Raw genomic sequence first — 72,089 nt, 5'->3', positions numbered from 1 at the left:
CTTCGCCTGAAACGATTCCCCTCCGCTATGATAATATTCCACGTCCAAGGGAATACCATCGAAGATTGCTTCTCTTGAAACAATCCTTAGTTGTTTGTGACAACTCTCCACAATCTAGGGAATGCCACCTTGCTGTTTTGATGTTCACTTGTCTCTGAACAAAGAGCTTCTTTTCTTTTTTAGGATATGTTCACGCACCTCTGAACAAAGAGCTTCTTTTTGATATGATCTTCTGAATGATGTGTCCACGCGTCTCTGAACGAAGAGCTTTTAATGATAGGATGCCCACGTGTCTTTGGAGCAAAAGAGCTTGATGGAAATGTTCACGCGTCTCTGAACAAAAGAGCTTGAAAAGGATTGTCCACGCGTCTCTGAACAAAAGAGCTTGTGGAAATGTTCACGCGTCTCTGAACAAAAGAGCTCGAATAGGATTGTCCACGTGTCTCTGAAAAAAAGAGCTTTGATGATATGTCCACGCGTCTCTGAACAATAGATCTTGAATGATATGCCCACGCGTCTCTGGAGCAAAACAGCTTTGATGGAGATGTTCACGCGTCTCTGAATAATAGAGCTTCGGTACTTGAGTGTTTGGTGCGATAATATTCTGAAGAAAAATTTCCGAAGACCAACGTTTGTCGATCTCTAAAGCTCGCCTGAACTTTGCTTTCGCTAAAACCAGTATGTCGGTGTTTCCGTGATGAGCCAATTCTTAGGCATTTTAAGCTAAGTGAGACGATCTTTCATCAGGTCGACCACTTATTGTGATTGTAATCAAACTGACTACTTAATCATGTCAAATTGCTTATAGGCGCTAACTGGCGTACCAAGGAACCCGAAATTGCTGTATAAGATTGAAATCACCTTTCTAAGAGGCTTCGAGCTCTATCATTGCTCAGATATCTCTGACGTCAAGAATTGACTCTGTCGCCGAATGCTGTGATAGAGTCTTCCCTATTCTGCTGCACCTGTATTTATTTTTTACTATAGAACTTTTCCAATTTCTTTAATCATCTTAGGGTTGACCTAAGATTTAATGTTGCTTGACTCAATAACTTGACACGACTCATGGTATAAACTTGACTCGATGTGATTGACTGACTCGAGGTTGACTTGACTCGAAGTGAAATGACACGTGTGACTCATTGTGTACATGACTCGTGTGTGCATTGTAATGTGATCGTGTGATTCGAAAATGCAAAAAAGAAAAAAATTTCCGTCATTTTTGTGGAGGGTACCGACTTTCTCCCGAAAAAGAAAGACGCGAAAAAATAATCGAAGTGCTTAAAGATGCATGTTGAACGAGCTTAGTCAAATGTTGTTTGATACTATCTCTCAAGGTGAAAGGATTAATCCATCCTAGGCTATCTTAATGGTTGACTCCTTGATGAAAGTATTTGGGTAACTTAGGCACAGAGGCTAAGCACTTTATACTTCGATATGCAATGACAATTATGACTGATGAGTGATGTTGATATCACAAGGCATGCTGCAGCGTTATGTTAAGATTTCATGACAAAGGGTTCCTAAGGGAAGTATATTTGGTCATGTATTTGTGATGTGTGTGAAAGTGACAATAAAATTAGGCCGCAAGAGCTAAGTGTGTGGAAAGATATTATTTGTTAAAAGAGTCAAATGGTGGTGACTCTTAGGCTAGGTAAGCTAATGATGTAGGGATCAAGCCCCCAAGTCTAGCTCTAAGTGAATAGGGATGAGCATTGGAGATCCCTTGATATGATCATGGTGCAAGTGTGTGAATGTGAATATGAATGCATGTCTATAACGGCCGCACCTCGATGTGAGGTTGCCTACGTATCCGTTAGGAATCAGGCCGAACGTAGCTCTAGCCGAACCTCGCACAAGTGTGTATACCTTTAAAAGGTCTTTTTAAGGGTTGTAACGTGGTTAGGATAAGGGTTTGAAGAAGAAGGGATAAAGGCTCAAGACCCTAGATAAGCCCCAAAGGTGTGCAACCTCGTTTTTGAATCTTTATATTTTTATGCTTGAGTTTTTACTCTTTTTTAGCTCTCTTTTATCTTTTGCTTTAGCATCTATTTTATTTTTATAAGCGTGGGAAATCCCGATCATGCGGCCTATCACTCACTTGGCATTCATGTTTCTGAGGCACGGTACCGAGCACTTGTTAAGAGACGCAATCAGAGACGTGTTCTTATCGAAGATATTGTCATATCAAAGACATTGGAACACTTGCCCTTTTGTATACTTGTTTTCATTTTTTATTTTTGCTTATTTTTTGCTATTGGTTTATTTTGAATTTGCTCAAGCTTTCTTTAGAATTTCATAAGTTGCACATTGTCCCATCCCAAGATTAGATAGATGTAGGTTGAAAAAAGAAAGGTCTAACGTTAGACGAGGCTCAAAGTGGTTTATGAAGAAAGGATTGTAAATTTGAAAGGTGAAAGGAGATATGATGTTGCTACAAGGGGTGCCTCAAATCATTGGTATACCTTGTGCTTAATTCGACATGGATTTTTTTTTTTTTATTAATGCAATATAATGAAATGATCATATATAAGGAAATAAATGATCACTTTATTAAAGAAAAAGAAATAAAGAATCTACAAAAATAATCTAAGGGAAAAGAAAGGTGCCTATGCTAGACTTGTTGGGGAAAGGAAAAAATGAAAAAGAAATAGAAAAAGAGGTCATGATATCTTGTCGTTGAAGCTCGCCTCTGCCTTGTGTTGTTTGCTCCGACATCATCCAGTCTTCTCGCTAGCTAGAGGCAATGGGATCTTATTTGCCTATATGAGATCTTGAATGAGGTTTTGAAACCTGTAGCATTCATCAGTAGTATGACCGTGCCCTTGATGGTACTTGCAATAGGAGCTTGGATTCCATCTCGAAGATCGATTTTCTGGTGTTGGATCCTCGGTAGGGCCAATAGGTTTGATTAATCCTCGATCATAGAGACAATCGAAAGCAGCATCGTAGGTCATTCCAATGGGTGTGAACTCTTGCCTGGGTTTCCTTTTAGATCCTTGATTGTCCATGGCTAAGACACCATTATGGTCAAAGGTACAAACATTATTACTAGAGTGGGCGTTTTCGGAAGAAGAAGGATTTTCGCTCTTCTCTCCTTTCCAGCCACCGTGGTTACTATTGTTAGTAGCTTTTTGCTTTACGAGGTCGTCTTTGATCTCGATACCTATGTCATAGACGTCTCTGAAAGTATTCAAGTTGTTTGATATTTTAAGCGCTTTGAATACTTTTCTTGGAGATTCTTGATAAACATCCTCACAGACTCCTTTTCGGTGGGGACCTCAATCATCTTAGCGGAAGTTTCCCTCCATTAATTAAAGAAAGAAGTAAAGCCTTCATTCTCTTTTTGTCTTAGCATCTCAAGTTGTCTATGGTCAGTTTCAACTTTGATATTGCACTTGTACCTATCAACGAAAGCATTTACTATTGATTCTCAGGTAGAGATTTTCTCCTTGTAAAGGGAGAAGAACCATTGTTGGAAAACGGTTTCAAGAGATACTGGTAATAGAGAGGGAAAAACCTTCTTATCGATACCCTTAATGCTCATTATAGTTTCAAAAGCTCTTAGATAGAAGTAAGGGTTATCTGTTGCCTTGAATTTAGGGATGTCAATGGCGTTGAACTTATGTGGAAGAAGTTCCTTGTCCAGCGAGACCCCTTGTGAACTCATGCCCTGAAATTTATAGTCACTAGATAGCTTGCTTAGACTTTCTTGCATGAGGTTCATTTGTTGTTGCTTCACGGGATCATCGATCTTGAGTGTGAGTAGCTTCAGTGTCTCAGTCACGGTAACCAATTGATTCCTAAGCTCATTGACTTCTTCTTGACTTGCCATTATCTGTTTAGCCTTCCTCTTTTGACGAATCAGTTTATCAAAAAGTGAGACTTGAATAAAGAGGTTGTCCTTAATTAATCGCCCTTCTCTCCTCGACCAAGTACTGTGGAAAAGGAATTTAGTGATATTCATTGTTAATTATTTGACTCAAACTTTATTCAACATGCAATGGATGGAGGAAGTGAAGAAAAATGGAATAGAATATAAAGGAAAAATGATGTAGATGGAGGGATATGAAGAATTAGGAATAGAATGTACCCCCAACTCAAATGACGGAAAAGACCGACTCATGCATGAACCTAAGACATGGTCATTATGTGGAAAGAGTATGTACAAAGTGTGTGCTAAGACTAGTGAGTGTAGTTGACATGTTAAGAATCGTGTCATGACCATGTGGCTAGACTATGTGACTAGACTCAAGCAAAGACTAAGTTAAGACCTCACGTATATGCATTAAACTGGATAGGCTGTGGTATTTTAGTTATAACTTTTGATCTGTGACTCTGATTTAGATGAAACCAACGCCAAATTAAAGATAAAACTCGGGGGCTACAGATCCATAGGTTTTACAACTCGTAGTTCTTTTATAACTTCAGCTATGACCAAAACAAGTTGACCTTTGTGCAGTTTACGGGAATAAAAATCCGGGTTGACTTAAAGGAACTATGACTCGATTTTAGGTATACTTATTAGCTCTAATTAATTAATTAATTAATTAATAAAATAATGTCCTTTAGTCATTAATTAGTTTATTTAGTCTTAACACAAGTCAAACAAACATTTAGGAAAAATCACATAGAGTATGCACAACAAATAATGCACAATTAGTCAAGTAGGCACAATATGATGCAATGAGTTTGCAACCTAACCATGGCTCTAGTTCTCTAAAGTTTGGGATATGGTTTAGTCAATAGAGGGTCCATGTTTAATTTTCTGGATGCACCGCGCGGAAGCCTAACCGTGAAGGGTTGGCGCGAGTGGATGGGACACCGCGAGTTTGAGAAAAAACTCGCTTCCATGGTTTGGTGAATTCAACAAACTCTGATGTACCCTATGTTGCACGGAGCGTTCAATCAGGTAGATGGAGTATGAATTCCCAAAGGTTTATGTCCATATGTAGAACACATATGGGTTTCGGAAAAGTGAGAAAAAATTCAATCAGGAAGTAGGATCGAGCAAACAATACGAAAAACCGGTCGAAATTAGAACGCATATTTCTGGCTCGGTATTGGGGGAAGTTGGCGCTAGCAATCAGAGACTGGCGCCAGCTTTTAGCTGTAGCGCCTGGCGCCAATGCTGGCGTCTGGCACTACGGTTAAAATGCTGGTGATGAGTGTCATTTATGGCACTCATAGGGTAGTCTTTTAGCATGATTTCATCTTCCTTTTTATGCTTTCTTATCTTATTTTTGGTCCTTTTTCCTTTAATTCCTTTCTTTCTTTCTTTCCTTGTGTTTTTCGTGTTTTCTTCGTGTTTTCCTTTTATTTGGTTCTTTTTACCTTTTATTCCTTTTCGTTGTTTGTTTTTTGTAGGTACATAGGATTTGTCTCTACAAGGGAATCAAGATGGGCTATATTGACTAAGCAAGGAGGAAATAATCGGCTTGGAGAGGGATCAGAGAGGGCATCAAGCCCTGCCAGTCTGTCACGGGTGCGAGTGCCTAAGGCCGCGGGCGCGGGCTCATATACATAAAAGTGGCAGATTTTGACAAGGAACTCTTCGCGGTCTGGCCGCAGGATTGCCGCGGGCGCGGGTAGATTGGAGAGCCCGCTCGTACCAGAGAGTCTGTGGCCCTTTGATCATCCTTTGGGAGCAGGGGATTCGCCGCGCATATGCCGCGAGCGCGGGTGTTGCCCAAGAAGCCTGCGGAATTTTTAATGGGTTCCGTACCCATTTTTCCCCGGGCGCGGGGTTTATTGGAAAGGGCGCGGGAATCCCGTTTTTCTTCTTTGCCTATAAATACATTTGTAATTCTTTTTTTTAGGATAACTTTTAGATAATTTTCATTAGCTAAATTTTAGAGAGAGAAGTTAGAGAGAAGTTCTTGGTATTGGATTTGTATTTCAACATTGGATCAATTGAGCTTGGATTTCTTCTTTTTCAGTCATTAATGTTAGTAAGATTTTCTCCTTCTAGTTCATCTCTTACTTGATTGATTTAGTTTCATCTTTGATTGTTTGTATTGCTTGGATTTGAATTGGATATTGTAGTTGATATTGCTTTCTCTTGATTTTGGTTTAGAATGATGATCAATGCTAAGTCTAGTGATTTGTTCTTGAGTTACACCATGATTAGTGAGTAGATTAGTTGTTAGGGAGAAGGGGAAGCATGCTTGATTGATAATTTGTGCTAGTTGATGATCTTTGATTGATTAAATTGTTGCAATTAAATTGGTTGACATAGTTATGCATGTGATTAATTAGATTAGGAATGATCAACCTATAAGATTAATCTAGATTGCATTGCATTTCTTAATGACATGACCAATCAATTTGAGATTTGCTTTAATTGATTGAGTTTGATTGTGAATTTCCTTGATTAGCCATTCATAGTGACCCCAAGTTTGGCCTCTAGGAGATAGCTCTTAAACTCTCTTGATTGCTACTATTGTTTTTCCTTTGCAATGTTTGAATCAAATGAAGAAATTGTCGATTAGCATGATTATTGAATTAGCATGTGGAACCAATATCCCTAGCATTAAGCCTTTTGAATTACTTGATTAGTCTAATTTTGCTATCATAACACTAATCATTTTCTCTCTTCAATCTCCGAAATAGCTTGATTTAGGCTAAAGATTACACAAACTAACTCCTTTGGGTTCGACCCTATACTTACATATACTTGTTTTAGGTTTGTTTAAGATTTTATAAATAGTGTTTGATTTTGGGGTAGGCTATTAACGACTAGTTTATTCCTCTATCAAAATGGCGCCGTTGCCGGGGAGTGAAATTGGTGCTTAGCTTTAGTTGTTAAGTCTATTTCATTTTAATTGAAAAAAAAATACAAAAAGATTTTGTTTCTTAAGGCTACATTTGTAGCCGTGCTACTAATATTTTCATTGAGTTTTGCATGCATAGAGCTCGTGATCGATCCATTGTGCCTTTTGTCCCAGAAATCGAAAGGACTCTTTCGAGGAGAAGAGTTGCTAGTCGATCCTTTGAATTTAGTTCTTCAAGAGAAAAAGGATTTGAAGAGGAACTAAGCATGGGAGATCTACCAAGAGTTGCTTTGAAAGAATTGGGAATTCCCGGTGCGTACAAGTTTGAGAGTGGAATTGATCCACCTACAACACCGGCGAATGACTTCGAAATTAGGCCGGCTATGATTGCTTTGATCGAAAGGAGACAATATGGCGGAGCTAAGAATGAGAGTTCGTTGAACCATCTCAAGGAGTTCGAAAAGTATTGCAACACTATCAAAGTGAACGAAGTTTCTCAATAATTCATTCGGCTAAAGTTGTTTCCATTTTCTCTCATAGGCCGAGCCTTGGAGTGGTTGGATAAGGAGGTGACAAGAGCACATTAAGGCGCACTTTAAGGCATATAAATGGGTGATTTTGGATGTATTTAGGTCCGTTTTGGTCGTTTATTGCCTTGTTACACTCGTTTCCTTCATATTACGTGCTTCACGGGTTTCGGTCTGTTTTTGGTGTGTTAACAGGTATAGTTGACCAAGTTATGTCGAGTCCCGAACCATTGGTGCGTAATCAGGCTATTATCCATCCTAGTCCACCAAGCTAAGGCTTTGCTGCGGTTCTCAAGGCCTTGAAAGGCAAGTTAAGTAGCAGGCAAGACAGAACAGTTCACAAATATGACACCTGTTCACTATTTTGTTCACAACTTTCGGTATACAAATGGTAATAGAGTAATTCCAATTGCATTGGAAAAGTAGACTTGAAGATCTTTCCAACGATATATTGCACGCCTCAAACAGAGCTTTGGATAAGAAGTTATGACTGTTTTAAGAAGACCAAAGTGCCTGCAACCTTCCTGCCTATGCTGCACGGCCGTGCCACTTTTATCACGGCCGTGCCAGGCATTATTACGGCCGTGCCAGGCATTAGCACGGCCGTGCCAAGCCAATTTCCATGCCTGTGCCAGTGCCAGATTCAGCACGGCCGTGCCAGGCATTAGCACGGTCGTGCCAGGCATTACCACGGCCGTGCCAAATTCAGCTACTGCGGATCAGCTGAAGATATTGCGGATCAGCTACTGCCATGCTTGCACGGCCGTGCCGATTCACGAAGGGCAGCCTCCGATTTACTTTCCGATTTAAAACATATATATATAGCCCGATTGTAAGGGTTAAGAGACAGTTTTAGAGATAGTTTTTGAGAGCCTTTGTAGAGAGTTATTGGAGAACGTTCTTAGTATTAGAGATTCATTAGTTTTCTTAGAGATATTTCTAGAGATTTTAGTTTTCTTGGATTGATTTGAAGCAAGATTTGCGAAGTTTCTTTGTATTATTCATTGACGACGGATATCAAAGTTCTGAACTTTTCCATTGATTCGCATCAATACAATTGGTATTATTCATTCTTGTTTATTAATCAAGCTTTATTATTTTTTAATCAGAATTCATGTTTATATCTATTATGCTTTTGGAATTCATTATTGCTTTGATTATGAATATGTGTGAGTAGTCTCCTAGCTAGGGTTTCGGGATGAAACCCGGCCTAGGTAATCTATGTAATTGAGGATTGATTTTGATGAACGGATTGTGATTAAATTGATTATATGCGATTGCATGTTAATTCATTATAATAGGAGTAGCTAACCTAGAATCTTGAATTTGATTGCATGATATCCTTGATTTGAACAAGAGATTGTGAATTGAGTATTTCATTATTGAATGTGGTTTGATTATGTATCGAGTAATGTTAAGTGCATGAGAAATCCAAGCTTAGTATTGCCCGTTGTCTTCCTATCACATGATATTGATCAGACATATAGTCTTTGCATATCCTGTTTGTCTCTGTGATTCCTTGTTGCGTAGTTACCGATGGTTTGGTGAATTCCCGTTCTCCCTAGTGTCTTAGTTTATTGATTTATTCCATCTTATTATTATTATTTTAGAACACCATTTTCCATTGATTTTGAACTAGCTTAGGTTTAAGATTGATTTGCAATTACTCTCGTTCCTCGTGGACCGAACCTTTATTTGTCATTGTACTTGGTTATAGGGTGTTCGTATAAGTATTGTTTGATTGAGAGTTAGATTGCAGCGACCGATTTAACCCTCGTCAAAATGGCGCCGTTGACGGGGAGCGGTGTTTGTTAATTGCTTTTTGATTTCTTGAGTCTAGTTCATCATAAAAAAAAAGCACAAAAAAGATTTTTCCCTTTTGGCTACACTTGTAGCCCTGCTATTTAATTGGTTTGGTTAGTGTGTATGCGCAGGTCTAAACAGAGAGAATTAATACCCTTCGATCCAGAAATCGAAAGAACTTTGAAGAGCAATCGTAAATCTCGATTGACGTCATCAAACTCTCAAGGAAAGGAACACAACACACAACAAGTTCCAATGGAAGACATACCGCGCCAACCTAATCGGCCAGCACCACGACCCCTTAAGGAGTTGGGAACTCCTGGGGTGTATAGAGCTTCAAGTGGGATTGCTCCACCCACTATTGAGGCCAATGATTTCGAGATCCGGCCAGCTATGATCACCCTCATCGAGAGAAGGCAGTTTAGTGGTGCCAAGCATGAGAGCCCTTTGGCTCATTTGAACGAATTTGAGAAGTACTGCAATACCATCAAGGTTAATGGGGTGAATCAAGAGTTCATGAGATTGAAGATTTTCCCCTTTTCACTTATTGGGAGAGCTCTCGAATGGTTAGAGAAGGAGGTGAAGCCGAACTCTCTACACACTTGGGATGATGTCACAACAGCATTTTTGGGAAGATTTTATTCTCAAAAGAAGACGGCCGATGCTAGAGCCTTGATTCAAGGGTTTCGGCAAAGGAGTGGGGAGTCGATCTATGAAGCATGGGAAAGGTACAAGGAGTACCAAAGAGAGTGCCCAAACCACGAAATCCGAACATATCAAGTTTTACAGATTTTCTATGGAGGATTGAGTCCTCAAGGGAAGACCAGTTTGGATGCGGGAGCAGGTGGCCCATTAATGAACAAAACTGAAGAGCAAGTCATAGATATTATCGAAGATGTGGTACGACACCACATGGATTGGCAAGACGACGAGCGAGATGATGTGAACAAGAGTGGAGGAGCGGTCTATTCAGTGGACCACCTCAATGCCATTAGCAACCTGACATCACAAATTACGAACCTCGGGAAGGAGATGTCAGTGATTAAAGCCAAGCTCGATTCCGTGCCATTGCAAGATCTTCCCTCCCAATCTAAGGGGAGAGGTATGAATCCTAATCCTTCCGTTTCTAATATGCCTGTAGGATGTATTTTCTGTGAAAACTGTGGGTCTTATGATCATTATACTAATGCTTGTAATTTTGATCCCTCATATGATCCTAATAATAATGATGGTAATAGGTATAATAATGAACAGGTCAATGCTATGTCTTATGATAACGGACCTAGGAATGACAATAATAGATATCTGCCACCTAATCAAAGAGGGAACAATTATAATCAGGGAGGTAATGATTTTGATTATCAAAACCAGTGGGGAAATAGGGGCCAAAGGGACCAAAATTCCCAAGGACCCTATAATCAACATGTTGGTTTTGGAAATCAAAACCAATACCAACAGGGTAATCAAATGAATCATAATTCCCATGGGCAATTCAATCAAGGGGGAAACAACATTAATAATAGGGGAAACTAGAATAATAATAAGGGGTACTCTAATCAAAATCCCCAACAATCTAATGTGCGTGGTTCCCGAGCTACAAATGATAATTATTATGCTCATGGACCACCACAGAGATCTAGCTTGGAGGAAATGATGGAGTCCCAGGCCAAAATGTTCAACACTTTTATGTCCACCACTGATAAAAAGTTTAGTGAAGTGATGACACATAATAAGATGCTTGAAACCCAGATTTCTCAGTTGGCTAGTGCTATAAAAGATGGGGTTGGAGTTTCAAAACTACCGCCTCAAGGTATTGACCCTAAAAACTCTGTAAATGCTATCACCACTAGGAGTGGAAAGACATTGAGGGGGAGCGATGAAGTAGTACCCCCTAGGAGTCAACCTGTGACTCCACCTATCACTGATAATGTTGTAGGAAGTGAGGATGAGAGGACCAGAGAAAAAGATAAAATTAATGAGGTCCCAAAGGAACAGGTGGGAGCACAAACCAATGAACTCGACCTATTACATAGACTCCCCTACCCCCAAAAATATGTGAGACATAAGCTAGATGCCCAATTCGGGAAGTTTTTAGAGACCTTGAGAGAAGTCCACCTTTCTATACCATTCACTGATGCTATCAAGCAAATGCCTAACTATGCTAGGTTTTTAAAAGATATATTGAGTGGTAGAAGAAACTGTGAAGGGGTAGAAACTGTTAACCTCACTGAACACTGTAGTGCTATAATAATGAACAAAATGCCTCCTAAGTTAGGAGATCTGGGTAGCTTTTCAATCCCTTGTGCTATAAACAAAATGAATATTGATAATGCTTTGTGTGATCTTGGAGCTAGTGTTAGTCTCATGACATATTCTGTTTATCAACGATTAAATATAGGAGAACTTCTTCCCACTAACATATCCCTTCAATTAGCCGATCGATCGATCAAATTTCCAAAGGGTAAAGTGGAAGATGTTCCCCTAAGGGTGGGGAAGTTTGTCATACCTGTTGACTTTGTGGTCCTAGATATGGATGAGGATGTTCATATACCTATAATTCTAGGACGTCCTTTCCTAGCTACTTCGGGGGCCCTTATTGATGTAAAGGGTGCCAAGATTTCATTGAAAGTAGGAAAGGAGGTTTTAGATTTTGATTTAAATAAAACTATGAAATATCCTTGTTCTAATTCTGATAATTGCATGATGGTTGACACTGTTGATTCCATTGTCTCTGATATGCGTAACGAATTATTCTATACTAATCATGATTTTGAGTTGAATGAGAACAAGGAAAACAGGGACATAGAGGAGCAATTTCTAGATGCATTAGATGTGGCCACTGCAAAGGAGGCTAATGAAGCACCAAAGGTAAAGCTTAAACCCCTTCCAACACATTAAGGAAGGGTTTCCCCTGTGTTTGTAGTACCTAAGAAAGGGGGGGTGACTATTGTCAAGAATAAGAATGGTGAGCTTATCTCCACTGCAATGGCAAGTATTGATTATGGGTAACCTGTAATCCATGTGTTGCGTCAAGCTAATGACGTTAAAGAAGCGCTTCCGGGAGGCAACCCGAGACCCAGTCAATGAGGTACTTTTCTCTTTCCCTTTTTGCCTTCTAGGTAGTCTCTCGATGCCTGACATTGAGGACAATGTCTATACTAGCTTGGGGGGGGGGGTGAATGGTTTCCTTGTTGATTTTCCCTTGTTTTTCTTCATATTCCTATATAAAAAAAAAAAACCGAGTTTCTTTTGGTTTCGTTTTGGTTTGTTTCTATCTAACCTGTGCAGATATGAAGACTCATGGAGGTAGCATTAGGAGCTTCGCCGTATCTCATGTTGTCTTAGTGTGTTTTCAAGAAGCATTTGGTGAAATCTTTCCCTTTTTCCTTTAGTTTTTTTTGTTTTTGTGTGCAATATAGGAAAAGCTTCTGTTATGAGAATGTGTAGTCTAGTTTATATGATTTGCCTCATAGTCTTTTCGTATATTTTTGGATCGTGATAAACTTGTCTAATTGCATAAACTTTTGGAATAATGCTCATATTTGGATTCGAAACGTGAATGAATGTGTGTGGAATATCTATTTCTACTTAAGCCAGTGATGAATACACAGTTTGAGTCTATTGTTGATCAATGTAGACGAGTCTAGGCGAAGGTAGTTGGTTAGAACACTTTTGTCATGTGAAACTCTATGCCTTTGGGTTGTGGTAAGATGGAGTCGCTTCCCATTTGTGGATTTGATCCCCTTAATTGGTAGTTGCTTTGTTTTTGAATCCCGTGAGGTTTTATTGTTCTAGCCTTCATCATTCTTCTTGAGTGGCATATTTGGATCCTTGATTACGCATGTTTCGATCTTTGTGTTGACTTGTAGCTCCCAAGACCGACTTGACACTTTTAAGGGAGGAAGAGGGCACCTTTTTCATTTTTCTTATTCTTGTTCCTTTTGTTTTGTTAAAAATTAATTTTCTTTTTACATCATCTTACTTGCTAACCATGTTGAGCCTTTAATTCCATTCTTGGTTACCCATGTTACAAACCCGATGGCCGATGTTTTACCAACCCTTAGTTGTGAAGTGTTTACCTCGCAAGGTTTGTTTGAGCTTATTGTGTATAAATCAAGAATAATGATCGATAGTTGGTTTGAGCAAGTTTGAAAGTGAGCTTAATTGTAAATATGTAATATGAAAATTTGTTTTTGAAAAAAAAAGAAAAAAAAAAGAAAAGAAAATCAAAAAAAAAAAGGAGAAAAGCCGTCCGAATTGTGAAAAAGGCGAGGACATATGAATAAAAGCTTTGAAGTTTGAAAAAGGTGATTTGAGTGTGTATAACATAGAGAGTTTGGGATGTGTAAAAGTGTGATCAATGTTTATTGTGGAATGTGAATTGCATCTTTTGAACTATTGTTTTTGAGAATTGTGATTCTTGCGCTTCATTTAGGAATTAACCCAATTTTTTAAATTGTTTTCACTTACCTTACCCATTGCCAATACATTACAACCCTTTAAGACCCTTAGACTTTAGAGGTGTTCGGTTCTCAAACGGTGGAGGGAGATACCTTTCAACCCTATGGAAAGATTATGCGTAATCGAGATGTCGGGATACCTTTGTTATTTCCTCAAAATATCACTTTTTCCGGTTCCTTCGAGGAATCACGAGGGGCCAATTAGGGTGGTGATTTGAAGCAAAAGGGGAGGACGTGGCCGGTTTGGTTGGGTTTAGAGGGAAGCATGACTTCTTTGTTCTCTATGCTTGGTTTAGGTTTTGTTTGCATTTTGATCAACGATACCTTGGATTGTGTGTCTCGTTGCTTGTTTGAGTGAGTTTTCATTCCGTGCATGGTTGTTCTAAGTAGGATCCATTGACTTCATTCCGTGCTAAATTGGATTTATATGTAATGGCAATAGTTTATTTGATCCTGTGTGTGTGTGTATCCCTTAGTTTTGCTCGAGGACTAGCAAAAGTGTAGCTTGGGGGATTTTGACAAGCGCACATTAGGGCGCGCTTTAAGGCATATAAATGGGTGATTTTGGATGTATTTAGGCCCGTTTTGGTCGTTTATTGCCTTGTTACACTCGTTTCCTTCATATTACGTGCTTCACGGGTTTCGGTCTGTTTTTGGTGTATTAACAGGTATAGTTGACCAAGTTATGTCGAGTCCCGAACCATTGGTGCGTAATCAGGCTATTATCGATCCTAGTCCACCAAGCTAAGGCTTTGCTGCGGTTCTCAAGGCCTTGAAAGGCAAGTTAAGTAGCAGGCAAGGCAGAAAAGTTCACAAATATGACACCTGTTCACTATTTTGCTCACAACTTTCGGTATACAAATGATAATGGAGTGATTCCAATTGCATTGGAAAAGTATACTTGACAAGCTTTCCAACGATATATTGCACGCCTCAAACGGAGCTTTGGATAAGAAGTCGTGACTGTTTTAAGAAGACCAAAGTGCTTGCAACCTTCCTGCCTATGCTGCACGGCCGTGCCAGGCATTAGCACGGCCGTGCCAGGCATTAGCACGGCCGTGCCAGGCATTAGCACGGTCGTGCCAGGCATTAGCACGGCCGTGCCAAGCCAATTTCCATGCCCGTGCCAGTGCCAGATTCAGCACGGCCGTGCCAAATTCAGCACGGCCGTGCCAGGCATTAGCACGGCCGTGCCAGGAATTAGCACGGTCGTGCCAAATTCAGCACGGCCGTGCCATAATTGAAGATATTGCGGATCAGCTACTGCCATGCTTGCACGGCCGTGCCACTTCCAGCACGGCCGTGCCGATTCACGAAGGGCAGCCTGCGATTTACTTTCCGATTTAAAACATATATATATAGCCCGATTGTAAGGGTTAAGAGATAGTTTTTGAGAGCCTTTGTAGAGAGTTATTGGAGAACGTTCTTAGTATTAGAGATTCATTAGTTTTCTTAGAGATATTTCTAGAGATTTTAGTTTTCTTGGATTGATTTGAAGCAAGATTTGCGAAGATTCTTTGTATTATTCATTGACGACGGATATCAAAGTTCTGAACTTTTCCATTGATTCGCATCAATACAATTGGTATTATTCATTCTTGTTTATTAATCAAGCTTTATTATTCCTTAATCAGAATTCATGTTTATATCTATTATGCTTTTGGAATTCATTATTGCTTTGATTATGAATATGTGTGAGTAGTCTCCTAGCTAGGGTTTCGGGATGAAACCCGGCCTAGGTAATCTATGTAATTGAGGATTGATTTTGATGAACGGATTGTGATTAAATTGATTATATGCGATTGCATGTTAATTCATTATAATAGGAGTAGCTAACCTAGAATCTTGAATTTGATTGCATGATATCCTTGATTTGAACAAGAGATTGTGAATTGAGTATTTCATTATTGAATGTGGTTTGATTATGTATCGAGTAATGTTAAGTGCATGAGAAATCCAAGTTTAGTATTGCCCGTTGTCTTCCTATCACATGATATTGATCAGACATATAGTCTTTGCATATCCCGTTTGTCTCTGTGATTCCTTGTTGCGTAGTTACCGATGGTTTGGTGAATTCCCGTTCTCCCTAGTGTCTTAGTTTATTGATTTATTCCATCTTATTAGTATTATTTTAGAACACCATTTTCCATTGATTTCGAACTAGCTTAGGTTTAAGATTGATTTGCAATTACTCTCGTTCCTCGTGGACCGAACCTTTATTTGCCATTGTACTTGGTTATAGGGTGTTCGTATAAGTATTGTTTGATTGAGAGTTAGATTGTAGCAACCGATTTAACCCTTGTCAGGAGGTAAAGCCAAATTCCCTTCGAACATGGGACGAAGTCACCAAGGAATTCTTGTCCCGATTCTACCCACAAAAGAAAACGGCGGAGGCTAGAGCTTTGATTCAAGGGTTCAAGCAAAGACCTAATGAAAGCCTCTACGAAGCATGGGAGAGGTATAAAGAGTATCAAAGGGAATGTCCCCACCACGGAATTCCTACCTATCAAGTCATTCAAATTTTCTATGGTGGCCTAAGTCCTCAAGGCAAATCATGCCTTGATTGGGGTCCCAGAGGTCCCATAATGAATCAGACGGAAGAGGAAGTGGTGGACATTATAGAGGACGTGGTTAAGTACTATAAAGATTGGCAAGATGGTGAGAGGGATTCAACTGCCAAGAGTGGTTCTTCGGTGTACTCTATAGACCATCTAAATGCGATCAACAACTTACCCTCACAAATAACAAACTTGGGGAAAGAAATGACCGCAATCAAGGCCAAGTTGGAAGGTTCCTTTCCTTCTCAAGCTTCAAATTCTCCCTCCCAATTTAAGGGGAGAGGTACCTTTTCTAACTCTCAACCCCCTCGCTCTATAAATAATATGCCTAGTGGTTGCTTGTTTTGTGATGCATGTGGATCTTATGATCATGACTCTTGTAATTGTCCTCATGCTTCTCCGGAATGTGGTGATGATTTTGATAATAGTGAGAGTGAGCATGTGAATTATGTGTCAAATAATAATGTGCAAAGGTTTGATAATCAAAGAGGTCAATGGAATAGGAATTACCAAAACCAAGGTAATTTTGACAACTGTAACCAAGGTGGTGGTTATAGGAACCAAGGGAACCAAAGTTCTCGTGGCAACTATAATAATCAAGGTTATAGTAGTCAAAATCAAAACTAAAAATATGGTAATCAAAACCAAAGTTATGGAAATCATAACCAAGGTGGTGGAAACCATAATCAAGGTTATGGTCTAAATCAAAATAGGGGTAATTGGAACAATCAAGGTAGGGGAAATTTTCAAAATAATTCTCAAAGAGGTCCCCCACCCGGATTTGTTCCAAAGACTCAAGGTTAAAATTCCTATTCACAATCTTCTTCTAGGACCAATTTGGAGGAAATAATTGAAAATTCCTATTCACAATCAAGGTTATAGTGTCCACACGTTGTCCCAAAACACCTCCAATCGCCCAATCACTAGCATCACACATTAATTCAAAGGGTAGATCCCATCTTGGGGCTTGAACAATGGGGGTAGAGATTAGGGCCTTCTTCAATCTATTAAATGCTTCCAATCATTTATCATAAAAAACGAACTCAACATCTTTTTGAAGAAGATCATTAAGGGGCTTGGCAATGAGTGAGAAATCCTTGATGAATCTTCTATAAAAACCCGCATGACCCAAAAATGATCTCACTCCCTTGACATTCACCAAAAGTGGAAGCTTCTCAATAACCTCAATTTTGACCATATCCACCTCTATTCCTTTATGAGAGATCTTACGCCCAAGCACTATCCCTTCCTCCACCATGAAATGGCATTTCTCCCAATTCAAGGCAAGATTAACCTTTACACACCGAGCCAAACATTTCTCAAGATTAACTAGGCACTCTTCAAATGAAACCCCACCTACGGAGAAATCATCCATAAACACCTCCATTTCTTCCTCCAACATGTCTCCAAAAATGCTCATCATGCATCTTTGGAAAGTTGCGGGGGCATTACAAAGGCCAAAGGGCATTCTCCTATAGGCAAAGGTCCCATAGGGGCATGTAAATGTTGTCTTCTCTTGATCTTCGGGGTGGATTGGAATTTGGAAAAATCCCGAATAGCTATCAAGGAAGGAATAGAACTTGTGCCTTGTTAGTCTCTCTAACATTTGATCAATGAATGGAAGGGGAAAGTGATCCTTTTTGGTGGATATATTTAGACTTCTATAGTCTATACACATCCTCCAACCGGTGACCGTCCTAGTTGGAATGAGCTCACCACTCTCATTCTTGACTAAGGTCATACCCCCCTTCTTAGGAACGACATTAACGGGAGAAACCGACCTAGAGCTTGAGATGGGGAATATGATTCCCGCATCCAAGAGCTTGGTGATCTCTTTTTTCACCACCTCTCCCATTTGAGGGTGTAGCTTTCTTTGTCGTTCAATAGAAGGAAGGGTGCCTTCCTCTAGAGTTATGTGGTGCGTACACAAAGCGGGGCTTATACCTTTAAGATCATCGATAGTATAGCCCAAAGCACCTTGGTGCTTTCTCAAGACACAACATAACGCTTGAGCTTGGCTCTCGCTTAAAAATGCACTAACAATTAAACCTTTCACGTCTAGAGAGAAGGCAAAATCGAATATGGCTAGGTGTTTCTAGATCTTGTGAATGCGGAATTTTGTATGTGAAAGCAAGTTTAGGAAAAGAGAAAGGAAGAGAGATGGTGAATGAGAAGAGAATAAGAGAATTAATGATTGCGAATGAAAACTGATTGTATGAAATATTAATGAATGTTGATGAGAATTGGTGAAAGAAAACGAAGTTTTTAATACGTTATTTATAGAGAAAATCAGCCAAAAAGATAAAATTAACAAAACAGAGTCTGGCGCACGCAATACGAGATCGGCGCCAGCCATTGGCCATTGGCGCCAGGCGCCAATCTTGTTTTTTTACGCGTTTTCTAAAATCTGATAAATTTTTCCGTACAGGAGGATAAAATCGTATATTTTCCTCAAAAATGCTCTTTGATTTTAATTAAAACTCCGAAAAGTAAACAAAAGTCAATTTATCAATGCTAATTGAATTAGGAATGAAAAGAACCTTTTAGAAGAATGTAGAAGACTAAAACCATTCCTAATTGCATTAGGAATGATAAATCATATTAGGCCCTCCTCTAGATCTTTGGGTCGCATATAAGGCTCAAACCGGGCCCAGTTTAGTAAATTGGCCATAACTTCCTCATTGTTCAATGGAATTGGGCTTATAATATATCGTTGGAAAGCTCTTGTCAAGCCCCATCCAACTACACTACTATTGAACCCATATCATGGACCAACCAAACTGTATTGGCTGTTTTATTAAAATAAGTTTTCAAAAACAGAGAGAAGAGAAAAGAAATTATAAATATCCGCAACACTAGACTTTCCACACTTTCACTTCATTCGATTATGATTCGACGTGAAAGATACTCATCACTGGGTTTGGTTTTCGGGAGACACAAATGGGTATCTACAATAACAATCCACCATGAATTTGTCTCTCTAAAAATCTAGAGTTTCTCTCTCTAAAAATCTAAAACTAACACTAATTATATTCTAATTCTCTCCTCCTAAAAATAGAAGGAAAAACTATCTATATAGGAAAGATACAAAAGAAAAGTTAGTTAAATCGTCCCAAAAGAAACCCCAGAAGGCGCGGTCGCAACAGAAGAGAGGCGCGGCCGTGGGAAAAAGGGTACGGAACAAGGGCCCTTGCAGGCGCGCCCGCACCCGTACTAGGCGCACCCGCACCACCTAGGTGCGTGGCCGCACCACCCTCGTGCGCGCCCGCACCTGGCAGCAGGGGAGCCCCTCTCTTCTTCGTCCAAGCTCATCCTCGTGGGCTCAACTTTATGATGATGATGAACAACAAGGTGGGCAGTCTTGAGAGGGCCATTTTGGTGGGTTCATGGCAAATATAAGCCCCCACCGCATACGTGCACCGATCTCTTGACTTGCTCTTTGCGTTCCGTTAAACATGAAGTTCCAAAAGGCGAACATGAGGCATCAAAGCTGATGAGAAATATAAGAGGAAGGCTCGGGATTCCTTGGAAACACGATCATAACCTAAAAACAAATGAAAACAAACAAATAAAAGGGAAAAAGAACAAATAAACAAAGAAATGCACAAAACAAGGAAACTAACTACGGAAAGCACAAACTAACGAAATAAAGAACAAAATTAAGGAAAAGCTAAGGAAAAGGGCTATAAAATAGCATGAATATCATCCTAAAAGAGGCCAAATGAGTGCCATAAATGACACTCATCAAATTCCCCCAAGCTAAAATTTTGCTCGTCCTCGAGCAAAACAAAGCAAGAAATAATAAGGATGAAAAACTTATTCAAAAAGAAAAAGAAAGACTCAAGATGAGAATATACACTAAGACTCACTGTCGTAGGAATCACGGTTGTTTTTAGCTACAACAAGCCCTGTACACCCCAAAGTTGCCTATGCGGACGAGTGAGGTCTCGTAAAGGTTTTCTAAGAGCTTACCTATAACTCTCATAAAGAGAACATGAGGCAAAAAAAAAAAAAGGCAAAATCAAAAGAAAAGAAAACAGAAAGATAGAAAACTCTACGAGTTGGGCTTTTTCATCATGACTACAATTCAAATGAATGAAAAACTTTCTCAAATAAATAGAGGTGTGCACATTTCAAGATATCCAAGGTTGATAAAAGAATAAATCATGCTAAGCATAGAGAACTAAGTATCACACTACACTTTCATCCCGTTCAATCTTACCGCGTTCTCCCTACTAGCTTCATATCAACCTCTAGTGAGCATCCCAATGATTCCTCGAAGGAACCGAAAAAAAAAATTTTAAGCTACTCGACATCTTGACTTTGAATCCTCACTCCTTAGGCTTAAACTCACATTCCTCTCCTCCGAAGAATGACTCAACCACTTAGGTCAAAAGGGCTTTCCCAAAGGTTGTAATGCAAGGGCGAGAAAGGGTGTAGGTAGGCCAAAAATTTAAAATTGGTGGTTTTCCTAATCAATGAAGCAAAAGAATGGCCAATTCTTAGGATCATAATCAAGTAGTCACCAAACCAAACAAAAATACATACACCTTATACCCCCAAGCTTATTGAAAGCAACATTCACAAACATATACACAAAAGGCGTAAACGCTCCTCCCCCAAGCTAAAAAGAAGTATTGTCCTCAATGCATAGAAGGAGAAAAGAAAACAACAAAATATTTTTGGATTTTCATATCACAATTTTTTTCTTATTGTAATGCTTTGTCCTTGCCTCTTCTAACTTTGGACGGCTTTTGAACTTTGCACTTCCTTTGTCCTTGCCTTTTTATATTGGACGACTCTTTCATTTATTCACTTGCCATTATTAACAAAATATACACAAAACACGAACTTGCTTTCATTGTCGAACCAATAACCAAACTTATACACCACAATCACCAAAATATGACCATTTGCTTCACAAAAACCAAAAAAAAATGGAACAAACAGAAACAAAAGGCACAAGAATCTAAAGATGTGGCTTGAAAAAAAGGGAAAAGGCTCAAATGGATAGTAAGAAGGCAAATGTAGACCCAAAAGGAACAAAAATTGAAAATAACAATTCCTAGAAAAACAAAATATACCACCCCGAAAAGATGCCTTTGTCCTCCCTAAATAGTTCGGTCTCGGATTCAAGAACTATGAGTCAAGTTTTTAGATTAGGTTTGCAAAAGTCAAGGATCCATGCTGCTCATGCAAATATATGTAGAAGGCTTGAAAAACAATGAACCTCACACAGATGTAGCAAAAACTCACTATTAGCATCAAATCAACCATAGGGAGCAACTACCAACAAGCCACAAACAAGTAGAATCCGGCTTCATGATCCTCTTAGTTCTAACCAACTACCTTAGCATGAATTATTTCTTAAATCAACCGAACATAATCTCAAAATGTGCAAACCTCTATTATTTAGGAAGTGAATCATTCAAAGGCAAAAGTGAAGTGATATGGAGTCCAAATCATAAAAGAGAATAAAAGAAAAAGCCTTAAAACTATAAACAAAGCTAGAGGAAGATAAAGAAAAGAAAAATAAAGGAAAAGGGAAGAACAAAGAAATAAGATAAGCGAGAAATGAAGAAAAGAACAAGAATGCACATGTAACACATAAATCTTAATCGTAATACAAGTAATCTAATGGCAGCAAACCAAAAGATCCCAAACACGCAAGGTGTTAAACACATACATCCTCGAACCATTCATCTCCCCTATACTATTCCTAATCTAAGCAACCAAGAAAATAAAAGAAATAAAAAGGAAAGATCTCACCGGATAATCCATGCATAGCCGAGAATAAAGAGTGAATATAAGAGTCACCGAATAAAACTCCAAAATAGAAGCAGGACAATCATAGCCGGAAGAGAGCAAAAGAAATAAAGAAAACTATATCCAAACAAAACCAAAAGATAAGAAAAGAAAAGAAATCAAAATAAAGGCGAAGAATCAGAGATAGAGAAACATCATCAGCAAAACATCAGAAAATCATTGATAAGACAAACAAATTTCACTCATCATTGGCAGAATCACGGTAGAAATTGTAAGAAAATCATTAAAAGAAGAATATCATCATCAATAGATAGCAGCAGAAAGGAAGTCCGAACACAAAGCCATAGAGAACCATCAAAGCAAGGGGGAATCATGTAAAGCACAAACAAGTATAAAAAGCACCCCCAAGCTTACCATGAGCTACCCCCCCTAAGCTAAACCAATAATAAAGCATGAAAAAGCAGAACTGGAGAAAATCAAGCAATAAGGGGGGTAGCCAAGTCAGTCTCACTAGGCACTATGGTAAGGGGTAGACTGAGAGCTCCCCTCAACATTATCAGTAACAACACGGCGAACCACATCGTCTGTAGCTAAAGCACTCTTCCCTTTGGTCCTAAACCTATTCCTAAGCAAATCTAAAGCAAGAAATGCGACCAATCATCCAAAATAGGTGGACCCGAGAGTACCCACCTCCTATCGGTCTCAGGCGAAAGAAAAGGATTAGGGTTTCCCGGATCGTAAGCAAAATCACACCCCCGCCCTCTTATAATCATAGTCCCCTCGGGTAGTCCCGCGGATAGCACTAGGTGCCACATGGGGCCCCTCCTAATAGGGGTAACAAAAGCGTGGTTCTATGGTCTCATCGTACGGTTCCCATTGAGGAATTGGTCCCTCTTGGACCGGAAGGTAGGGGTAGTTCAAATATGGTTCAATATCTCCTTTAGAAACATAAAAATCATAGATTCTCCTAGCATGGTAATCATAACCCCCGTCAAAATCATTACCCAAATAAGGGGAAGACAAGGAAAGGGAAATAGCATCAAGCTTATCATGCAAGCTAGACAAATCAATAGAATGAGAAAAAGAAGACGGAGAAGAGTTAGAAGTACCTCCCCGAGAATTTGGGGGAACACGACGCTTGAGACGAAGGTTAGGAAAAGGAACCTTATGAATAGAACGATCAATAGCCATCATGTTTTTCCGCCAAGGCAATTTTGATATCAAATCACGGACCATAGCTTCGGGAAGAGGAATGAGACACCAATCCGTAGTCCAACACACTTTCCAAACAAAAAAAATTCTTTTTAGTAGTGCGTTCCAAAAAACTTTGATTGATAAAAGCATAGATGCTTAGAAGACGGGAAGGGGTCTTCTCCCTCTTATCATGAATGGGCTCATGGGAGTTAAGCATAGGCCCATATTTCTTGTCAAGTGAAAGCACTAAGATGGTGATCATGCTGCATATTTGAATGCTACCCGAGAGGAAAACCCCATCACGAATATCGGTACACTGATCAAGCAAATGAGAGGCAAAATCTATGACTTCCCATCCTTCTTCCCATGGCTTACCCGCAAGCCAAAGCCAACTTAACTCTTCTCGGGATATGGCACCGAGGGATTTCTTAGAGAAGAAAGCATAGGTGAGGGTACGACTAAAATACCTCATAGCCGCGTGAATAATCGAGGCCGACTTTGAGTATTGTGGTCGATAAGCCTCTTCATTAGCTATGTGATTCCACCAAGCATCCTCACAATACTTACGATCTTTTTACAAAGTTTCGAAGGCCGGATAGATATACGATGTCCCATCAAATGGCTTCGGAAAATGAAATGCCTCATTGAGAAAAGATAGTGGAATTGAATGATCATTGTTAAATACTTGGAAGGATAGGGTTGGAGGCGAATCACCATACTCATCCTCATGAACCTCAAGAGAAGCGAGGAACTTAAATGTAATGCGGGCAAATGTTGGTGCATTAAGATCAATGAAAGCCTCAAGCCCTAAGTTCCAAGCCAACATCCTAACATCCTCATCAACTCCAAGCAAAGTTGTTGTCTCCCTATCATAGAATCTTGTGAAAAAGAGTTGTCGAGGTGACAAGTTGTAGAAGTTGTCCCAATGCTCTCGCTTGGTGAACTCGATGCCATATGTCTCCGTGATGTAAGATGGAGGAGAAACCACCTTCCTATGAGTAGAGCCTTTCTCCTTTTTAGCACGATGAAAGGACGCCATCTTTAATTCATGAGAAATCACAAAGAAATGGAACACAGAGCACTATTACACACTAGCAACCCCAAATTGCAAAACTCAAAACTTCAATCAAAGCGTACCAAAAACCTCAATTTAGGAGAGAGAAAATCACCATGAAAGTGCAAAAGTTGAGACTAAGAGCAATAATAAACTAGATGATTATGAATTTTGATTAAATTTCAATGACTATATGATGATGGAGGTGAAAATGATGCTTGAGCAAAGACCAAATAAAACATGAGTGAGAAAGTAAGGTAAGAGAGAGAGAGAAGGAAAGAGAATCGGTGGGGTTTAAGGGGGGAAGACGAGCAGGGGTGCGGCCGCACCTGGCTCGTGCGCGCCCGCACCTCCCTGGGTATTAAACCTTACCATTCTCTTTTCCTTTTTAAATGCGCACAAAGGTGGGCACAAAATTTATGATGATCATAAAAACCAACATAGGCAGTAAAAAAACTCCATTTTAGTGGGTTCAAAACTAGAATTTCATGAACCCACAATAAGAACCCACCAATCTCCATACTTACACATTTTCCAACTCATGAATTTGGACATTTCTACCTCAAAATTGGCACCAAGATTGTTGGATATCAAAACAAAACCACCTACAACACAAAAGAAAACAAGATAAAAAAAAAGAATAAAGGCATCAAAGGAAAATCAAAGAAAAATGAGAAAAGGGTTAAAAACTCGGGTTGCCTCCCGATAAGCGCTTGTTTAACGTCATTAGCTTGACGTTCTCCGCCCTTCAAGGTGGATCATAGAGAGTCATATCATGAACGACCCCGACAAAAACTTCCTCATAGTAACGCTTAAGCCTATGCCCGTTGACCTTGAAAGTCGTTGAAAGCTCCAAATGAGAAATTTCAATAGGACCATTCGGGAAGACCTCTTGAACAACAAATGGACTGGTCCAACGGGACATCAAATTTCCGGGAAAATGTCCCATTCTTGAATTGTAAAGGAGCACCTTATCTCCGGGATTGAACTCCTTCTTCTCAATTAGCTTATCACGCACCTCTTTGGCTCTAGCTTTATATAAACTAGCACAATCATAAGCATCCAAACGAAGCTCTTCCAACTCGTGGAGATCTAACTAACGTTGCTCACCCGCACTTGCCAAATCAAAATTGATCTTCTTTATAGCCCAATGAGTACGATGCTCAAGTTCAACCGAGAGATGGCAAGATTTACCATAAACCAAGCGGTAAGGGGTGGTACCAATAGGAGTTTTAAAGGCCGTTCTATATACCCACAAGGCATCATAAATCTTATTCGACCAATCCTTCCTATTTCTTGCAACCATCTTCTCAAGTATCAACTTGATTTGATGATTGGACACCTCAACTTGCCCGTTAGTTTGAGGATGGTAAGGGAGTCCAAAACGTTGGTTTACCCCATGTTTCTTCAACATTTTCCAGAAAGCACAATGCACAAAATGAGACCTGTTGTCGCTTATAACCGCCTTGGGACTGCCAAACCTTGGGAAGATTATCTTTTTAAACAACTTCATTACCACCTTATGGTCATTTTTTGGAGAAGCAATGGTTTCAACCCATTTTGACACATAATCGACGGCAACAAGAATGAATTGACTCCCATATGAAGAAGGAAAAGGACCTATGAAATCTATTCCCCAAACATCAAAAATTTCCAACTCAAGGATGGGTTGTTGGGGCATCTGATTTCTCCTTGAAATGTTCCCGGTCCTTTGACATTGGTCACAACTTTTGAAAAATTCCCAAGTGTTCTTAAAGAGGTTTGGCCACCTAACCAACCGCATTGAAGCACCTTAGAAGCCGTTCTAGAAAAACCCATATGTCCACCACTAGGATCCGAGTGGCACATCTTCAACACATTTGGTATTTCCTCATTTAGCACACATCGACGTAACAAACCATCAACACCTCTTTTATACAAAATTGGCTCATCCCAAACATAGTGCCTAGCTTCTCTCTTAAGCTTCTTTCTACGATTCTTGGAAAAAGAAGGAGGAAACTCCCCACAAGCAAGGTAATTAACCAAATCGGCAAACCATGGGAGCTCCTTCACATTTATAGAATACAAGAAATCGTCCAAAATTCTATTTTCAATAGGGGAACCATCATCTTGGACTTGAAAATCATCAAGTCTAGATAAATGGTCTGCAACCACATTTTCCGCTCCTTTCTTATCTCTAATCTCAAGATCAAAAGATTGAAGTTAAAGAACCCAACAAATTAACCTTGGCTTAGATTGCTTTTTCCCAAAGAGATATTTCAAAGCCGCATGATCGATGAACACAATAGTCTTGGACCACAACAAGTAACAACGAAAGTTTTCGAAGGAATGAAAAATTGCTAAGAACTCCTTTTCCGTTGTTGTGTAATTCCTTTGAGCATCATTAAGGGTCTTTGACATGTAATAGATGACATGGAGCTTCTTATCAACCCTTTGACCCAACACTCCCCCAATAGCCGTATCACTAGCATCACGCATAAGCTCGAAAGGAAAATCCCACCTAGGGGCTTGGACAATGGGAGTGGAAGTCAAAGCTTTCTTCAATTTGTTAAACACCTCCAACCAATTATCATCAAACACAAAATCAACATCTTTTTGGAGAAGGTCATTGAGGGGCTTGGCAATGAGTGAGATATCCTTGATGAATCTCCTATAGAACCCCGCATGCCCCAAAAATGATCTCACTCCCTTTACATTCACCGGGGGAGGAAGCTTTTCAATAACCTCGATCTTGGCCTTATCCACTTCTGTTCCTTTATGAGCGATTTTGTGTCCAAGAACTATTCCTTCCTCCACCATGAAGTGGCATTTTTCCCAATTCAACACTAAGTTCACTTTCTCACATCTTGCTAAGCATTTTCCAAGATTCTCAAGGAATCCTCAAACGAAACCCCCCCTACGGAGAAATCATTCATAAAAACCTCCATTTCTTCCTCCAACATATCTCCAAAAATGTTCATCATACTGACAGGGTAAAGTCGTATCCCCTAATAAAAAATAATTACCTAAATCACTAACTAAGGTAGATAGGGAAGTAGGGTCGATCTCCACAGGGAAACAAGTCTTTTTACTCCTAATTAATTATTATAATATAAATTATTTAAGTAACCAATATTTATGATTAAGCAACAAACTAACTACTAAGGTTGAGAATAGGAAGAAAACAATATATGAAAGGATCTAGGGCATAGGTTCACCAATAAATAATACTCCAGGGTAAAACATAGTAATCAATCATTGACATTGCATAAATAACATGATTAACAGGCTCTCACAATTTATTAATCAACATAGATCTAACAGGCTCTCGCAATTTATTAGATCTAAGTCCTTATTGAAAATAGCCTATAATATCAAATTAACATCTGCTCGATTCATCAATTTAATATTGCTATACTTTTACAAGCCGCAATTGTAAAACATTAAAACAATCCAATAAGAAATTATCATGCAATACCAATAATCAATAATACTCAATCATCAATGCATCAATTAACCAGATTGTAAAGGGCTCTCGCTACATATTACAATCACACAATTAATTCATCGGTATTAAATCTCATCTCTCGAATCTTAACTTAACCATTTATAAATTAACTTGCCTATTGAAACTAGACCTAAACATTAATTCTCATCTCTCGATTCTTGAATCAATATTGTCAAACTCATGCATAAAAGATAGGCCTAATGTAGTCACAGAGCATTAAATCAATCACTAGGAAATTAATCTAGCATTGATAATCAACAACAATAATTTACCCCTTCATATTATTTATTAGATCCCCATAAAACCTAGAAATTAAACTACTCACACATAATTAAATATAAACTAAACAAAAAATTAAACAAGACATGATAGAAGAAATAAAATAAATAACTGAGATTAAACAAAGAGTTGTAGAGAGAGAAACAAGAGAGAAAATAATACTAAGAGTTTAATTAAGGGAGAGAGAGAAAAGTTAGAGAGATAAAGAGAGAAGAAAAACTAAACTAAAAAAAGAAAACTAAAAACTAAAAACTAAAAACTAAAACTAACTAATGAAATAAAAAAACTTCCGTAAAACTAAAACTACTACTCCTTAAATAAGAAAAGCTAATGGGCCATCAATCCCACTAACAACAGAACTCCTATCAACTAAGTCCTAGATAAAGTTCTAGAAACCACGCCCTTCGTAAGAACAAAGCTATTGGGCTTATTTTGCAACAAGGCCCAACAGAATCAAGGTAGCAGCAATCATCACTCGCCCGATCGGGCCATGGGCTGCCCGATCGGGCCCGCTAATCAACACGCCCAGCAACAACTTTGAATTGGGCCTTTTTCACTTGGGCTGAAATTTTCTTATTCTTAATTTATCTTGGACTTGCAACAAAATTAATACTCCGACCAAACCGAGCCCTTAATCATCGAACCAAATTTAATTAGCTCGACCTTGGGCTTCAAAAACTCGTCATAAGGTACGATCATCTCTAATATTTTCATAGTGGCTCAATAAGCTCGGGAATTGTCATAATTCTTCAAATTCCTACAAAAAAATACCAACTCTACAAAACACTAGAAAACGTATATTAGTAATAAAAATAGCTCCGTAGAGCCCAAATAAGCACAAATATGACCGTGGGACAAGGAATAAATATATATATAAAATAGACTTATCACATACATCTTTGGAAAGTTGCGGGAGCATTGCAAAGACTAAACGACATTCTCCTATAGGCGAAGGTTCCATAAGGGCATGTGAACGTTGTCTTCTCTTGATCATCGGGGTGAATTAGGATTTGAAAGAATCCCTAGTAACCATTAAGGAAACAATAAAACTTGTGCCTTGTTAGTCTCTCAAGCATTTGATCAATGAGCGGAAGGGGAAAGTGATCCTTCTTGGTGGATGTGTTTAGACGTCTATAGTCTATACACATACGCCAACCGGTGACCGTTCCAGTCGGAATGAGCTCACCTTTCTCATTATTGACTACGGTCATACCCCCTTTCTTTCGAACGACATGAACGGGAGACACCCACCTAGAGCTTGAGATGGGGAATATGATTCTCGCATCCAAAAGCTTGGTGATCTCCTTTTTTACTACCTCCCCCATTTGAGGATGTAGCTTACGTTGTCGTTCAATAGAGGGAAGGGTGCCTTCCTCAAGCGTTATATGATGCGTACACAAAGCGGGGCTTATACCTTTGAGATCATCAATGGTATATCCCAAAGCACCTTGATGCTTTCTCAAAACATCACATAGCGCTTGATCTTGGCTCTCACTCAAGGATGCACTAACAATTACGGGATAAGTAGAATTTAGGCGTAGGAATTCATACCTAAGGTGTGATGGTAGAGGTTTGAGCTCTACCATAGGCACACCTTTACCTTCTTTGGTCGAGGCTACTAGTAAAGTATCTTGATTTAAGATCCCCACGCAAATTTGTTCATCGCTTTCTTCTCCATCAAGCAAATCTTCATACAATTTTAGTTCCTTGCTAGGAGCACCTATCTTTTCGTTGTTCAGCAAAACACACTCAAGAGGATCATTAGATGTGAGAAATTGCTCATGCATGGATTGCACAATATTATCAAGAACTTCAACACTCATGCAATTTTCAAAGGAAGAAGAGGGGTATTTCATACCTTCATTCAAATCAAAATCAACTACCTCCTCTCCTATCTTAAGAGTTATCTTAGCACTCTTGACGTCAACCATTGCCCCCCATGTAGCAAGGAATGGTCTACCTAATATGATAGGGATAGTAGCATCTTCATCCATATCCAACACAACAAAATCTACTGGAATGACAAATTTCCCCACCCTCAAGGGAACATCTTCTATCTTACCTTTTGGGATCTTGATCGACCTATCGGGTAATTGCAATGTAATCTTTGAAGGTAAAAGTTCCCCTAGCTCTAGTCTTTGATAGACCGAATATGGCATAAGGCTAACACTAGCACCTAAGTCACATAAGGCATTATCAAATTGCATCTTATTAATAGCACAACGGATAGAGAAATTTTCGGGATCCTTCAACTTAGGTGGCATCTTATTCATTAGGATTGCACTAAAATTCTCGGTTAGGGTAACCGTCTTCGCCATATCACATGTCCTCTTTCCACTCAATATTTCTTTAAGGAACTTAGCATAGTTTGTCATTTGTTCTACCACATCGGTTAAAGGAAGAGTAAGATGAAGTTGCTTAAGCATCTCTATGAATTTTCCAAATTGCTCATCCAATTTGTGCCTATTATACTTTTGGGGATAAGGGAGTTTGGGCTTGTAAAGTTCTTTCTCTTTCTCTTTCACTCTTTCTACTTGTTCCTCCTCAATTTTCTCAATTATGGGACCCTCATCTCCCTCAATCTCAATAGGGCTCTTGCTAGTACTCTCTCTAGCATCACTCTTCTTAGGTACTCCACTCTCAAGGACCCTACCACTCCTAGTGACAATTGCATCCATAGGGGTTCTTAGAATCTAAGTTCATTGAAGTCAAAGAAGAAGAAGAATTTTTAAATTCCTTAAAGTCACTAGCCAATTGAGAAAGTCGGTTTCCTAATTCCTTATTTTGAATCAACATGTCATTAAACTTCTCATCATTCATGTCCATGTAAGATTCTAGCAAATTGGCTTGTTTCTCAAAAACCTCTTCCAAGAAACTCCTAGAAGAAAATGGTTGATTATGGAAATTATCACTTGGGCGTTGAGTATTTGGAATGGATCCATGTGGGGTCCCTCTTTGAACATTAGGTTAAAAATTTCCCCTACTTTGATTATTCCAATTACCTCTAGCTTGATTCGGTTATGATCCCCATGCCCTCAGTCGTGACTTTGACTATTATAACCATGATTGTTATAGCCACCACGAATCTCTTGGACTACAAGATTTCCACAACCACCACTTTGATTATAATTATCATAGTTTTCTTGGTTGTGATAATTCCTATTTCCAACATTTATTTGAACATCAAATCTAGGTTCAAAATTATGATTACCAACATAATTCACATGCTCATTTTCAATTCCATCACATTCTTCACAAGGAACATTGGGGCACATAAAAGCATCATTATCATTCATTCCACATAAATCACAAGGCCGACATTCTCTAATCATGCAACAAGAAAAAGTAAAAGTGTTAGAATAAGAAGGTGTACCTCTCCCCTTATTTTGGGAGGGAAGAATCGGAGCTTGCGAAGGAGGACTCTCAAGCTTGGCCTTGAGGGATACGACTTCTTTCCCTAAATCCAAAATTAGAGTGGTCAAATCGTTGATGGCATTGAATTGTTTGATCGAGCACCCCTTGCTAGTTGGCTCCTTTTCCACCTCTTTCCAATTCATTAAATGTCTCACCACTTCATCTATTGCATCCACCACTTCTTCTTTCGTTTTGTTCATTATTGGGCCTCCGGCTCCGACATCTAAGCTTAGTTTTCCTTGAGAACTCAACCCACCATAGAATATTTGTATAATTTGGTACGTAGGAATTCCATGATGTGGACACTCTCGTTGATACTCCTTATACCTTTCCCATGCTTCATAGAGACTCTCATTTGGCCCTTGCTTGAAATTTTGGATCAAAGCCCTAGATTCCGCCGTTTTCTTTTGTGGGAAAAAGCGAGATAAGAAAGACTTGGTAACTTCATCCCATTTCCTTAGGGACCTTGGTTTGACCTCCTTGTCCAACCACTCTAAAGCTCTTCCAATAAGAGAAAAGGGAAACAACTTAAGCCTAATATACTCTTGAGAAACTCCGGCTACCACAATTGTATTACAATACTTCTAAAAATCTTTGAGATGATTGAGAGGATTTTAACTTTTTGTACCACCGAATTGTTTCCTCTTGATCAAGGTAATCATAGCCGGTTTGATTTCAAAATTATTATCCGGAACCAACCATGGAACAATCCCACTCTCATACTTGTAAGCACCCGAAATGCCTAACTCTTTCAATGTCACTCTATGAGCTTCTTCCATGTTCACTTGCACACACAATCTCATACAAAATTATTAGTAACACGGCTACAAATGTAGCCTAAAAGAAAGAAGAAAAATCATTTTGTATTTTTGAATAAGATGGAATAGACTCAATGACAATACAAAATCACAACGCCATTCCCCGGCAACGGCGCCATTTTGACGAGGGTTGAAGCTAGGTCGTTGAAACTTACTCCTACCCAAGGCCAAACAAAATTTGTAATCTCTCAACACACCCTTATACAAGTATAATGGTAATTAGAGGGTCGAACCACTAAGGAATGGAGAGTGATCTTATATTGCCAAGTCAAGCTATTCCGGAAAGGTTAGGTAAGGGTGTGAATGCGAAACAACTAGTCAAGCTAAGTTTTGACGAATGTAATGAACACTAGGGCTCGGGATCCACATATACTTGTAACAGTTTCCGCTAATTGGGAAAGAATTGACTAAGTCGAGTGATGCAAGGGAAAACCAATCATGTAACCAAAAAAGCATATGAAGCTATTTTCCTAGAGGTCTAACTAGCGTCAACTACGATAAACTCTAGCTAGGAATGTCACAAGACACCTCAATCGTTAAATGCAAGCCACAAATCAATGGTCAATATCAATGTGAACCTATAATGCAATCTAGTGTGAATAACTAGGGTGATCAAGCCTAAATCAAACACACACATGCACATAATCAATTAACCAATTTAGTCACCTCATAAACTCCATCAATTTCCCCAAATTAACATCAATCTATTACTCATACATGCTTCACCATTACCCTAGCACGCAAACTACTCACTAGCCATTGAAATCAAGATCAAAACAAGGCTAAACAACAAATTTATCATGATCAAATTAAACAAGCTAAAATCAAATCACAAATCAATCAAACATCAATTAAACTTGAAATTTCAACAAAAAAATTGAAATCAAACTAAAGATCGAACTAAAGATTGAATTAAAGACAAGGAATCCTTACAAACTTGATCAAAGATCAAAGGAAATGGAGAAATCTTCAATCAATAACAATCCACCATGAAATTCTCTCTCTAAAAATCTAGAGTTTCTCTCTCTAATAATCTAAAACTAACTCTAATTCTATTCTAATTCTCTCCTCCTCAAAATAGAAGGAAAAATTATCTATATAGGAAAGATACAAAAGAAAAGTTAGTTAGATCGTCCCAAAAGAAACCTCGGAAGGCGCGGTCGCAACAGAGGAGAGGCGCGACCGCGGGTAAAAGGGTACGGAACAGGGGCCCTTGCAGGCGCGCCCGCACCCGCACTAGGCGCGCCCACACCACCCAAGTGCACGGCCGCACCACCTTCGTGCGCGCCCGCACCTGGCTGCAGGGGAGCCCCCCTCTTCTTCGTCCAAGCTCATCCTCGTGGGCTCGACTTTATGATGATGATGAACACCAAGGTGGGCAGTCTTGAGAAGGCCATTTTGGTGGGTTCATGGCAAAGATGACGCCCCCACCGCATACGTGCACCGATCTCTTGACTTGCTCTTTAAGTTCCTTTAAACATAAAGTTCCAAAAGACGAACATGAGGTATCAAAGTTGATGAGAAATATAAGAGGAAGGCTCGGGATTCCTTGGAAACACGATCATAACCTAAAAACAATTGAAAACAAACAAATAAAAGGAAAAAAGAACAAATAAACAAAGAAATGCACAAAACAAGGAAAAGAACTACGGAAAGCACAAACTACGAAATAAAGAACAAAATTAAGGAAAAGCTAAGGAAAAGGGCTATAAAATGGCATGAATATCATCCTAAAAGAGGCCAAATGAATGCCATAAATGACACTCATCACTTGGACATATAGTAAATCACATGAAGCTTCTTATCCACGCGTTGTCCTAAAACACCTCCAATTGCCCAGTCACTAGAATCACACATCAACTCAAAGGGTAGATCCCATCTTGGGGCTTGAACAATGGGAGTAGAGATTAGGGCCTTCTTCAACCTATTAAACCCCTCCAAGCATTTATCATCAAACAAAAATTCATACCTAAGGTGTGATGGTAGAGGTTTGATAGCTAAATAAAAGGAAAACACGAAGAAAACACAAAAAAACACAAAGAAAGAAGGAAAAGAGGAACTAAAACAAAAGGACAAAAAATAAGAGAAGAAAGCATGAAAATGGGATGAAATCATCCTAAAAGACTACCCTAAAAGTTCCATAAATTACACTCATCACGAAATGGCGTCTAGAAAACAAAGCCTGTCGCCGAAGATATGGCTTTGTCGCTAGGCGACAGGGCTATGTCTCGGTGAAAGTCTTCATTGGCTGGCGCTACATATTTCCAATACCGAGCCAGAAATATGATTTCTAATTTCGACTAGTTCTAGCATTGTTGGCTCGATTTTATTTCTTGATTGAGTTTTTCTCATTTTTCTGAAACCCATATGTGTTCTACATATGGACATAACCCTCTAGGAATTCATGCTCCATGTACCTGATTGAACGCTTTGAGCAATGAAGGGTACATTCGAGAATGTTGAATTCACCAAACCATGGAAGCGAGTTTAACTCGCGGGGTCCCATCCAGTCGCGCCAACCCTTCCAAAGGTTCAGTATTGGTCGGGTTCAGTATTGGTCGGGTCCCATCCAGTCGCGCCAACCCTTCCAAAAATGTCTCCCCAAAACCAAACCCGATGATGAATAACCTTTCACCGCCACTATTGGTCGGGTTCAGTATTTAATCCCGAGAGTACTTAAAAAATTGTATTTGATTAAATTCATATTTTTGAACAGTCCATGGATTAGTCTTGATGTTTGGTAAAAGCATAGTTTTAATTTCAGCCCTAACTTATTATTTAACTTTAGCCCAAACCTTTTTTATTTTATTGTTTTATTATTTATTTTTGGCCCAAACCTTTTATTTATTTTTATTTAATTATTTTCTTATTTTAGCCCAAATAATAATAAGTTAGAAAAGGCCCGAAATTATCAATCGACACTTCAAATGCCGAATGAAATTAGAGTTAAAAATGTATTTAGACGGAAAAACAGGCTGGAAAATCCCGCGCCACGGCAGGTACCCACCGTGTCACGGGAATCCTTCCCGTCTGACGGTGGGATTTCCCGTGACACGGGAAGTCTTCCGTTACACAGGACATTCCGTGTCTTTTTCGCGTAAACCCTTAACGCGTTTTCTATCCCGTATTCTGAATATTTCCGCGTCACACTAAAAATGTACCGTGACACGGGAAAGTGTGCCGTCTGACGGTGGGACTTCCCGTCTCACGGTATAGTTTTCCGTGTCACATGATACTTTTTTAGGGTTTTTATCATTTTAGGGTTCTTTGTGCTCCCTCAGCACATTTTCCCTATAAATACCCCCTTAGTCTCTGATGTACGGGGCACCAATTAATTCTTGAATTTATCTTTCTCTCTTCTATGCTTTAGACTAAACACTAGTCTACCCTTTTCTACTTCAAAATTCCTTTTTCAAGTACTCAAAGGAGTCCATACTTTACTCGTGGTTCAGTCCTTAAGCCAAGGCGTGAAAGGTAGAATTGTTTGAGGGTTTGGCCTCAAATCAACTATACTTTATTTAATTTAATTTAATCATCGTTTTATTATTTCTTTGAAGTTACTAACTCGTTTATTATTTTGTAGTTGCAAACAAACAGAATCAAAGTAAGGATCATGTTCCTTTTATTTCTATTATTTTTCTAACGATTTTATGTTGTTGGAATTGTGATTAAATTGCTTAATATTAATGTTGTTCTATTATATTTATTGATCACCATATTGCATGTTTAAAGGGAATATGTAATTGAAAATCACGGGTAATAAGATAATTTGGACAACCGGTTTAGGTTCCTTTTTAATCTTGTTATTAATTCAAGTGATCACCAATATTTTAGATTAATGTGTGCATTAATATTCAACCAATTAGCTAAATAAAAGTTTGGATCGAATTGAATATTTTGTTTGTATGCCTTTGAGATCACATGAATGTTTTTCACTAAAAGAATCGAGTAGAGGCCAGTACAGGCGAATGTGACTCCATGACTCACGTCGTACCATCATCCCCGATCCTCCTTTTGTGGTTCCGAACCATATGGAGTTAGTAATCTCATGGATTATGAATGGGGTGTAACCTTCACGGGTCGATCGTTGTTGCCTTTGTTGTCCCTTATTCGTGGTTGCCTTTTTATGATACGTGAACGGTTTACAAGTTCCTTAAAAACTTGTTGGCGACTCCCTACTTTATTTGTCCCTAATCGTATATGTCAATTCCCACTTCCTAAAAGTGCCAAGCATATTCACACATCCTTTAACGTAGGCGCACTTCGAACGACGCCTACAATTTGGCGACTCCATTGGGGAGCATTCTTGATTATTTATCGATTTGAGTGATCGGTATTTAATTAAGATGAGTGGATGAGACTTGAAAGATTCTTGAAAAAATATTCCTGTGATTAATTTGGCATTTTTTCATCTGCATAGACGTTTTCACGCCGCATTCAGGTCTGTCCCGTAGGAAAAATTGGATAACTTGGTTGCGCGCGAAGAAAAATAGGGCACCAGTCAGATCTTCTAACTGCCATGCCACGGAAAAATATGCCGTGTTACGGTACAGTGCACCGTCTGACGGTGCACAATACCGTTACTCGGGAATTTTTGCCGTGTCACGGCAGTCCTAAAATCAGTCCGGTGGCTTATTTTCTTTCCTCACATTCAACTTCCTTCAATTTTTCTGATAAAACGTATGTGTTCTACATGCGTCTTAGCCCCGGGGAATTTAAGCTCTATCGACCCAAAAACGCTCAAGGCAATAAGGGTTCATCCGAGTTATTAAATCCACCCAAACCATGGAGTTGAGTTCGATTTCATCACGAACTCGCGGAGCCGCCCGTTGGCATACACCCTCAAGAGAGGCTGCCTTGCTAACGCGTCCAAACTCTTAACCATGGTACCCTTTTGACACCCAAAGCTTGACCAATAGTTGAACATAGATCTTGACTCTAGGTTGCAAACTTTTTTTACATCATCGTGCCTAAATGCTATGTGGTTGTTTGGTGCTAACCTTCATGTGTTTGCTCTTTTGTTTAACCCATGACCGAGGGTTTTTATTCTCACATAGTTATTAGTACGGACCTAAAATCGGTTAAAATCTGGAAAAATCACAAAACTGACCTGGAACTGCGCACCGTGTCACGGCATGTTCTTCCGCGCCACGATGAACAGTGCCGTGACACGGGGCTGTCTACCGTCTAACGGTAGACTGCACCATGTCACGACAGTCTGCACCGTGACACGGTGCCCGGGAAAGTGTCCTTTCAGTCTTTTTTTCGATTTTTGTGCGAATGCTATGTCCAGTTTGGTGTCATGTCTAGATATACGGTCAAAACACGCGTCTATAACCTTACTTAATCACTCACATATCGTGTTCACACACTTTTTTCTTTAAGTCGTGCACCACTTTTTGACCGTTTTTTAGGGAAGTCTTGTTTTTGTGTCGTTTTTTTTTCGTAGTAAGTCGGATGGTATCCTCCCATATGTTTTTTTTAAAAAAAATAATAATAATAAACAAGTATAATTTCAAAATTATAGATTTTTAATAAAAAAAATTTCTTTTTTATTCTTTTTAATTCGGATGGGTTAAGGTTAAGTTTGGTCATTAAAGGTGTGTTTGTTTCGGTGTCACAGCACTTGGTCAAGAAGAAGGGGTAGATTGTTACGGTCCGAGTCCATACCTCAACAACCTCTTACACCAAAGAGGCGTACAAGGAAACCACCTCAATCATCTCCACAAGATCCATCTCCAGTCTACTTTCAACCAATGGTCACTAAGGAAGACATCGAGAACCTCAACAGGACAATTGAAAGATTGTCTGACATGATGCAGACACTCACCACTAGAATCAACACGGTAGAACAAGACAATAAAAACAATGTCACTACTGCTGCAACAGACAAGATTAAGCAACAGATGAGCAAGATTTCTAAAGAGTTCACTTATGTGGAACAGCCTGTCACCTCTTCGTCCATAGGAGACAAGCTCCCTGAGAAGTTTTCCACTACTGACATTCCCAAATTCAAGCCTACTGATAATCCGCTTTTCCATTTGAAGGCTTTTTCTGCAACTATGGCTCTTAAGGGAGTAGATGTGACACTCTTCCCTACGGTGTTCCCTCTTTCCTTAGAGCATGCCTGTCAACAGTGGTTCTATTCTTTGGAATCCAAACATGTTACGACCTGGGAGGATGTTACTGAAAGCTTTATGAATCGTTACAAGTGTAACATCTAGGCCAAGACTTTTGAATGTGAACTCTCCATTCTCAAACAGAAAGAGAATGAAGGCTTCACCAATTACTTAATTAGGTGGAGGGAAACAGCTGCGCTCCTGGTGGATCCCCCCCAAGGAGAAAGAAATGGTTCGCTTGTTCATTGCCAATATGACTCATAAGTACAAGGAACACTTGAAGTTTCTGCCTCTGAGTACCTTTGAAGCTGTATACGATATTGGAATCAATATCGAGGATGAACTAATGAAGTCTGTTGGTAGCAACAATAATAACAGCACTTGGTAAAACAAGAAGAACGACACTCCTTCTTCTTCGTCTTCTAAGCCCAATAATTCTACCAACAATATCAATATCAATGATGTGCTGGCCCTTAATACTCCTCCTCAAAGATTCCAAAGGCAAAGGAGGGTTTACACGCCTTTGGGAATGACTTATGATGCTGCTTATGACTGTTTGCATGGTCAAGGACTGATTATGCCAATTGGACCATTTCCAGAACCTCGACCTGAAAATAGGACCGCTAGCTATGACCCCAATGCTTATTGCAAGTTTCATCAAGGCAAGGGTCATAACACTGAGAAATGTTGGAGGTTGAAGGATGCGATCCAAGACCTAATTGATGCTAATCAACTTCCTGTCCCTCCAGGGGCAAGAAGCCTAACATTCAAACAGGTCCTCTTTCTGATGCTTTGCCTATCACGAGAGATGAAGTCTCCTTTGATCCGTCGAAACTCATTCAACCTATGAATGAACCTCTGCCAAAAGTTGTATTTGTCTCGAGTTGTGAAGAAGTCAATGGAATTTGGGATAGTGACGATGAAGACGTCAATCTCAAGGATATAGCCTGCTCATCTCTTGGCACGAGTGACGATGTTTGGGGGGACTTTGAGGTCAAGGTCATCACCAGAAGTGGATGGTTGCAACAAACAAATCCACCTCAACCTCCACCACAATCACATCCGATAGTTGATCCCATCAACCCTATGAACAGCGATGTGGTCAAACAACTGCAAAAGACCAAGGTGTAGATGAATGTATGGAAGCTTTTGGCCACTTCCCACGAGCATCGAAAGGCTGTGATGAATGCTCTGGTGAAAATAGGAGTTGATGATGACATGACTCCTCAAGAACTGGTCAACTTTCTCACTACTGAATTGCCTAGTACTAGCAATCTGATTTCGTTTTCTGATAAGGATCTGCCCCCGGAAGGGGACCAACATAATAAGGCCTTACACCTCACTGTGGTGTGTAGGCATATGAATGTTCCTATGAGCCTGGTTGATAATGGCTCTGCAATCAATGTGTGCCCACTCCGTACTGCAAAGAAGTTGGGCATAAAGAATGAAGAACTGACTCCCTCCACTCAAGGGATTCGCGCTTATGATAATACTCGCCGTCATGCCGTGGGTACTATCATACTGAATATAACTACTGGGGCCATTGAACGTCGCACCAAATTTCAGGTGGTGGACATTAAGGCCTCTTTCAATCTGTTGTTAGGACGCCCTTGGCTTCATGAGCTAAAGGCGATTCCATCATCGCTGCACCACAAAGTGAATTCCATAGTTGGAGGGGTTCCAATTACTATTGATGCTTCTCCTATGCGCATTTAAGTTATTGACACTCCTATCGTCCATGTTGAACATGACGAAGAAGATGAAGATCTTTGGGGGGTTTCACTCGATGATGTTCTCGTGATTGAAGAGGAGGAAAAGTGCCATCTCGACTTCGATCCCTATTCAAACACCAATATCAATGCCATTCTGAAGAAGCAAGGTCATTTTCCTAGAATGACCCTTGGACTGAAGAAGAAAATGGCTGAATCATGGGGCCATCCTGGTGCACTCAAGAAGGATACTTTTGGCTTGGGATTCAAGCCAACAAAAGAAGATGTGAAACAAGCTTTATTGAAGATGACGGCTCGCAATAATGCTCGAATCACGAAGACGGAAATGGTCATGGATCCATATCCGTTCACCCTCAATGGCCAGTACATCAAAGAAGGAGATGTTCCTCGATTGTGATTTTGTTGATGAAGACGAAGAGCTCTTCACAACCGAGAAGCCAGCTTTAGGAATAAACCTGCTTTTTTGGAATGGAGAAGAATAAGTCTAAGACGGTCCGCAATGATAACTCTGAACACGTTCAAGCTGTCATAGCAAACAAGGATTTTGACCCCTCCGAGTTAATCGTCCAAGCTGACAACATTTCAAGGGGATGGCGCAAGACATTGAGGATCACTACGCCGAGTGGAGAGAAGTTGGAAATAACCGCTGGCGAGGGTCCTATGTTTGATGAGTCTGAGTCGTCTGGGTCCGAGTCCGAGTCTGAGTCTAAGTCTGTAGACGAGTCCTTAGAGTCTCAGGCCGACCCTCTTTCTGCTATAGAGTTCAACCCTGAGTCTCTTGTTGAGTCCTCTCTTTCTAGTCCTAATAATTTCGGTGAGGTCGCAGCCGACCTTGCCCCTCTTGATGTATTAGCCAATGAATTCAATAAAACGAGTACCTTTGCTTACGATGCATGTCATTCCCCTAGCCCTGATCAATATTTCTTTGCTAATGATAAAAATGACAAAGAAATAATAAAAGCAATGGAAGAACACGAAAATAAAACAGCAGTTATCGAAGATACAGAAACAGTAAACATTTCCAATGATACGAATGTAAGGAAGTAAAAATTGGATTAACACTAAGTCAAGATGAATGCAAAGAGCTAATTAACTTGCTTAGTGAATTTATTGATGTATTTGCTTGGTCATACCAAGATATGCCAGGAATTGACAGGGATATAGCTCAGCATACAATACCACTCATTCCAGTTATGAAGCCTGTCAAACAAAAGCTGCGCCGTATGAAACCAGATGTGGCTCTTAAAATCAAGGAAGAAATCAGGAAGCAGTTGGCCGTAGGTTTCATCAGAGTATCCAAATATCCAGAATGGATAGAAAATGTTGTTCCGGTTCCAAAGAAGGACTGAAGGGTCAGAATGTGTGTTGATTACAGGGATCTTAATAAAGCAAGCCCAAAAGATGGGTTCCCTCTACCTCACATTCACATTCTGGTCGATAACACAACAAACCATGCACTCCTATCATTCATGGATGGTTACGCCGGATATAATCAGGTATTGATGGCCAAAGAAGACATGGAGAAAACCACATTCATCACGCAATGGGGTACATATTGTTATACATTAATGCCATTCAGGTTGAAAAACGCGGGTGCCACCTACCAAAGAGCAGCTACAACATTGTTACATGACATGATGCACAAAGAGGTGGAGGTCTATGTCGATGATATGTTCGTTAAGTCTAAAGATCGCCCAGGCCATATTATTGCACTTCACAAGTTCTTTGAAAGACTCCGCAAGTACAACATGAGATTAAATCCAGCAAAATGCGCATTCGGAGTCACGTTAGGCAAATTACTTGGATACGTGATCAGTTCTCGAGGGATTGAAATAGATCGTACAAAAGTAAAGGCGATCATGGCCATGCCACCACCCAAAAATGAGAAGGAGATTTGAGGTTTCATTGGAAGGCTGCAGTATATAAGTAGGTTCATATCCAAGCTCACAGCGATATGTGAACCTATATTCAAGAAGCTCAAGAAAAATGTCCCGGTCACATGGGATGACGATTGCCAAAAAGCTTTCGACAAAATCAAAGAGTACTTGGCAAACCCACCCGTGCTAGCGCTTGCAATACCTGACTTTCCTCTTCGACTCTACCTTACGGTCACAAGAGAAACGATGGGGGCAATGTTAGCGCAAGAGATCGAAAGCAAGGAGAATGCAATATATTACTTGACTAAGAAACTTCAAGGATATGAGACGCGATACACACCACTTGAGAAGTTGTGTCTCTCACTTGTATGGGCCGCACAGAAACTAAGACATTACATGCTCACTCATACAGTGCATGTCGTGTCCAAGATGGATCCTCTCAAATACTTGTTCAAAAAGCAACACTCAATGGCAGATTATCAAGGTGGATAATCAATCTTGATCAGTTTGACTTGAGATTTGTGCCACAAAAAGCCATCAAAGGTTCTACGGTTTCTGACTTTTAGTAGACTTTCCACTAGAAGAAGTTGAAAAAGAAGAAAATGAGTACGATTTCCCTGACGAAGATTTACTCATGACCGAAGATGATAGCTGGACGCTCTATTTTGATGGAGCTTCAAACCAAAAAGGATGTGGTGTAGGAGTCTTGCTTGTATCACCCAATGAAGAGCGCATCCCAATTTCCATGAAGCTCGACTTTGATGTCACCAACAATGCCGCAGAATATGAAGTATGCATTTTGGGGTTAGAAACAGTTGTCGCCTTGGGAATTAAGAAACTCATAATCTACGGTGATTCTTCACTAATCATTAACTAAATCTCAAAGAGATGGAAAGTGAGAAGTAAAAGTCTCGCTACGTATCAAGAAACTAGATGAAGTGGAATATAAGTATTGGCCAAGAGAAGAAAACCAATTCGCCGACGCGCTAGCTAAATTAGCATCAATGGTGCGAATTCCAACTGATACAATCAGAATGCCATTGACCATAGAAAGAAGATATGAGCCGGCTTATGTTCACGCACTCGACGATGAACAAGAACCACAAGAAGAAGATGAAGAGCCGTGGTATACAGATATCCTTAATTATGTGACAAGAGGAGAATACCCTCCTAATACTAATAAAAGGGCACGCCGTGATTTGAGGCTCCAGGCCTCACTGTATGTGCTCATTAGGGGAGAACTCCATAAGAGAACTGCAATGGGAAGAAATCTCTTATGCATAGCCAAGAAAGAAGCACATAAAACCATGGAAAACCTTCATGCCGGTATATGTGGAACACACATGAATGCAAAGATGTTAGTTTAAAAGATTCAACGACAAGGTTACTATTGGACTACTATGGAGTGAGATTGTCACGAATACATCAAGAAATGTATGAAGTGTCAAGTCTACGCAAATTTACAGCATGTTCCACCTTCTCTTCTCTACACATATACTTCTCCATGGCCTTTGTCCACTTGGGGCATTGACATCATTGGAAAAATAACACCACCAGGACAAGGGGGGCATAAATTCATTCTCGTAACAATCGACTATTTCACCAAATGGGTCGAAGCTGTCTCATATACTAAGCTGACGGCAAAACATGTAGCTCAATTCATTGAGAAAAATAGCATATGCCGCTTGGGGTACCACATGAGATGATCAGTGAAAATGGAACACATTTCCAAGCCAAATGCGCGGAATTATTACATAAATATCATATCAAGCATCACAGGTCATCACCTTACAGACCACAAACAAATGGTGCAGTTGAAATGGCGAAGAAAAATGTGAAAACTATCATTGAAAAGATGACAAAAAATTACAAGGATTGGCCAAATAAGCTACATTTCGCCCTTTGGGGTTATCGAACCTCTGTTCGTACATCAACGGGGGCTACCCCTTTCTCTTTGGTCTATGGAGTTGAAGTTGTACAACCAATCGAACTCGAAATCCCTTCTCTTCGAATCGCATTGGAAAGCCAACTAGATGAAGTCGACTGGATTAGAGCAAGATACGACGAACTGGTCTTACATGATGAAAAATGCTTGGCAGCTTTGCATCATGCCCAAACCTACCAACAGCATATGGCGCAACATTTTAATAAAAAAGTCAAGACCAGGAACATCAAAGAGGGTGACCTAGTGCTTAAGGCACTTCGTAAAAATGTATTATATCCAAGAGGAAAATTCAGACCGAATTGGTCAGGCCCGTACATTGTTAAAGCCATCCTGTCTGGCGGGCGGCACAATTAGTAGACATGGACGGTAACGGCTTCCACAACTTAACCAACTTGGATCAACTCAAAAAATTCTATGCCTAGTCGCATGGGTTCATGACCCAATAGAGCTACGTTTGGCCTGATTCCTTTTTAGGATACGTAGGCAACCCCTTAAGGGGGCCCGGCCACTTTAAAAAAATAAACAACCTCCCTTTGTTGATCAAATATGCGCGTTAGTCCAGCATTGCGTCACGAAAAAAGGGGGGGGGGTTTGCCGCGACACGGGACATTCCAATGTGTCACGGTACAGTTCACCGTGGCGCGGTGGACCTGAGCGTAAAAAAAAGAATTGTCGTGACGCGGGAATTTTTACCGTGACACGGGATTTTTCACCGTGACACGGTGGAATTTCAGGTTTTCCGTTTTTTTTAGTGACGCATTTGTTGCGAATTCATTACTTGTTCGAGGTTTTTTTATTTTCTTTCTTCCATTGTGTCCGACTCCTTGACTCGGATAAATAATAATAAATAAAAGTCATTGTAATTTTTTTTATATTTAAGGCTAAAACAAATATGCTATTATTATTGAAATAAATGCGACTACAATTATTGGCATCATATGCCTTATTTTACATAAAAATTATAAAATTAAAAAGCAAAGCACTATTGATCTAACCTCTCTTCACTTTAGGAACATCCTTCTCTTGGTCAATTAGGTCGGCCTTCACCATTAATGTGTCTTTCGTAGCCCGAACCGTCATACCCCTAGTCGAACTTTCACCCCTTTCACCTTTCTTGAATTTCTTTGGTTATTTCTCTCTATAGACCATCTTTTCTTTACCCTTTCCTTTCACATAATTCTTCTTTCTTGGCAGTATAGGAGTCTTAAACTCAATCCCTTGTGTTCTCGGACCTAGATGATCTTTAGTAGGGGCTTTCTTATTTCCAAGACGACTCTTCACATCAGACTTGCGTGATCCGAATTGTTCCCTCCTACTTCTAGGGTTCAACCATGCCTTCTATGCACTAGATAAAGGAGGAGGAGCTTGGTCACTTGCAGAAATGGTCCACAAAGGTCTTCCAACCCAATAAGTCTCGTACTTATGAACGTTACTTTCATGCAACGATACTTCACGAGGACTATCGTTATAGCGTGGAACTACTTGTTCAAGTCCATACTGCCGCATCAGTCGAGAAGGACAATAAAAGGTCAGTTTTGAGATACTAGGAACACGACAATATGGAGTATCATTCGTGCCAACCATCCTAGTAAGCCTCCACCAAGGCACCACCCAACGAATGGAAAATTCCCTTTTTGCAAAGAAATTTTTCCAATCTTCATACGACATGTTAGCAGAGTAATTCTTTTTGCCTGCGGACTAGGTCATTTGGGCCATATTTTTCAACATCGTCGGGGGATTCAAATAATTCTAAACGCTCCATCAACCATATTTGCAAAAAAAAAAAAAAAAAAAAAAAAAAAAAAAAAAAATCTACAAATTAGTCGTTAAAAAAAATTAAAAAAAATAAAAAATTTGCAGATTCCCGTGACACGGCAGGTTTCACCATGTCACGGCAGACATCTACCATGACACGGTGCCTGTTTTGTGTCACGGGGGCTACTCGGAGCGTATTTTTACCTACAGCAGTACCAGAGAGCCCTTCATGATGGCTTTTCGGTCAGCTTTTGCTTCGTCAAGGCCACGGAATGTGTCGCGCAATGTATTATCAAAATTCTGAGACATGATTATTGAAATATGAAATTCTAAATTATTTTGTGTTTCGTAATTATGCATATCATGAATAAATTGGTCTTATTTTATAGCAAAAGTGCTCGAAACTGCCCAGAAATTAGCTTTTCATATGCGTAAAACACACCGCTGAGTAATACTCGTATCGTGACACGGAAAGTCCCATCGTGTCACGAGAACTTTTGCCGCGACACGACAAGTTCTGCCGTGACACGGTGCATAGTGCCGTGTCACGGCACCTCACGCGTTTTCTTTTTTCATCTTTTCCCGTATCTATCCGGATTTTTTTTTAGTATGTTATCTTCACCGTTTATTTTTCAGTTTTCTGAGAGTTTTATTTCTAATAAAATTCTCAAATTTTTTATCTCTATTATTATTATTATTTTTATTATTATTATTATTATTATTATTATTATTATTATTATTATTATTATTATTATTATTATTATTATTATTATTATTATTATTATTATTATTATTATTATTATTATTATTATTATTATTATTATTTTATTTAATTATTTATTCATCACTTTAATATTTTATTTCTTTATCATTTTATTTATTTTTGCTTGTCTTTTTATTTCTTTTTCTTTTGGGGAAGGTCGGTACCGTCCATTACTCCACTTATTTTTTTTGTCGCGCCATTAATAAATACACGATCACACACAATGAGTCTCAAGCAAACACTAACACACAATAATAAATACATAAGCTATGAATAATGCACAAAAGGGTCATAATAAATAAACATGTCAAGTGTCATCATAGTATGTACAAATAAAAATCCTCGGCCAAAAGTCTCTAGAGCCAGAATCAGTATCATCTCTACCCTGCGAATATGGGAACGGTGAGCCAAAGAGTCCCTCCATCATCTGGGTACGGGGAGTAGTGTCCCTACTAGTCCCTATGACCCCAGTAGTAGTCAAACTCAAGACAGGACCCTTCCAGCCAGAAAACGGTGTAGACTAGCTGAAATACACGGGAATCGTCGGTGAAGGCATCGTCCCATACATCGGAACTGAGAACAAGCCCGACACCGGTGGAGGAATCCCGGACAATGGATTTGAAAATGAACCGGGATCAAAGGGAGTCAAAACAAACCCAAGCTCAGGCTGCGGAGGCTGTGAAAACGACTGTCGCTGCCCATGACTCTGGCCCGGAAAGCGCTGGGAAGACTGAGGCTGCTGCCACTGAGCCTCCTCCTCGTCTGAGGCTCTTGCCGAGAATGAGAACGACGGTGAATCTCGGGAGAACGTCTACCACGACCAAGCTCCTCCTCGTCTTAGCCTCTATGCCTCGAGCGCGAGCGGGACCTCCGTTGCTCCTGAATGATACAAAAGCAAAAGGTGTCAACAATGCAAAATAAAACAAATGGTAAAAGTAAAAAAAAATGAATGATACCTCAAGAACGTCGCTAGGGCTCCGACAACTCGCACCACGCCGAAGCTTGATGATGCAATACTTCAGGGCGTCAACCAGCTTCATGAGTCCCATCATCTCCAGGCGGTTAGGCTGAGGTTAAAACAAAGAAAAATCAGTAACAAGCAGTATTAAAAGGATGAATAATGCATCAAGAAACTTACTGGCTCAAAGACCTCGGGCAGAGACTCCTGCGCCTGTCTGTAACCCTCTGGCGCGTCAGTAATATGGTCCTCGATGATACCAATCGGCCCTGGATAGCGGAAAGACTGAGGCAGAATCTCGATCCTCCCCACAGGGCGAATAGTTGTCTGAAAATATGATCGAATAATCAAGTTATTCGACTATTTAAAACAGAGACTAGTAACGAAGATCCTCAAAAGAAATCATGCCTCATGAAGACGAGGTGGAGGAGCCAGAGAGGGAAGCAAGTCCTGCGCATAGTCACTCTCCATGTGTACAAGCTCTTGCCATGGAAAAGTATAGCGCTCTCCCCTGTTTATCAACTCTCTGATCAAGCGTGAGTCCAGCATCGACTCTGGTGGAGATGAAGGTACCACAAAGCAATCGCCGCTATGCTGACGAACGACACGCTCCCCCAAATACAAGACAAAGCGTCCGGTACCAACCAAAATGGTGCGGTGCGCTGAAAGACGCAAGGCCTCAGGAAGATCAGTCATCCCGGCCCAAAGACGATACTGGACATCAATGGCAACCTGAAAACCATAAAAAGTTGGCGTGAAACAACGGAATTAACGTCAGAGGGAAAATAACAAGCAACAAAATTAATTTTTACGCCAACAGAAGAGGTGCCTCGGCATAGTAGTCCACGCAGTGCAGGGACAGACTCCACCCGTGAACTCCAATCAGGAGAAAGGGTCATGGAGATCAGAATCAGGATAAAGATCCGCACTCGCTGCTCAGCCGATGTATCCTCCATGTCGAAGCTACGAGCTAAAACTGAAGCCAGCTCCGATCGCCCGCTCCTAGGACCGCCTCGAGATACTGGTCGGGTCCTGATATGCTGAACGATCGGACCTAACAAATCAGCTGCCTCAGCCTATCCCCAAGAAAGATCAGACATCTGACCTATGACCCGGTCGGTGAAGCGCAGCCCGCTAATCATACTGAAGTCCAGAGGGGTCACTGTAATCTCCCCCCAAGAAAAATGAAAAGTGTTGGTAGTATCCCAGAAATACTCCAACAATGCGCGAACGACCGTCGCACCGCAACCCCGGGGGCTGCGAAACCCTACAACCGCCGTATAGAAATCACTAAGCCAGCCGATTCCCAAAGGGCGTTTGTAGCAGGATCCCTCGTAATGATCTGGTGAAGTCGAGGAATCTAATCACCGGCTCCAGAACCGTGGTGGCGAAGCGTGCCGTCGACTATGCCGGAGAGTGGGTGATGAGAAACATGGTTTTCACAACAGAAAACCAACTGGTCTGGAGTCCACGAAGGTGGAACCCACCTACCTCTACACGTAGAAGCCCGAGGCTTGGAATCTAAGGCATCGTCGTCCATACCCTCAGGAATAGTGGGAGTGTCCTTCCGAAAAGCCTGACGCCGGCCCTGGGTAGAGAGATCGCGATCCCGTCGCCTAGGCATGCTATTATAAAGATCTAAATGCTTAGCATCATTTCCTAAGACATTTAATTCAAGTTGCATTTTTATAAAAATAAAGATCTAAATACTTAGCATCATTTCCTAAGTTAATTAGTTATTTATCGAATTATACACTAAATTTTTACCTCCAGGCTAAAAATTGGCAAAGTTATGGTATTTAGTTTCTCCATGATAAACTAATACTACAGTTCTCCTAGCCGCATGATACTATGTTCTCCATGACAATGTAGTACATACGCAAAATGTGTTTCGAAGTTGCACAAAAACAATGAATCAACACATCATGAAATATTTTACAAGGTTTACCACCATATTTTCACCATTTCAAGTGCAAAGAAGTAACATGAACATCATTTCACAAAAGTAGTACTCAAAAATGGTGATTTTCTCAATTCTCCATCAAATCATGCAATTTTTGTCTCAAAAATCTCACAAACACACATACATACATATATAAGTAAAGTCATGGCAAGAATTTCAACATAAAACCTCAAAATCAAAAATCCCCAAATTGATTTTTAAGGTTTTTTTTCATGAAATTACTCATTTAAAAACAATTTGAGACAAAAATTAAGAGGAACTTACATAGATCCTTGTAGAGGTTCGAATATGATGAGTATGGCAAAAATTTGGAGTGAGTTTGGTGAAAAATCGAATAACAAAAGCTCGAAAAACTCCGACAACCCAGCAGACCGCCGCGACACGGTCGCTTAATGCCGTGACATGGTGAGTGTGTCCCGTGTCACGATGAGCCTCAGAACCGACGGATCTCCGGCGAACACCGACGGCAGCTTCAGGCAACAGCACCAACGAGCAAAAGAAGAATCCCGTGAACAGCAGCAAGTCGCAGCAAAAGCAAAAATTTTTAAAAAAAGAGAGGAAGCAAGACCGCCATAACACGGTGATGAACGTCGGCCGACGAGAAAGAAATCCGAGCGCCGGTGAGAAGTCGCCGAGACACGGCAAACCGAGCAAAATTTTTTTGAGCTTTTTGGGTGAGAATTGGACGAGAAAGAGAATGAGCAAAATGAGAAAAATGTTTGGTATTTAATACCAAAAATTCCGTGCAACGGACCCCGTTCCCACGTAACGGTCAGATTTTGTGTGGTGCATAAGCTTTGACTGGTCAAAGATGCCATTTGACCGTCTTTTTCAGCCGCTAGATTCCCGTGCCACGGGAAGCAGCTCCGCGTGACGGGGACCCATGCCGTGTCACGGGAATATTTTTGTGTGACACGGTGGCTTTGTACAGTTATTTGCAAATATTCCTGACATTTTGACTAAAATTGCACGATTTTTCGCGTAAATTGGACAATTATTTTTCGCTTGAATTACGTGGAAAATTCTAATTGATACTTAAAGGGGACTAAAATTACCAATTTATCCCTAGCAAGAATCAAAGTCTATTTTTCGGCATGGTCGGATAATCGTCTTAAAGGTGTGAATCGTTTGCGGCCCACGTTCGGGGATAATCGAACCATCATACACTTACAAATTTCAGCAATCGTCGGCTTTCCTCAGGCTTGGAAAGCATTATCGGTGGATTTTTCTTCAAGTATAGAAAACCGCCAAGTCGGCTTTCCTCAGGCATGGAAAGCGTTATCGGTGGATTTTTCTTCAAGTATAGAAAACCGCCAAGTCGGCTTTCCTCAGGCATGGAAAGCGTTATCGGTGGATTTTTCTTCAAGTATAGAAAACCGCCAAATTCCTTTGTCGGCTTTCCTCAAGCATGGAAGGCATTATCGGTGGAATTCTTCAAGCATAGAATGACACCAAATTCATACGTCGACTTTCCTCAAGCATAGAAAGTGTCATCCGGTAGGTTTCTTCAGGCTTAGAAAACTACAAACTCTTCAGTCGGCTTTCCTCAAGCATGCAAAGCGTTTCAACAAATGTCATCCGGTGGATTCCTTCAAGCATAGGAAGCTACCAAATTCATTTGTCACCGATACAGTGGTGCCAGATACGTATTCTATCCTTTTACTCTTTTATTTGTGGAATTAACATATTTCTGAAGGTATCGGCGTATACAGAGTGATTTAGGATCGCAGAACGTCTTAAATCATTCTTCGTCTCTATCGGCTACTTTGACTATCGTTTTCAAAACTGACGTTTCTAAAAACTCAGTCAAAGTGGGGGCTTCTGTAGACACCTAAAAATGTCTCCCCAAAACCAAACCCGATGATGAACAACCTTTCACCGCCACTATTGGTCGGGTTCAGTATTTAATCCCGAGAGTGCTTAAAAATTGTATTTGATTAAATTCATATTTTTGAACAGTCCATGGATTAGTCTTGATATTTGGTAAAAGCATAGTTTTAATTTCAGCCCAAACTTATTATTTAATTTTAGCCCAAAGCTTTTTTATTTTATTGTTTTATTATTTATTTTTGGCCCAAACCTTTTATTTAGTTTTATTTATTTTTTTATTTTGGCCCAAATAATAATAAGTTAGAAAAGGCCCGAAATTATCAATCGGCACTTAAAATGCCGAATGAAATTAGGGTTAAAAATGTATTTAGACGGAAAAACAGGCTGGAAATTCTCGCGCCACGGCAGGTACCCACCGTGTCACGGGAATCCTTCCCGTCTGACGGTGGGATTTCCCGTGACACGGGAAGTCTGCCGTGACACAGGACATTCCATGTCTTTTCCGCGTAAACCCTTAATGCGTTTTCTATCTCGTTTTCTTAAAATTTCCCGCGTCACACTAAAAATGTACCGTGACACGGGAAAGTGTGTCGTCTAACGGTGGGACTTTCCGTGTCATTGTACAGTTTCCGTGTCACGGGATACGTTTTTAGGGTTTTTATCATTTTAGGGTCCCGCGTGATCCCTCAGCACATTTTCCCTATAAATACCCCCTCATTTCTAATGTACAGGGCACCAATTAATTCTCGAATTTATTTTTCTCTCTTTTACGCTTTAGCCTAAACACTAGTCTACCTTTTTCTACTTCAAAATTCCTTCTTCAAGTACTCAAAGGAGCCCATACTTTACTCGTGGTTATGTCCTTAAGCCAAGGCGTGAAAGGTAGAACTGTTTGAGGGTTTGGCCTCAAATCAACTCTACTTTATTAAATTTAATTTAATCATCGTTTTATTATTTCCTTGAAGTTACTAACTCGTTTATTATTTTGTAGTTCCAAACAAACAGAATCAAAGTAAGGATCATGTTCCTTTTATTTCTATTATTTTTCTAACGATTTTATGTTGTTGGAATTGTGATTAAATTGCTTCCAATATTAATGTTGTTCTATTATATTTGCTGATCACCATATTGCATGTTTAAAGGGAATATGTAATTGAAAATCACGCCTAATAAGATAATTTGGACAACCGGTTTAGGTTCCTTTTTAATCTTGTTATTAATTCAAGTGATCACCAATATTTTAGAATAATGTGTGCATTAATATTCAACCAATTTAGCTAAATAAAAGTTTGGAGCGAATTGAATATTTTGTTTGTATGCCTTTGAGATCACAGGAATGTTTTTCACTATAAGAATCGAGTAAAGGCTAGTACGGGCGAATGTGACTCCATGACTCACTTCATACCATTATCTCCGATCCTCGTTTCGTGGTTCCGAACCATATGGAGTTAGTAATCTCATGGATTATGAATGGAGTGTAACCTTCACGGGTCGATCGTTGTTGCCTTCGTTGTCCCTTATTCGTGGTTGCCTTTTTATGATTCGTGAACGGTTTACAAGTTCCTTACAAACTTGTTGGCGGCTCCCTACTTTATTTTCTCCTAATCGTATATGTCAATTCCCACTTCCTAAGAGTGCCAAGCATATTCACACATGCTTTAACATAGGCGCACTTCGAACGACGCCTACATGCCTACTTCACTATTTGTGCGTTATTTGTTGTGCATACTCTCTGTGTTTTTCTAACCGTTTGTTTGACTTGTGTTTAAGCCTTAAATAAATTATTTAATGACTAAAAGGACTTTGCCTAATTAATTAATTAATTAATTTGGGTAATTAAAGTTGAATAAATCAGAATTGACTTAGTACGACTTTAGGCCTGTCCCGTAGAGTAAAAATACTGTAAGCAATCCCAGATTAATGCTCCAGTAATGGCGCAAAAATTTGGGTTACAGCACCACACGTTGTTGTGCAACGCCGAGCGACAACCCTGTAGTCTGGCGCTGCACTGCAGTGGGCGGCTACAGTCCTGTTGCTTTGGCAACAGTTCAGGATTTTGCTCGAGTCATCACGATGAGTCTAATTTAACAGTTTGCTAATTAGTTCGACTTTTTTGTTAATAACAATACCCTTGTTTAGTTCTTAATTGAGTCTAGGCACTTAATCCCATGGACTGACACAAGAGTCAAAGCATGACACTTACACTCACAAATAAAGCACACACTAATATATATATACACTTTGACCATGTCTAGAGAGTCTTGTTTGCGCGTGTTCTTCCGTCAATTGTTTTTAGGGGGTAAGTCGGATATTAATCCTCCAATTAAACCACTTGTTTGAAACCATATACTTGATTCCCAAAAATATCACCCTATTTTTGTTTTTTTCTTTTTCTTTATAAACTTGTAAAGTCAAAGTCAATTTAAGTCAAGTCATAAAAATAAAAAATGGTTTACTTTACAGCGCGTGGTCAAGAAAGGAAGGGCAATCAACCAAAGACAACACCTTTATTCAAGTTCAAATTTTTGATAAACCGATTCGTCAAAAGAGAAAAGCTAAGAAGATAATGGCAAGTCAAGTAGAAGTCAATGAGCTTAAGAAGCAAATGGCAGACGTGACTAAGGTGTTGAAGGCTTTAACCCTTCAAATTAATGACCCTGTTAAACAACAACAAATGGAGCTCATGCAAGAAATCTTGAGCAAAATATCCAATGACTATAGATTCCGGGGCATAAGCTCACAAGGGGTTTCAGTGGACAAGGAGCTTCTTCCGCAGAAATTCAATGCCAATGACATCCTTAAGTTTAAGCCAAATGACAATCCTTACTTTCATTTAAGGTCCTTCGAAATTGTAATGAACATTAAAGGGATTGATAAGAATTTTATTCTCGCTATCTCTTAAAACAATTTGTCAATATTGGTTCTTCTCCCTTGATAAAGAGAAGACCTCTACTTGGGATGGGATAAAAAATGCTTTAATTGATTGATATAAGTGTAATATTCAAATTGAAACCGACCATAGACAACTTGAGATGCTAAAACAAAAAGAAAACGAAGGGTTCACCACCTTCTTTAACAGCTGGAGGGAAAGTTCCGCTAACATGATCGAAGTCCTTACTGAAAAAGAATCCGTGATGATGTTCATCAAAAAATTACAAGAAAAGTATTCAAAGCACTTAAAATATCAACACAACTTAAATACTTTCAAGGTTGTCTACGACATAGGCATCAAGATCGAAGATGACCTCGCAAAGCAAAAAGCTACTAACAATAGTAACTATAGTGGCCAGAAAGAAAAGAAGAATGACAATCCTTCTTCTTCCAAAAACGCCCACTCTAGTAACAATGTTAGAACCTTTGATCTCAGTGAAGTTTTAGCCATGGATAACCAAGGATCTAAGAAGCAACTAAGGAAAGATTTCACCTCCATTGGGATGAGCTACAATGCTGCCTTCGATCGACTCCATACTAAGGGACTCATTACTCCTATTGGACCTATTCAAGATCCCGCACCTGAAAAGAGATTTCTTAGTTGGAATCCAGATGCACATTGCAAGTACTATAAAGGTAGGGGTCATACTACTGAGAGCTGTTGGAAGATAAAAGAGGCTATCCAACATTTGATCGATAATAACAAGCTTCCCATACCTCCAGCTAGCAAGAATAGCCAGTGATGATAAAGAAAACGACACAAGGCGAGCTTCAACGACAAGATTTTGTGACCTCTTTTTTTATATTTCTTTTATTTATCCCTTCCCCAATAAGTCCAGCATAGGCACCTTTTTATTCCCCTTAGATTTATTTTGTAGGATCATTATTTCTTCTCCTTCAATAAAATGAACATTTTATTTCTTGCATATGATCATTGCATCACATTAAAAAAAAATCCATGCCGAACTAAGCACAAGGTATACCCATGAATCCATGATTAGAGGCACCCCTTGTAGCCTATCATATCATCTTCACCCTTTCAAATATACAATCCTTTTTTGATAAACCACTTTGAGCCTCGTCTAACGATAGACCTTTCTTTCTTCAATCCACATCTACCATACCTTGGGAAGGGACGATGTGAAATTTATGCAATTTCAAATTACAAAATCTTGATTAATCTCAAAAGAATAAAATAAAAATAAAAAACAATAAAAGTGTACAAAGAGACAAGTGTTCCAATGTCATCGATATGAAAATGTCTTTGATATGAACACGTCTCAGATTGCGTCTCTTATCGAGTGCTCGGTACCTTGCCTGAGAAACATGAATGCCAAGTGAGTGATAGACCGCATGATCGGGATTGCCCACACTTATCAAAAAAGGTTCAAAATTAAAAAATGCAAAAGCAAAAAGAAGAGAGCAAAAATAAATAAAAGAAAGAGCTCAAAAGTGAGAAAATTCAAGCATAGTAATACCAAGATCCAAAAGCAAGGTTGCACACTTTGGAGGCTTATCTAGGGTCTTGAGCCTTTATCTTCTTCTTTATCTATAACCTTTAGTCTAACCACGTTAAAACCTTTCAAAATACCTTTTTGAGGTATACACACTTGTGCGAGGTTCGGCTAGTGCTACGTTCGGCCTAATTCCTAACGGATACGTAGGCAACCTCACATCGAGGTGTGGCCGTAATACAAATGCATTCATATTTACGTTCATAATTTACCATATCAAGAGGATCTCCTATGCTCATCCTTATTCATTTAGAGCATGACTTGGGGGTTTGATCCTTACATTATTAGCCTTCTCGGCCTAAGAGTCACCACCATTATTTGACTCTTTTTAATATATTGTTTTTTTCACACACTTAGCCCTTGTGGCCTAACTTTAGTGTCACTATTACACACATCACAAATACATGACTAAATAGTCATTTCCTTAGGAACCCTTTGTCATGAAATCTTAAAGCATACTTTGTCATAACAAAATCACTCATCACGCATCATTGCATCACAAAATATGAAGTACTTAGCCTCTGCGCCTTAGTTACCTAAATACTTTCATTATTGAGTCAACTAGGATAGTATAAGATGTTACAATCCTTGTACTGTGAGAGACAACGTTAACGGATTAAACTCATTCAACATGCACCATCAAAAACTCTGATTCTTTCTTTTTCACGTATTTCTTTTTTGGGAGAAAGTCGGTACCCTCCACAAAAATAACGGAAAATTTTTGAATTTTTTCTTTTTTAAATTTTGAGTCAAGAACATCACAATACAATGCACACACGAGTCACGAGTCACACGTGTCAACTCACCTTGGGTCAACCTCAAGTTAGTCAGTCACATTGAGCCAACCTCAAGTCAACGAGTCCAGCAACACTAAGTCTTAGGTCAACCTTAAAGAAAGATAAGCAAAGTCGTATAGCCTAAAATTAAAATGCAGGTGCATCCCAACAAATAAGAACATTCCCGGATTTTTTCGAAAAACCGCGAATATAACACATGAGATTCTTCCAAGATGAGAGGAGTTACATAGATCATAAGTTAGAGATGAAGAGCTTTAGTTTACAAAGATTTGAGCGGATTTGGTTGAAAGGAAACGAAACGACCAAGTTCAAGGTCGGAACAAAACCTAGCAATGAACAGCAGCAACAAGAGCAAAATAAGGAAGACCCGACTCCAGCGCTAGATGACAAGGCTGCCGCCTGGCGACAGAAGCGAAGTGCGGCGACACATTTTCCAAGCAGGCGCTGGTGCGTTGACACAATGCATGGCCCCCATATTAGATTATGCGGACCTAGTGCAAAAATTTTCGAGTTCCCTGGTACGCTAGTTAGCCCCTTTAAGCAATTTGACATGATTTAGTAATTGGCTCAATTACAATCACATAAAGTGATCCACCAGATAAAAGATCATCTCACTTAGCTTAAAGCGCCTAAACATTGGATCATTGAAAAGGCACCAACATAATGGTTCATAAACAGGAAAGGCACCGACATAGTGGTTCATAAACAGTAGAAGCAACGACATAATGGTTCACAAGCAGCAAAAGCGCAGACGCACTGGCATAGCGGAAAGTAGAAGTTCAAGCGAACTTTTAAAGAATCAACAAGCGTTTATCTTCGGTGATATTTTTTGGAGTATTGCCGCAACAAATGAGGATGACTTCAAGCGAAGATGTCTTTGACAGCGTTCCCTAGGATATGGAAGGTTGTTAGAAAGCCGAGGATGGTTTCAAGAGAAGTTATCTTCGACGACATTCACTAATATTGTGGAGGTTATAATTAAAATTTGAGAAGATAGCACGATATGGGCAGTCTTCGACGGCATTCGCTAAGATTGTGGAGGTTGTCACCAAGATTTTAGAAGAGCGGTTTGTGTTGAGGCGGTCTTCGACGACTTTTGCTATTATTGGGAAGGTTGTCACTATGATTTAAGAAAAAGGCTCGAGATGTAGCAGCATTGATCAACGACGTTCCCTAACTTGCGGAGGGTTGTCACAAACAACTGGAGGTGATTGCAAGCGAAGTTATCTTCGATCATATTCCCTGGCTTGTGAAAGATGGTCACAAGGCAGTAGAAGATTGTTTCAAGCGAAGCAATCTTCGATAGTATTCTCTGGCTTGCAGAAGACTATCACCGTGGAAAATGGAGGCAGTTACAAGCGTAGCAGTCTTCAGGAGGTATCCCCTATCTTGAGGAAAATTGTCAAAGCAGCAGGACGGCGTTCCCTAGCTTGTGGAAGGTTGTCACAACAGCAAACACAAAAAATCGCTTACTCCCTGCGACGTGTGCTCGACGGTGCAAGATACACATTTCTTAACTCTCTTATCTATTTTAACTAAAGCTAGTTTGCATGTATCGGCGTTACAAGAATGTTTTAAGACTATTGAACGTTCTCGATCGTTCTCCGTCCCTATCGATATTTTGAATTTTATTTTCGAAACTTGCGTTTCTCCAAACTCAATCATAGTGGGGGCTTCTGTGGACACCAAATGTGTCTTCCCAAAACCAAACTCAGTGATGAATACCTTTCATGTCATTGATTATTGAACAAAGCAAAAGTGTAAAAATTCTAGTGATGAGGATGTTTTTATTAAAATATCTCTTCTTTCTGTTTTTTGAAAATATTTCTTTTCTTACCCTATTTATGAAAAACGTGCATTCCAGTTTAGTTTGGTCCATGATATGGGTCCAACAATAGTGTAGTCGGATGGGGCTCGAAAAGACCTTTCCAACGATATATTCTAAACCCAATTTCCGATGAATAATGAGGAAGTTATGGCCAAAATACTAAACTAGGCCTGGTTTGGTTCTTACATACGGCCCAATGATCTAGAGGAGGGCCTATTATTAATTTTCATTACTAAAGCTATTAGGATTTATTATAGTATTCTAGAACACTCTAGAAGGGTCTCTTAAATCCTAATGGAGTGTGGATTAATAATTATGTATCAAAGAGTTTGAAATTGAATAAAACTACTCCTTTTGAGAATCCTTGTTTTGTAAGAGATGGAATATATTCAAATTTTATTTTCGTGCCTTATAATCTTTATCCAAATTTTATATAGTTTGATATATCTTGAAATTATCTTTCCAATGATATATTATAATATTAAATCCAAGCTATAATGAAAAAGATGTGAATGGAATATGAAACTCTATCCAAAACTGACACCCTTCCACTATTTCGGCCATATCTTTTTATCTACAAAATTTTTTAATCTGATTCTAGTTATGTTGGAAAGAAGACTTCAAGATATTTCCAACGACATATTATATGCCTTATTTGAATTTTGGATCAAATGATATGATAAAAACAAAATCCGCAAAAATTGTCTTGGAGCGCCGGATGATAGGTCTGTCGCGTGGCGCTGCAGCCTGTCGCACAGCGACAAGGGCTGTTGCGGCGACAACGACGTGTTTTATTCCTCTTCAAACTCCGATTTTTTTTATCATAATCCGGAATGTTTTCATTATAAATAGCGTTCTTAGACCTCCATTTTTAATCAATTCTCAACCAAAACTCTTTAATTCTCTTCTCTCTCTAGGCTAAAGCTTACTCTCTCTCTCTCTCTCTTATTCTAAACCAACTTTTTACAAACAAAATTCTGAATTCACAAGATCTAGACACACCTAGCCCAATTTGAAGTTGCCTTCTCCTTAGACGTGAAAGGTTTGATATTTCTGAGCGTTTGGTCCCAAATCTAGTATAAACTTTCTTAATTCTTTATTTCAACTATTTAATTTAATTGTTTAATTTTATATTTTCCTTGAAGTTACTAATGTGTGTATTTTGTTATTAGAAAGAGATACGAGGCATCCAAGTAAGTACTTGAATTATTTAATTGATGTTATGGTATAGAAATCATGTTTAAATTGTTATTTTGATTCCTAGTATCATATTTAGGATGTTTTTCCTAGTATCATGTTAGGATGCTTTTCTTAGTATGATGTTAGGGTGACAACAATAAGTTCCTTATATCAATTATGATTTCTATGATGCTTCCTATTTTCTTTTCTAATAGCATGTTAGTATTATGTTAGGATTAAAGCTTTGATCTTTAATGTTTATTGAGATGCTAGGGCTTGTTATTAATCTTGTTAGTATCATGCCTAGGATCTTGCTATTATTATGCTTTAACACGATTGTTATGATTATTGTCATGATTATTTTCATAATTGTTATGATTATTGTTATAATTACTTGGATTATGATTATTATGTTGCTTGGTTATATTTATTGTTATTTCTTGATCACACCTTTTATGCATGTTTAAAGGGAATTGGTACTTGTAATCACGCTTAATAAGATAATTAATAATCTTGGGTTAGGGTAAATTTGATTATAATTCTAGTGATCGCCAATAATAGATTTGTTTGTACATTAATATTCAACCAATATAGATAAATAACGAAAACGGAGTTGGTGAATGATTAAAGAGAATGAGAGAGAATTGATAATTGTGAATGCGAATTGGTTGTAGGTGAAATCTGGTGAATGAAAACGGAGTTGTTAGTACGTTATTTATAGAGAAAATCAGCCAAAAAGATAAAATAAACCAAACAGAGTCTGGCGCCCAAATAAACGAACCAGCGCCAACGCTGGTTGTTGGCGCCATGCGCTACAGCTGGCGTTTGGCGCTTATTTCAGAAAATCACGCGTTTTCTGAAAATCAGATAAAAATTACCGTACAGGAAGATAAAATCGTATTTTTTCCGCAAAAATGCTCTTTGATTTTAATAAAAACTCTGAAAAAGTCAACAAAAAGTCAATTTATCAATGCTAATTGAATTAGGAATGAAAATAACCTGCTAGAAGAATCTAGAAGACTAAAACCATTCCTAATTGCATTAGGAATGATAAATCACATTAGGCCCTCCCCTAGATCATTGGGCCGCAAATAATGCTCAAGTCGGGCCCAGTTTAGTAAATTGGCCATAACTTCCTCAATATTCATCGGAATTGGCCTTATAATATATCGTTGGAAAGCTCTTTTCAAGCCCCATCCAACTACACTATTATTGGATCCATATCATGGACCAACAAAAATGGATTGGCTTTTTTCTTAAAATAAATTTTCAAAAACAAAGAGAAGAGAAAAGAAATTAAAACTATCAGCAACACTAAACTTTCCACACTTTAACTTCATTCGATTATGATTCGATGTGAAAGGTACTCATCACTGGGTTTGGTTTTGGGGAGACACAAATGGGTGTCTACAGAAGCCCCCACTTTGACTGAGTTTGGAGAAACGCAAGTTTTTAAAACGAAAGTCAAAGTATCGATAGGGACGGAGAATGATTCAGAACGTTCTGCGATCCTGAATCACTTTTGTAACGCCGATACCGGCAAACTAGCGTTAGTTAAAACAGATAAAAGAGTTAAGAAACGCGTATCTTGCACCGTCGAGCACACGTCGCCGAAGGTAACCGATTTGTTGCTGCTTTACTGTTGTTTTGAGGACCTCCTGCAAGCTAGAGAATGGCATCCCGCTTAAAAACCGCTACGCTTGTAACTGCTTCCAATATAGAAGACTGCTTCGCTTGAAACGATCCTCTCCCATTATGATAATATTCCACGTCCAAGGGAATACCATCGAAGATTGCTTCGCTTGAAACAATCCCCATCCGCATTGATAATATTCCACGTCCAAGAAAATATTATCGAAGACAACTTCGCCTGAAATCACCTTCAGTTGCTTTTTGACAACTTTCCACAATCTATGGAACGCCATCTTGCTACTTGTTTTGACGATCTTCCTCAATTTAGGGAACGCGGTCGATCAATGTTGCTACATCTCGAGCCTTTTCTTGAATCATAATGATAACCTTTCCAATCATAGCAAAAGTCATCGAAGACCGCCTCATCATGAATCGCTCTTCTCTTATCTTGGTGACAACCTCAACAATCTTAGCGAACGCCGTCGAAGACCGCCCATCTCGTGCTATCTTCTCAAATATTGGGTGACAACCTCCACAATCTTAGCGAATGCCGTCGAATACCGCTCATCTCGTGCTATCTTCTCAAATATTTGGTGACAACTTCCACAATCTTAGCAAACGCTGTCGAAGACCGCCCATCTCGTGCTATCTTCTCAAATCTTTGGTGACAACTTCCACAATCTTAGCAAACGCTGTCGAAAATAACTTTACTTGAAGTCATCCTCAGTTGTTGCGATAATATTCCAAAGAAAATTACCGAAGACCAACGCTTTCCGATCTCTAAAGCTTGCGTTGAACTTTGCTTCCGCTAAAACCAGTATGTCGGTGACTCCGTGACGAGCCAATTCTTAGGCGCTTTAAGTTAAGTGAGACGATCTTTCATCAGGTCGATCACTTATTTGTGGTGCTAATCAAATCGACTACTCAATCATGTCAAATTGCTTATTGGGGCTAACTGGCGTACCAAGGAACCCGAAATTGCTGTTCTGAGAGGCTTTGAGCTCTGTCGCTGCTGAAATATCTCTGGCGCCAAGAATTGACTCTGTCGCTAGACGCTAGGATATAGCGCCAAGCGCTAAAAGCTATTTCCATACGCTAAATGTTGTCATCTGGCGCTGGAATAGGGTCTTCCCTGTTCTTCTGCACCTGTATTTATTTTGGACTATAGAACTTTGCTAATCTCTTTAATTATCTTAGGGTTGACCTAAGGTTTTAATGTCACTTGACACATTGACTTGACATGACTCAAGGTATAAACTTGACTCTCTGTGATTGACTCGAGGTTTACTCGACACGAAGTGTTTGACACATGTGACTCATGACCCGTGTGTGCATAGTGTTGATTGTGCGACTCAAAAATGCAAAAAAGCAAAAATTTTCCGTCATTTTTGTGGAGGGTACCGACTTTCTCCTGAAAAAAGAAAGACGCAAAAAAAGAATCAAAGTTTCCGAATGCATGTTGAATGAGCTTAGTCAAATGTTGTTTGGTAGTATCTCTCAAGGTGCAAGGATTAATCCATCCTAGACTATCTCAATGGTTGACTCAATGATGTAAGTAGGCACGGAGGCTAAGCACTTCATACTTCAATGTGCAATGACTATTATTATGGTGATTGATATTTATTGTTATTGCTTAATCATGCCTTTTATGCATGTTTAAAGGGAATTTGTACTTGTAATCACGCTTAATAAGATAATTAATAATCTTTTTTATGTTAATATGATTTAATTCAACTGATCGCCAATAATAGCTTTGTTTGTGCATTAATATTCAATCAACATAGACTAAACATGTTTAGGGTAAACATATTATTGATTGTATGTTAGTCAGAAAGCGCACATGAATACGAGAAGAATAAAGTAGAGACCTGTTATTAGGGTAGGTTCTTTCTCTTTTAGATTTGATTTGTAAATTTATCCCCGAACTTCCAGTTTTGGTTCCAAACCTATTGGAGTTAACGATCTCTTGGTTTGTTAAGGGGTGTAACCTTCACCCTGTGAACGGTTTACAAGTTCATAAAACTTGTTGGTGACTCTTTTGCTCTAGCTTCCTTCCCTTTGGACGCCACCATGCTTAAGTGTAGGGCTGGCAAAAACTGACTCGACCCAATAACACGACATGAACCCGACCCGAAAATAGCGGGTTAGGATTGAGATTTTTGACCCGAAAACTTAAATGGGTCAACACAAACCCGACCTGAAAATTAAATGGGTTAGGTTAAGGTTGAAACTTTCATTCAGAAAACGACAAATCTTAACCAAAAATAAATTTGGTGCAAATAAATTTATAAAAAAAAAAACCAAAAGAAACAGAAATCACTGGTTTGTAAGCCCAAGCCCAAATCAAATCATCATTTCTCTTAACCATATAAATACTAAAACCATAACATTCTTACAATTATGTCAGCCGTTTCTCACTTTCATTTGTTTTGAAGGAGTTTTTCAGTTTCATTCTGATCCTCATTTTGCTTCTTCATCAAAACTCTTCAGATCAGTCCTCCACGAGTGAAGATTCCACGCCTTCCTCACTTCCTTTAATCCTCTCCTTAATCAATAAAAGTATTTTCTTTCTTAATTTTTTAGATGCTTTCGTTTTTTTCATGCTAATCTTCGATAATTTTCATCTGTTCTTAATTTTTTTTACATGCTTTTGTTTACTTTCGGTTTTTACATGCTAATTTTAGAATAATATTTGATATTAAAGCTAATTTCTGCTGCTAATTATATGCTCTTGTTATTCCTGCTTATTTTAACTTGATGTTAACTTGCTTTCAATATTTTTTTTTTTGCAGCAAATATGGATCTATCCAGAAGTGTGAAAGGATGACACGCCTAGACAGAAGTTGTCCCAAGAACTACATTATATAAAGTCTATTTAAAATAAAATTTGTAATTCAGGACATACTTTATTTTTGTACTCCCTATGTAATTGCTATATTGATCTCTTTATGTAATTGAGAATATCAGGTTGAAATTATTAAGTGGTTTAAAATATCAATTTAATTAAGAGAAGTAAATCAAATTTAAAAACTTAAGGTTGTTTAGGCCAATATCTTAAACCAAAACAAACAATCACGTTTCAAGTTGACCTACACCGGATAATATCAAGTCATTTTTCAGGTTAAAACCTGATTTAAACCCTTAAAAAAAAAAAAAACAGGCCAAATCGGGTTATTTTCGGGTTGACCCGAACCCAAAATTATCAGGTTTAGGTTAGGAATCTCAACCCGAAAACTTATTTGGATCAGGTTCGGGTTGGGGGGAAGCTGACCCAAAATCAGCTAACCCAAACACGAACCCAACCCGACCTGATCTGTTTGCCAGCCCTACTTAAGTGTATGATCACAGTGGGGTTCAAGTTTGGGGTAATGCTTTAAATATTCCGTATAGTTTTTGGCGACTCAACTGGGGAGGATTTCTATTTAATTCCTAAAATTTTTTTGGCAATTATTTAGAATGAGTGGATGAGACTCGAAAAGTTCTAAGTATTTCATGTGCGTAATTTTGATTAACATTATTGTCATTTGCATAAAAAAGGTTCTCATTGGAAAGACCATCCGTAATGAATAAAAAACATAGGATTTTTGCACGTAGGAAATTTGAGGAATATCTTTCACAACTAGAATCGAAATAATACTGCGAAAACTTGAAAATTCTAAGAATACTGAAAGCTGCTAAGGTATGTAGGAACTAGCGTCTAGAAAACAACGGTCGTCGCCTTAAAAATGGCCTTGTCGCCTAGTAGGCGACAAAGCCATTTTCTACCGAGCCAAAAAATCTGCCTTCTTTTTTTAACTAGTTCTAGCACTTTTGGCTCGATTCTACTTTCTAATTGAGTTTTGCTCTCTTTTCTGAAACCCATATGTGTTCTACATATGGACATATCCCTCTGGGAATTCATGCTCCATCTACTCGATTGAACGCTCTGAGCAACAAAGGGTACATCCGAGAATGTTAAATTCACCAAACCATGGAAGCGAGTTAACTTGCAGGGTCCCATCAACACGCGGAAACCCTTCCAAAGGTAAGGCTTCCATGCGGTGCATTCAGACTCATAACCATGGACCCTCTTTGGCTAACCCATATCCTTGAACTTTAGAGAGCTGGAGCCATGGTTAGGTTGTAAACTCATTTCATCATGTTCTGACTACTTGTGCATCATTTGTTGTGCATATCTTATATGTGTTTCCCCTAATCATTTGTTTGACTTGTGAATGAGTTAAATAAATTAATTAATAACTAAAGGACTTTCCTTAATTAATTAATTTAAACTAATAAATATGCTTCAAATCGAGTCATAGTCAACTCGGTTTTTTAATTTCCGTATACTGCACAGGCGTCAACTTGTTTTGGTCATAGCCAAAGTTGAATGGGGCTCGAAAAGACCTTTCCAACGATATATTATAAGCCTAATTCCGATGAATAATGAGGAAGTTATGGCCAAAATACTAAAATGGGCCAGGTTTGGTTCTTATATGCGGCCCAATGATCTAGAGGAGGGACTATTATTAATTATCATTCCTAAAGCTATTAGGATTGATTATAGGCTTCTAAAGTACTCTAGAAGGGTTTTATAATCCTAATGGAGTTAGGATTGATAATTATGTTTCAAAGAGTTTGAAATTGAATAAAACTTTACTTTTTTTAAATCCTAGTTCTATTCGAATTTAAAGATATTCAAATACAGTCAGATATTATTTTTGTGCCTCATAATCTATATCCAAATCTTATATACATGGATAAATCTTGAAATTATCTTTCCAATGATATATTATAATATTAATTCCGAGCTAAAACGAAAAAGATATGAATGGAATGCGAAACTCTATCCAAAATTGACACCCTTCAACTATTTTGGCCATATCTTTTTATCTACAAAAGATTTTAATCTACAGTAGTCTTTAAGAGCTTTCCAACGACATATTATATGCCTTATTTGGACTTTTACATCAAAAGATATGATAAAAACATAATCCGCAAAAAACTATCTTGCAGCGCCAAACTACAAGTTTTGTCGCCTGGCGACAGACCCTATCGCCTGGCGATAGAGGCGTGTTTTATTCCTTTTCGAACTATCACCTAGAATTCTCTAATTCTTCTCTCTATCTCTAAGCTAAAGCTTATTCTCTCTTTCTCTCTCTTTCTAGCCTAGCCTTTTACAAACACAATTCCTCATACATTAGCACTAGACACACTTAGCCAAGTTCGAAAATGCCTTCGCCCTAGACGTGAAAGGTTTGATTTTTCTGTGGGTTTGGTCCCAAATCTCTATTTCAATTCTTTAATTTAACTCTTTAATTTTATACTTTCCTTGAAGTTACTAATGCGTGTATTTTATTATTAGAAAGAGATACGAGGCATGCAAGTAAGTGTTTTAATTGTTTAATTGATATTATGATATAGAAATCATGTTTAGGTTGTTATTTTGATTCCTAGTATCATGTTTAGGGTGCTTTTCCTAGTATCATGTTAGGATGCTTTAAATAGTATCATGTTTAGGGTAAAGAATAGTTCCTTATATCAATTAAGATTTATGTGATGCTTCCTATTTTCTTTCTCTATACCATGTTGGTATCATGTTAGGGCTAAAGCTTTGATCTTTATTGTTTAGTGACATGCTAGGGTTTGCTATTAATCTTGTAAGTATCATGCCTAGGATCTTGCTATTATTATTATGCTTTAACATGATTATGATTATTTTTATGATATATGATTATTATTGTCATAATTATTGTTATGATGATTATTATAATTGTTATTATTATTATTATGATTATTAATATGTTGCTTGATATTTATTATTATTGCTCGATCACACCTTTTATGCATGTTTCTACTTGTAATCACACTTAATAAGATAATTAATAATCTTGTTTCGGTTAATATGATTATAATTCAAGTGATCGCCAATAATAGCTTTGTTTGTGCATTAATATTCAACCAACATAGACTAAACAGGTTTAGGGTAAACTTATTGATTATATGTTAGTCAGAAAGTGCACATGAATGCGAGAAGAATAAAGTAGAGGTCTATTATTAGGGTATGTTCTAGACCTATTGGAGTTATCAATCTCTTAGATCGTTTAGGGGTGTAACCTTCACCCTGTGAACGGGTTACAAGTTCCTAAAACTTGTTGGCAACTCTTTTGCTCTAGCTTCCTTCCCTTTTGACGCCACTATGCTTAAGTGTATGATCTCAGTGGGGTTCATGTTTGGGGTAATGCTTGAAATATTCCCTACAAGAAGCAACCTAAACATGATACCAGAAAGCAATAAAGGCATCCTAACATGATACTAGGAATTAATAGAATACATCAAACATAATTTCTCTATCAAAAGAATAATTAAGAAGCAATCTAGTTACTTACTATGATGCCTCGTATCTCTTTCTATCAAAACAATACAAACGTTAGTAAATTCAAGCAAAATATTAAATCAAACATTTAAATTAAATATTTGAAAATAGAGATTGACAAGGGTTAAATCGGTCGATACAATCTAACTCTCAATCAAACAATATTTATACGAACACCCTATAACCAAGTACAATGGCAAATAAAGGTTCGGTCCACGAGGAACGAGAGTAATTACAAATCAATCTTAAATCTAAGCTAGTTCGAAATCAATGGAAAATGGTGTTCTAAAATATTACTAATAAGATGTAATAAATCAATAAACTAAGACACTAGGGAGAACGGGAATCCGCCTAACCATTGGTAACTAAGCAACAAGGAATCACAGAGACAAACGGGATATGCAAAGACTATATGTCTGATCTATATCATGTGATAGGAAGACAACGGGCAATACTAAGCTTGGATTTCTCATGCACTTAACATTACTCGATACATAATCAAACCACATTCAATAATGAAATACTCAATTCACAATCTCTTGTTCAAACAAAGGATATCATGCAATCAAATTCAAGATTCTAGGTTAGCTACTCCTATTATAATGAATTAACATGCAATCGCATATAATCAATTTAATCACAATCCGTTTATCAAAATCAATCCTCAATTACATAGATTACCTAGGCCGGGTTTCATCCCGAAACCCTAGCTAGGAGACTACTCACACATATTCATAATCAAAGCAATAATGAATTCCAAAAGCATAATAGATATAAACATGAATTCTGATTAAGGAATAATAAAGCTTGATTAATAAACAAGAATGAATAATACCAATTGTATTGATGCAAATCAATGGAAAAGTTCAGAACTTTGATATCCGTCGTCAATGAATAATACAAAGAATCTTCGCAAATCTTGCTTCAAATCAATCCAAGAAAACTAAAATCTCTAGAAATATCTCTAAGAAAACTAATGAATCTCTAATACTAAGAACGTTCTCCAATAACTCTCTACAAAGGCTCTCAAAACTATCTCTAAAACTGTCTCTTAACCCTTACAATCGGGCTATATATATATGTTTTAAATCGGAAAGTAAATCGCAGGCTGCCCTTCGTGAATCGGCACGGCCGTGCTGGAAGTGGCACGGCCGTGCTGGAAGTGGCACGGCCGTGCAAGCATGGTAGTAGCTGATCCGCAATATCTTCAATTATGGCACGGCCGTGCTGAATTTGGCACAGCTGTGCTAAGGCCTGGCACGACCGTGCTGAATCTGGCACGGCCGTGCTGAATCTGGCACTGGCACGGGCATGGAAATTGGCTTGGCACGACCGTGCTAATGCTTGGCATGACCGTGCTGAATCTGGCACGGCCGTGCTAATGCCTGGCACGGCCGTGCTGAATCTGGCACGGCCGTGCAGCATAGGCAGGAAGGTTGCAGGCACTTAGGTCTTCTTAAAACAGTCACAACTTCTTATCCGGAGCTCCGTTTGAGGCGTGCAATATATCGTTGGAAAGCTCGTCAAGTCTACTTTTCCAATGCAATTGGAATCACTCCATTATCATTTGTATACCGAAATTTGTGAGCAAAATAGTGAACAGGTGTCATATTTGTGAACTGTTCTGCCTTGCCTGCTACTTAACTTGCCTTTCAAGGCCTTGAGAACCGCAGCAAAGCCTTAGCTTGGTGGACTAGGATCGATAATAGCCTGATTACGTACCAATGGTTTGGGACTCGACATAACTTGGTCAACTATACCTGTTAACACACCAAAAACAGACCGAAACCCGTGAAGCACGTAATATGAAGGAAACGAGTGTAACAAGGCAATAAACGACCAAAATGGGCCTAAATACATCCAAAATCACCCATTTATATGCCTTAAAGCGCGCCCTAATGTGCGCTTGTCAAAATCCCCCAAGCTACACTTTTGCTAGTCCTCGAGAAAAACTAAGGGATACAAACACACACATGATCAAATAAACTATTGCCATTACATATAAATCCAATTTAGCACGGAATGAAGTCAATGTATCCTACTTAGAACAACCATGCACGGAATGAAAACTCACTCAAACAAGCAACGAGACACACAATCCAAGGTATCGTTGATCAAAATGCAAACAAAACCTAAACCAAGCATAGAGAACAAAGAAGTCATGCTTCCCTCTAAACCCAACCAAACCGCCCACGTCCTCCCCTTTTGCTTCAAATCACCACCCTAATTGGCCCCTCGTGATTCCTCGAAGAAACCGGAAAAAGTGATATTTTGAGGAAATAACAAAGGTATCCCGACATCTCGATTACGCATAATCTTTCCATAGGGTTGAAAGGTATCTCCCTCCACCGTTTGAGAACCGAACACCTCTAAAGTCTAAGGGTCTTAAAGGGTTGTAATGTATTGGCAATGGGTAAGGTAGGTGAAAACAATTTAAAAAATGGGGTTAATTCCTAAATGAAGCGCAAGAATCACAATTCTCAAAAACAATAGTTCAAAAGATGCAATTCACATTCCACAATAAACATTGATTCACATTCTTACACATCCCAAATTATCCATATAATACACACTCAAATGACCTCTTTCAAACTTCAAAACTTTATTTATGTGTCCTTGCCTTTTTCACAATTCGGACGACTTTTCTCTTCTTCCTTTTTTTTTCTTTTTTTTTATTGATGGCAAAATGACTTTCACATTACATATTTACAATTAGGCTCACTTTCACACCTGCTCAAACCAACTATCAAACTTTATTTCTTGATTAGTAAACAATAAGCTCAACAAACCTATCTAGGTAAACGCTTCACAACTAAGGGTTGGTAAAACATTGGCCATCGGGTTTGTAACACGGTTAACCAAGAATGGAATTAAAGCTCAACATGGTTTGAAAGTAAGATGATGTAAAAAGAAAATCAATTTGTAACAAAACAAAAGGAACAAAATAAGAAAAATGAAAAAGGTGCCCTCTTCCTCCCTTAAAAGTGTCAAGTCGGTCTCGGGAGCTACTAGTCAACACAAAGATCGAAAAATGCGTAATCAAGGATCCAAATATGCCACTCAATAAGAATGATGAAGTCTAGAACAAATAAACCTCACGGGATCTAACAAATAAAGCAACTACCAATCAAGGGGGTCAAATCCACAACCGGGAAGCGACTCCATCTTACCACAGCCCAAAGGCATAGAGTTTCACATGACAAAAGTGTTCTATCCCTACCCTTCGCCTAGACTCGTCTACATTGATCAACAATAGACTAGAACTGTGTATTCATCACTGGCTTAAGTGGAAATAGACATTCCATACACATTCATTCACATTTCGAATCCAAATATGAGCATTATTCCAAAAGTTTATGCAATTAGAAAAGTTTATCACGATCCAAAAATATAGGAAAAGACTATAAGGCAAATCATATAAACTAGACTACACATCCTCATAACAGAAGCTTTTCCTATATTGCACACATATATAAACAACTAAGTAATTTAAACAAGCTAAATGGCTCATATAGAGGCATGAAAATCACATAATAATCCCAATCGACAAACAAGCGATCAATTGATATCAACATCAATGATCCCAGGTTCTTTAAAACCGATCAAACATCCTCGAACCATTCAACTTCTTCCTAAACTAAACTATCCTAAGCACACAAAAACAAAAAACTTAAGGAAAAAGGGAAAGATTTCACCAAATGCTTCTTGAAAACACACTAAGACAACATGAGATGCGGCGAAGCTCCTAATGCTACCTCCATGAGTCTTCATATCTGCACAGGTTAGATAGAAACAAACCAAAACGAAACCAAAAGAAACTCGTTTTTTTTTTTTATAGGAATATGAAGAAAAACAAGGGAAAATCAACAAGGAAACCATTCACCCCCCTAAGCTAGTATAGACATTGTCCTCAATGTCAGGCATCGAGAGACTACCTAGAAGGCAAAAAGGGAAAGAGAAAAGTACCTCATTGACTGGGTCTCGGGTTGCCTCCCGGAAGCGCTTCTTTAACGTCATTAGCTTGACGCAACACATGGATTACATGTTACCCATAATCAATACTTGCCATTGTAGTGGAGATAAGCTCACCATTCTTATTCTTGACAATAGTCACCGCCCCTTTCTTAGGTACTACAAACACAGGGGAAACCCTTCCTTGATGTGTTGGAAGGGGTTTAAGCTTTACCTTTGGTGCTTCATTAGCCTCCTTTGCAGTGGCCACATCTAATGCATCTAGAAATTGCTCCTCCATGTCCCTGTTTTCCTTGTTCTCATTCAACTCAAAATCATGATTAGTATAGAATAATTCGTTACGCATATCAGAGACAATGGAATCAACAGTGTCAACCATCATGCAATTATCAGAATTAGAACAAGGATATTTCATAGTTTTATTTAAATCAAAATCTAAAACCTCCTTTCCTACTTTCAATGAAATCTTGGCACCCTTTACATCAATAAGGGCCCCCGAAGTAGCTAGGAAAGGACGTCCTAGAATTATAGGTATATGAACATCCTCATCTATATCTAGGACCACAAAGTCAACAGGTATGACAAACTTCCCCACCCTTAGGGGAACATCTTCCACTTTACCCTTTGGAAATTTGATCGATCGATCGGCTAATTGAAGGGATATGTTAGTGGGAAGAAGTTCTCCTATATTTAATCGTTGATAAACAGAATATGGCATGAGACTAACACTAGCTCCAAGATCACACAAAGCATTATCAATATTCATTTTGTTTATAGCACAAGGGATTGAAAAGCTACCCGGATCTCC

General features: G+C 39.0%; 1 protein-coding gene across 1 annotated transcript; it reads right to left on the bottom strand.

The window, feature by feature from the left end:
* Window positions 1–26,984: 26,984 nt before the first annotated feature.
* Window positions 26,985–30,579, bottom strand: LOC110690322. The gene is made up of 2 exons (XM_021867148.1): window positions 29,485–30,579; window positions 26,985–27,122 (listed from the first exon to the last, which is right to left on the bottom strand). Exons 1-2 carry the CDS (start codon window positions 30,577–30,579, stop codon window positions 26,985–26,987), a joined length of 1,233 nt encoding a protein of 410 aa, XP_021722840.1.
* Window positions 30,580–72,089: the final 41,510 nt, after the last annotated feature.

This window comes from Chenopodium quinoa, unplaced genomic scaffold (assembly GCF_001683475.1).
Source record: "Chenopodium quinoa cultivar QQ74 unplaced genomic scaffold, ASM168347v1, whole genome shotgun sequence".
NCBI classification, from domain to species: domain Eukaryota; kingdom Viridiplantae; phylum Streptophyta; class Magnoliopsida; order Caryophyllales; family Amaranthaceae; genus Chenopodium; species Chenopodium quinoa.
Note: the sequence above shows the minus strand (reverse complement) of the source record. Positions and strands in the feature narration are given on the sequence as shown.

Excerpts from the sequence above, each read along its gene's own strand:
- LOC110690322 (XM_021867148.1), bottom strand. The coding sequence starts at position 30,579 with ATGGATGCAATTGTCACTAGGAGTGGTAGGGTCCTTGAGAGTGGAGTA. Across the intron at positions 27,123-29,484 it reads AAGGTAAAGGTGTGCCTATG|GGGATACGACTTTACCCTGT; the intron begins GTAGAGCTCAAA and ends ATTTTTTATTAG.